Genomic DNA, 72,089 nt, shown 5'->3' with positions numbered 1-72,089 from the left:
CCATAAGAAAACTGGGGACTATATAATCAATTGTTCATTCATTTCCCTTTCCCAACAATCAAAGACGATTCGTCTACTGTTAAAACTTTAAATTGCCTTACATTACTCTTCAAAAATGCTCTTTTAAGTGGTGACATTAAGTCTAGATTGTATGAACATGACTCAAAGCCTCAATTTATAACATCTCTAAGCTTTATGATGAACTTAGAGAACACAAAAGCGCGCACTAACCAGACATATCGCAAAGATTCACTTCACATAAGCGACGCTAATACACATCTAAAATGCATTTATAAGAGCTTTTACAACAGAAAGAGTATTTGTCCTTAAGGACTAAGCTTGAAATAAGACCTAATTCAGGAGCATCCCTTTAAAGACAAAGACCCTCCTTAACTTTGTTTAGAAACTCTCTTGTTAGCGCATCTTGAGAACTACTGTGAGGTGGAGGAGGATAGAAGGAGCAAAGCTTGCTTTTTTTACATTCTATATTTATTTACTTATTATGGAAAAAAGTAATTGCAAAATATTCTGAGGGGACAACGCTCTGCTTAGGGCAAACAGTTCTGAAAATGTTGCAACGGTGCCCTAAAAAAAGCTTATTAATTATTAAAGATGTTCCAAAAAGCAGTTTTCTCAAAAACATATGTGGCACTAGTTAGAGGAAATGAAGCGCACCCTATTTCTGTCCTTTCAGGTCACCCCAATATTTTGCCGACCTTTGGTCTTTGATCAAAATGCTTCCGAAAGCTTTAGAGTCTGAGTAAACATTTTGATCCCGATTGTTTGGAACCCTTTTTGAAATAAACTTCCCAGGAGGCAACTAAACTGCCTGCAGCACTTAAAGATAAGATAAGATAAGATAAGATAAGATAAGATAAGATAACTCTTTATTGTCATTGCACAGTCATACATAGTACAGTAGTACAATGAAATTGGAACAGCATGTAAGAGAGTCTACATTACCTGCCACTGCAGAGTAGCCATCTTGCCAAGGAATAATGAGGTATGATTTTCTGAATTACACTGGCCATTACCATGGTAACCACAAGCTGCACACCGATCACACCCTGTGGAAAAAGGATTGGATTTAAATCACATTTAAAGAAAGAATAATTACGCATGCCATACAGCCGCTACAAAACAAGCTCAGCATGACCTAGAGGTTCATCGCTTCAGTATTATTTAGACAAGCCAAGCTACACCTAAAGCTACAAAATGTGTAGAATGCGAAAATACATCATTTAAAAGGCCAACAGAAATTTACAACCAAAGGGGCGCTGTGGCAGTCTTTTACTGTTCATTAAAACCAGAATACTGACATCGTAAGTGCTTTAACATCATTGACACCTTGATTTATGTGTCTTTTTTGACACTCTGGTTAATGCTACTTCAACACTTGTTTGATTGGTAAAGCTACAATTTGCAAGCAGCGGTAGATGTGATGGAACAGTAAAGACAGACAGAGAAATCTTCATCTTATAGTTACTGAAAACCTTTTTTTCCTCTGTTTACCACCTAAGCAGTAGTCCTTTTATGTACAACTCTGGTTGTATTAGGCCATCATAACCAGCCAGTCAGTTGCATTATTTCATAGTACTGCTTGATGTTTAGTATTTGTTATTTATTTAATTCATTAGATCAGGAAATAAAGAGAAATGTATTGCATTTATGCAAATTTAAAGGTTGTAAGAAAGCTTGTAAAACATTTTATAATGACCAGAACTGATTAGTCATTTACTGTGCCTGTCTCTTCTTCTATATCACAATTAAACACAATCTTGTAATGTCTTAAGTGAACATAGAAGCTAAGCTAGAGTATAAAAAATATGGGGTGATGTGTAACATTTAAATAAAGCAGACTCCAAATACAATTTTTCAGATACAATTTTAAAGCCTATTTTTATTTGAAAGCAGCACAAAGGCAACAATTCAATTGAAACTGCAAAGATTTCTAAGAAAATATGTATTTTCTTTGAAATCTCTGCTCATTTGTAATTTCATGGCATCAACACCTTATGAAAGGTTCCCCACCATTTACCTGAAATAAAAGGAAGTCACTGAAATTGTTTTATATAGAGTCACCAGCCCATAAAACTTCAAGCACTCTCGTAACTTCAGCATACATCCCCAGCTGGCTGGCTAATTCAAATATCTGCTTATTTAAAAACAAAAATAATAATATTTTGTTTTACAGCATTTTAACAAAGTGTTGTACTCTGTAAGTAACCTAGGTTACTTCACTGTGATGTGATTTTAAAATAACTGACATAAAACTGCAGCACTTTTTGGAACATATAAAAAAAAACAAAAAACAATGTTACTCTTTAATTTGTTACTTAAACATCCAATCAGAAAAAATCATCCATGCATCCACTTTCTTAACCACTTAGCTGATTTAGGTCACATGCTACAGAATACTGGGTACACCCTCAATAGTTCACCAGCCCAGTGCAGAACATGGTAAAATCAAAGAATGCACAATTAAGCTTAAAATGATTTTGCAGTTTAGAACATTTTATTTTCCTAAAAGCAGATATCTTTTTAATATTTTACTAGGTTTATAATATATAATATAATAATATTAGTGTAAATGTAATTTTATCTTGACACAAAACACAACAAGCTATTGAATTCTTGCTCTAGTTGCCGGATGTTGAATTTTATTGCGTTTTGGTTCATTAGTGCTAGCCTACTCCAGACATTTCATTTTTTTTTATTAAAGGTATTTAATTTGAGATTAGTTTCTGTACTGGGTCATTGCGGTCAAGCGTGTGCAGGCACAGATATCAATGGTTCCTACTGATTGCCAAAGAGAAGCCAACCCACTGATCTAAGCCTACATTGAGAGGATAAAAGCGCAGCATGATGGGAACGATTCTGGCTCCTTAAGCCTAAGTGAATATTGATCCAAGTGTGCCAGGTTGCTATTAAGCTTCTTGCTTAATCTTTGGATACCTTACACAGAAGCAAAGGCTCATGGCAACACAGACATTATGACAAATGGTGCAGAAAAAGTGGCAATTAATTTACTCTTATTGTATTTTTTAATGTTTACTTTAAGATAATTTATTATAACTTAAATTGTAGATTATGAAGCAGTAACTCTGATAATCCAACTTGGAATGGGAATCTGTTTGGAGTGTCTGCTTGTTGCAATAAAAATGTCAATATTTGTCACCACTGTACCAATACTCCTATTGATTTTTCTTCCAATACATATCTTTTTTCACACTGCTAAAGAATATAGGCAATAAGAAATGCTATCACTTTATAAGTACATTCACAACAAATGATTTGTGAATCATTTGGAATGATCACGATTGATGTATTGATGACTTATTAAATGGAGATGCAAGTCACAGTTATACAGATCAGCTGTACGCTTAATGGCCTAAGAATAATGTATATAAATACATACATGAATGTATGCACTATATCTACAGAGCTGAGTAATCTTTGACAGTTTATTTAGAGAAACGATGTGAACCACCATACTAACATCTTTCAGTGATCTACACTCAATAAGAAGATGAGAGGCCTGATGAGAATTTAGAGGAAGAGGAACCTTGACAACATACAATCTCCAGAATAACATCTTGACCAGCTGGCAAGTGGCTGCTGGTGGTTGCCAGGTAAAACTGGTCAAAAAGAGTGTAATTGGGTTGGTTACTGACATATTGCCGGGACTAAAAAGTAGTTTACATAGAAGACACTGACTTGTTTGCAAACACTTGCCAAGTTCTAATCGAGTGTCTCTTCTCACAGACAGATGGGACTTTTGTGTGTTGTTTTTGTTTTTTGTAGAAACAAACATGATGCAGCATAAAGGGGGTTCCCCACCAAAATGTTTTTGTCTGGCGCATTCAAATATTTTAATTAATAAAGTTTCTAATAAATGTACTTGGAATATTAGCAAGAAAGAAAAATGCATTATATACACTTATAATGGCCTGTAGGTATCAAATACATCAAATCAAAAAATATTATGAGCTCAAACTAAATTTGAAATAGGTTTCACTTACAAAACTGCATGCTGAAAAACAACTAGAAATTGATAGCTAGACAACCAGAGATTAAGAATGACAAAGAATTCACATTTGGGCTTACACGGTAATCCTCAATCTGAGTTTACATTATCAACAATTTAAGGCTAAACATAACCCTGTGCCCTGATTGGAATCCACTTAAAAATTTACATAAAGCCATAAAGATTATTTTAACATACTAATGGTCAAAGAGTTTTAGCCGCAACAATGACAACAAACTGATTCTCTTTATATTTTAACCTTCAAAACATGCAAACATGCAATTTCTGCAATGTTACAACTCAATGTAAGTATCTGAAAATAAATAGCATTTGATGAGCTTTGTTTACAGCTAGCTGAAAGTGTTAAACAGACATCCGCTTCCAAGTTTGGACGACAAACATTTATCACAATGACAAAAAGCAACACATATTACTAGTAAATGTATCGCCAAGCAGGACCGGACTAAATAGCAACACACCTGTCTCTGAGTGATGGTTAAACCCATGTCAGGGTGAACTTGGTGTGTAAGGAGGAAATGAATAACACCTTGACAGCACAAGTGATACTGGCAGACATATACATTGGACCTAGATTTTATATTGGTCATGGGAATCCCTAGTGTCACCCAGCATGGGGTAAGCTTCAAAAGCTGAAGTCAATACCTCTTCTGGACTCACATAGAGGAGAGTGGGTGCCATTTATTTGGCAATTATTCTCACTTAGATGTGACGCGTGACCAAACACAACCTCTCTCACTCGGGACATTTTTTTTCATGTGAGTAATGGTCATGCTATATAGGTCAAAAGCACACACTCTTAGTTTGGTGGATGCTGACCACACTCTGTGGGAGACCTGCAAGGATCTCAGGCCTGAGGGAAATTGAGCCAGCATGGACTCCCTTATCTTGCCCAGTCCGCTTGACCCCCTCCACAGAACAACCAAATGAAATCTGTAGGGGGTGGGGAGTGGGAACTGCAGCGATAAACACTATCTGTAAGAGCTCAAAAACCTCACTACTATTTTACAGATGAAACTAACTTTAAAGCAGTGAAACCCTGTACTGACCAGCACTTCTCCAGTGTCATTCATCTTCACTATATACTGCTGGGTGTATTTAAAATCTTCAGCTAGTGAGGGTTCCAGAGGTCCAAGAACAAAGTTTGTAATATAAACATTGCAGCATATGATAGAGATGTTCCATATGTTGATTATAAAAACAAGTCTAATAGTAACACTAGATACTTGATGAATGAATCAGGGTGCGAATTACAGAATGCAATATACAAGGACGGTACAATGCCTATTCATTGTGTCAATACAGCAAATCCACAATACTTGATGCACTACATGATGATTACCTATAATACACTGCAATATATTTGTGAATTTCAATATTTGCTGCATTGTGTTGTCATTATATTCAATTTTAATTATGCGTCCAATTAATTATTCCTGTATGCTGGTGTCCATCATTTTACTCATGCAAGTAAACTTCCATTACGTTTACCTCCCCTTATCAGTAAGCACCATCATGAAGAGACGGGAAGTTGACTCTTGTAAGTCAAATTGGTGTGGTGAGGGGGGGGCGTAAAAGTCAATTCAGCTCTTAACCTTGAGCCAACCTTTGAAAGTATTTTGAAGGTTACTACAACTTATCAACTAACCAAATATAGATAAACATAGTTATAGAACTGTTAATAAGCATGTTAATACTTAATGAGTCAGTCACTTGTTAACGGTTAGTTCAAGAAGTTCAGACTCAGTTCTGTGCCTTTAAGGCACATCACAGCAGATACAGTCAGCTGCATTAACCAATGAAGATACAAATTGTACCTGCAGGAGGTTATGCAAATTCTATCTCTATTATTTTAAAAACCTTTCCTTTACTCTGTTTCTTTTTTAAAGAAGGCAAAATCCTTTCACTAGCTTTCAATAGGAAATACATTTTCATGTTTGACACTCCATCTTACTTTTACTTAGGTGATGCTGTGTTAGAACTTGAGATACTTTTATAAATCCACGGCTATTGATCCAATAAGGACTGCCCAATCGCTTGACTTATATAAATATAAATGTCATTACAATTGTACGTACAGCGGGGTTGAATTTATAATTTAATGTGAAAAAAATGTTTTGGGGGGTAGTTTTCATCTCCTTCCCGAAATTATCTTGCCAGCTGAATGGTAAGCTAACTGCTAATTATATGGTATATACGACCTACCTTCAAAGTCCCATATGCAAAACTAGTAAATGACAATAACTGCAAACAGTGTATGTGAGTGGACCCTACTTAACAGCATAACATATATGTATATACTATATAATATGTACTACTCCATTCACTACTCTGCTGTCACCGTTTTAACTTACAAGCTACACTGACCTGCCGACTACAAGCATTTGCTCTGGCTAGCAAGCTAAGCTAACATCCCACTGCAGTCACAATAGCAAACGGCACAAAAAGTAAAACGCTTCAGAGTCAAGGTAAACATTTACATGAAAGCTGATGTTAGAGGCTGGAGACCTATCAAAGAAGTGAGACAAAACATATATAGCGTTGCGTTCAGGTGCTCGCTGTCATACTCACCATGTTGATGCAGTGCAGCTAAAACGAACTCTACCCCGGCAACACTGAGCTCTCCGACTCGGAAATCAAGCGGCGAGGAGCACATAAGCGCTTCCTACGATTCTAATACACAAAAAGAAGAGGTTTCTCATTCAATTTGTCACCGTATCTGTTCATACACCCCTACATTGTCAAGAAAAATCAATGGATTCTGCCTCCGCTCCCAAGTATTTTCAACTGCAGTAGAGGTCACATTAAAACTCTGGGTAAGGAGGTGTCCACAGATGTGCCTGTGTGCCGAACGTAAAGTAGGAAAACTGAAATTATTCACATAATCACAAACTGAAATAAAAACGAAACTATAAAAGTGCTAAGATATAATTGTGAATTCAAATTTTAGCTTTCGCTAAAGCACTACAAAAAGTCCGTACTTTTTTGTAGGATTCGACAAGGCGACTATACGTACATATCAGGACCGCCCCAACCGGAAAAGCGCAAAGAATCAGTAGTACACGGGACAGAAGAAACTGAGGACACCGTGTTTGTGTTTAAGGTTAACAGAGGAACGTTTACAGCTTCGCAGACTACACCTATTACTTTTACATAAATATAAATGAGTGAATGAAAGGAGGGGTAAATAATGCAACAGATTATCAACACACCTTTTAGTTATGCTGGCATTTTTTGCTAAACTACATCATAAAACTCATAATTAATATGTGTGTCGTGCGTATGGGTCTTTCTTTTCAGCGAAAATTGTATCTGCCACAGCAGATTATCTGCCTCCATCTCACTCTATCCCTAGCATCCTCCTCTGTCACACCAACATGTCTGCATGTCTTTTTTACTACATCATTGTTCCTCCTTTTCTCGTGCCTGGCAGGAACAGTGCTCGACCTGAGCTGTCGCCCTGATGTATATATTTCATATGTTGTTCATTCTGTTCAGTTCCAGTAAAAACTTTTGCGTCTTCAGCTCTGACTCCAGTCTTTTTTTGTGTGTCATTGCCATTGTTCCAAGCCATGTATCATAGCGGGTTTCACTACCATCTTTTAAATCTTACCCTTTACTCTTGCCGCTACACTTTTGTGACAAATCACCCCTGACACGGCTCTCTTCTCCAACTCTTTTGTGCACTGTCCATTGCTTTGGATGGTTGACCTCAGGTATTTAAACTCACCTACCTCTGCTCCTTGTGTGTTGACTCTCTCCCTCTCATTCACTCATATGTATTCTGTCTTGTTTCTGCAACTTTCATTCCTCTTCTCTCTGGTGCCTACCTCCACTTCTTCAGACTGTCTTCCATCGACTCCTTATTCTCACTACATATCACTTTATCATCTGCAAACTCCTGCTTGACCCCATCTGTGTATAAAGTTTGTTATAAATAATAAAACATTTAAAAAGGGAATATTTTCAGAAATTGTGCTTTTCATAACTTAAAAATAAAAAGTACCATCTCTAGGCAGTGAATATTGATCACATATTAATTAAAAAAAATAACTTTACATAAGTTAATTTCTTAAGTTAAAACATATCAGAGATTATGTCGCCCTTCACCTGTCTGAAGTTTGGGTAATCTTGTGCTTTAAGACCTCAAAAACAAATTTTTAATGAGTTCTGTGAGTTGGCAGGCTCTGAAATTTGATTGAATAGTGGCTGCGTGATGAAGTTAAATATAGGTAAGAGTAAACAATAAAGAGTACTCATACACACTGCAAATGAGGGCAAGCCCTCAGTAACAAAATATAGTTTTTAATCTATGAATTGCACCATTTTTTCTACACAACAACACGTGTATTTATTGAAAAGTTTTCCAGGCCATTTTAGAGTTCTCAATTCGTTGGCTGGCTATCTTAATCTGGGAAGGTGGGACTATCTATACATCCATTCATCCATTTTCTTCAGCTCCAGATTCAGTGTCCTGGCGAGGCTGAAGCCCATCCCACCTGTCACAGGACAAAATGCAGGATACAGCCTGGACAAGTCACAGTCTCTTGTTGTGCAATACTTATAATGGGTGAAAAGAGAATTCTCTGGTCTCAAATGAAGCACAGGTGAATATTATACTTAACTTACTTAATTGTAATGAAAGTTTACCCTCAAAGTTTTCTAACTGTTTGTATTTCTTTTTCTTTTGGTGGCGATTTCTTCTGGATGGTGCAAGTAGATAGCACACTTTTTTCTCCACAGGTCTCTTCTGCTGTGGTGTTGTTGTTGTCCTCCCATTACTTCGCCTCCATAGATCACAATATCACTCTTAAATTGTAGCTCACTGCAGATAAACTTACATGGTCACCTGTAAATGCAGGACTTGAAGTATAATGCAGAATTTTTTAAAGAGTGCTTTTTCAACTTTAAATATATTTGGTCTCATAATTAATGCTGACAGTCCTCCCAAGGTGGTAAATAGCATAGATCCCAATAAAAAATAAAAAATATTAATAAATACATAAAAAACAATTGAATCAGGTGCAGACTGTCAGTCCTGTCAAATCAAACAAAAAGAGCATTTTTCTTTATTATTTTTAACATTTTGTTTAAGTTTTTTTCTTTCACATACAGTATTTAGGTATAAGCAAGACATACCACGTGCAAAATGTAATTATGTTGCTCTAATCATTAAATAAAACACACTTGGTACTTTCTATTTACGGCATGAGTCGTAGCGTGATCAGACATAACACAACTGTGCATTTGCGCACCTTTACATATGGAATGCCGTGTATGACAACATGTGGGTATATTAGAGCCAAGGTGTATTTGCACATGCGCATATATTGACTAAGCCCTCCTCTCTTATTGCAGGGATACATACCCCACCCCCTTGATGCATTGTGCTAGCCCCTCGTGGCACGACACATGGATACACACAATCCAGTGGTGTACAGGCACACTGGCTCAGCCTAGTCTGTGGCACGTTTTCCATTCGGCCAAGGCCCCGAAATGTCTCTCTGATAATTGGTGTTATAATTGCTGCTAAACTAATAGTGATATAAATGAATACAATCACGTTAAAGCAGTAGGAAGTCATATGATGGCACACATATATGCCCATGAAATTCATCATCAGCATTTCACAAAAGCAGCTAAAGCAGCTTTAAATAGGGTTGGGGGCTTTTTCAGAATCTGGGTTATTCCATACATTTCACACTGATTTCCTTTTCATTTATAATTGAAGGGAGTCTCGTACTGTACATTCTCCCTGTTGTATTCCATATCACACTCAGCACTATCGCTCCTGCTGTTTGAACTCTGTTCTCTCTGGAGCTTGTGTTTTTTTCTTCTTCTTTTCTTATTCAGTGTTGTCTGTTCTTTTTAGTCAGGCTTGTTATTTTTAGATGAAACATAATAGCCAGGATCTTCAGTGTACTGTGAGAGTTTCACACATTTTCCTAGTGTTTAATCCATATGACATCTCCTCTGTGCCTACTGGTTCTTTTGAGTTTCAACTCACAATCCTGACAGTATAAATAAAGATGATGAGAATATTACAGTAAAAACCTCAGCCTAGTCAATCAAATAGACTCATTGTTGAATGTCAAGATTCATTTTTAATGGCAGGGCTTCTTGTGCATGAGATCTGGCGAGCATTTTACATCATTTCCTTCTTTTATTAATCAAACAACAGTTTGAAATGTGTGTCCCTGATCTCGGCAGTACACCTCGAAGCAGAGGAGGAAAATAGAACAAAAATCCATGTCAACTCCTCACCAGTAGGACTGAAAATGGTTCAGAATGTAATTCTCTTTGGTGCAGCGCCTCCTTCTTCATTCTCTGTAATCTACATGAATGCAAATTACAATGCAAATGCAAATACTCCTGAATAATTTATATGTAGTGTAGACTTCCTTTACAGAAACCGGGCGCTTTCTGCTTAACTAGAACAATGTGACATTCGAAGCACACATTTGGTTAACCACAGAATATACCACAGAAATTTACTATGTAAAATTCTGTTCAACATTTTTGTCAAGGTTTGCACGAATCAGGATTTAATATCTGAGATGGAGTCTCCTTTTTTTGGGATCATGTAACACAGTACTCTCTGTTCTCCACACTACTGAATCCAGGACAGAGTTAACCACAGATTTGAAACATTTTATCTTATTGGTTAAAAAACATAAATATAAATTTACACTCATCATCCCTCTTTAGTTTATTTTTGGCTCGTTATGACTTCACAAAACAGGAATAGTAGACATATTATTTACCGTTAGTCTGTTACAGCCAGTAACTGTCCAATGATATTTTTTTCTAACCATAATAACTAAGGCAGCTAATATTTAAATAACTCACACATTTGGCAAGTTAGATGTCAGGTCCTGTTCTCCGATAAGTAAAAACTCACATCCAGTCCACAAAGGAAAAAGGCCTTTCAAGATCTCTATTCAAAACATCAATATCATTTCGCTAAATGAAATTCAAGCACATACAGCTTGCCTTTGTCTTTTGTGTCGAGGCGGGGGGGAAATACCCCTATTATAATTAATGACATTCATACACACTTGAACACATACGTTTTGTCTTCTTTAAAGAAAAAAGGGAGAAAAAAAAGCTTCTGTTTCCATCCTAACACGTGGATGTGTTCAGGCTTCTCCCTCAGCAGTTTTTCCATCAGGGATTGTAATTAAGCAAAAGCATTCATGAGTGGGCATGCTCATTTAGCCTGCATTTGGGTTTAGACAGCTTTAAAGGGATGGAAGAACAAATCCTGGTGGAACAAGGCGATGTATGCTATCGCCAAAGCGAAAACACTGCGGGCAGAATAACAACGACTCGAAAAGTTAGTGACATTATATTGTCTGCACCATATCCTCTTCTCCTCCCCGTCTATTCTATCATGGGGAGTGCATGTGTTTTAATGATTGACAAATGCAGTTTTCTGTCGACAGTAGAAGAGTGGTAACATTATATTTACTTTGAAAGGAAATATTATATTATAATGCCTTCTCTATTTGTTTTTAATTGAATATCATTTTTTTTGTCTGTACTGGTGCGTGTCTTTCTGTGTTTTTGTGTGTGTGTGTGTGTGTGTGTGTGTGTGTGTGTGTGTGTGTGTGTGTGTGTGTGTGTGTGTGTGTGTGGCTTAATCCTTCTTACTTACTTTTACAACTAAAGGTATAAAATGATGCATGTATTTTTATTACTGCTCTTACTAAAAGTGTCACTTTGGTGCAGAGTGAACTGACAGCTTAGACTGCTCATGGTGTTGATTTGGGATGAGGTTATAGTGCACAACACTATGAAAATAATAAATAAATACACAGCTTAAAGCAATGGTGTCATTTGAAAATAACTGACTAATAAAATCTCAAGATTAAGTCATTATTATGTTTGAGGTGACATGTAACCTGTGAGTTGAATGCTATTAAGCCAAGCAGTCAGATATAAGTTAAATAAATATCAGGGGTTTTTGTGGCTTAATTTAAAAAATTATCAGAATACTGATATTTCATATTTAAATTATACTGAGCTACAAACTCTGGTAAAATATACATATATATAATTTCAAGCCATAGCTAAATGTTCAGTGGTTTTTCTTGTAATGCATCTCAAACAAAGAAAGTGGAAACATAAGGCACTATAGCATATTGATATGACATTAGCCTGCTTTACTGGCACTGTGTCTGGATTCCACAAAATTAATTAACTGAATGTCAGGCGGTATGTCAGCATACCTCATTTGAACATAAATTGTTGTTTTTATTGTGCGCTTTATTTTTATTTTTGCTCAAAACTCTATTATCTATTGAAATCGCAGGAAAATGTTAGGTTTCATGCCAGGTTTCACTGTGCACAGCACTATTACAACACCAGAAAATAATAATGCTGATTTTTTTTCCCCCCCTCTATTCAATTGAAGACTGATTTATATCAGAATTAGGCTGCAGTGTGTGTGTGTGTGTGTGTGTGTGTGTGTGTGCAGACACTGAGAAATAAAGGCAGTGCTGGAGAGAGAGAGAGAGCGAGAGAGAGAGAGAGCGAGAGAGAGAAGCTCATTATAATCAGGCAATTATGCTGGCAGAATTAGAAGCATCCTTATTTTCTCTTGTGGCAGCCTGAGTGTGGATACGGCTTTTTAAGTAACTGCAGACTAATCCATGGATATGACTGCCTATCCTGTGTTAATATGGAGAATCTGTGACAACAAGATTTGGAAATGAAAGCCTGTGATTTTTTTATTATTTTTTTTGATAACTGGTGGGTCCTGCAAGGCTCCTCAGGTTGTGGGCTCTAATTTGCATTGATGAGATTTTTTTTTCCTTCTCTCCTGGTTGAGTTTTGGCTGAGTGTGAGATGAGGGCAGTCATACACGCCTACAACTCAGGACCATGGCTGTACACAAATAATTGTCTTCCAATCAGTGGTATATCATTATATTGCATGCGTTTTTCTTTTCTTTTATTTGATGTGAATTGCTGTGATTGTTGGCAATGTCTAAAGATTTTAAAATAAGGGACTGTATTGTGCATTTTGCGTATTTGTGCATGATGTATGCTTTTATTATTGCAACTGTAATACAGTTCAAGCCTTTTCATAAATTAGAATTTGTTAATGACAAAACAATTTTAAGAATTCAAAATGTGAAGTGAAAAAACAAAACCCCTTTTTTAAGACATCTTCTTGTAGAAATGCTTATCTGGCTAAATAGATTTTTGTGATTACACAGATTTGGGACCTATGTGATGATGCACCAGAGGCACGTTCATGCTAAAGACTTTGACCTTAGGTCAAGGGTATTTGACCAGAGTTTGACTCCTGACCTCTAATACATGTGTTATCAACTCCCCTCTTAATGTGTATTGATTAGCTCTCCCATGAGACAGAAATGCTGAAACATGTTATCCTCTGTCTTGTTTCTTTTTTCTTTTACATCTTCAGTTTTATGTTTAGTATGTTGAGTGCACAGTAAGGTTATGCTGATCACTACGCTTGATTTCTCGAAATTAAAAAAAAAAAGTGATTGTACGTGGAATATTTTAGCATTATACAAAAGATAAAAAGACATCTTTTAATGGCTTTCTCAAGGACGCACAGGTTCAAAAACCCACATCTCTTTTCTCCTTACTTGCAAAAATGCAGACTTGTGCATGGAAGTGCCTGAGCGTGCATATATGTGTGCTGGGGTGGGGGTGAGATGAACGGTGGAATGACAAATCATTGAAAGTTCTCAGGGAAATGCTTGTGTCTGACCATGGAGGAGGCAGCTGATTTGGGATAAGGTGTTAGCATAACAAAAAGCCCGAGCCTGTGAACTTGGGGCACCTTACGACCCTGGCGCTGTGGGGATGAATAGTCTTTGGGCCTCCCTACAGAGCACCCCCATGGCTTTCCTGATCGTGGTTAAATTGTTAATCAGGGTAATTTAATATAGTTTTCAATATGCCTCACCTCTCATTGGGAAAGCATTCACCACCTTCTTGCCTTCCCGCCTTTCCGTCTAGATAAAGTCCCTCCTATTCAAGTGGAAAAGACAGGCATCTCTAGTCTACACATCAGAAATTTTCCTACATCAATCACCCGAAGGCCCTATGTGTGTGCATTTGAGTGCAAATATACGATTATGGGCTGCTCATTTAACTGAAATTTCCAAATTTGAGTGTTGAAGCGTGTTAGCACATTTCAATATCCGGATATGAAAAAGAGAACAGATAAACAAAGAGACAAAATTCTTGCACAGCTTCACCTGACTGTTCGTGAGCGCTGAAACAGTGGTGGCTCGACAGTCTTTGTTGTCACAAAGTGAAATGCTACATGTTTACTTTGACATGTGCTCAAGAAAGGAGGATATGAGATGGTGCCTTAAAGCACTGACCTACCAGACATCCTCTGGCACTCTTCTCTAACCTGGATCAGAGTGAGGTCACTGCAAGCAGTAACTCTGTCTCAGGACAGGTGACGTCAGCTCTCCTGTGGCAGCGTCCAGTAGCTAAGGTGAGTCATGGGCACTGGTTTTAGGCAGTGTGAGCTGGAAAGACCTATCCACCCACACATGCACATCCATACTTGCTTGCAAGGCCCGGGTCCTGACTCTCATCTATAAATACAAACTGTAATCGACGATGACTCAGACACTTCATGGCTCTCCATAGGGAGGCAGAAGATGGAAAGGGGTGGACAATGAGTCTCGGAACAATGGAAGCAAGCAAGCAAAACCCTGCATTGGTAGGGTTAGTGTATAATTTAAACTTGAAAGCTCTCAGCTAGCTTGGTGGTAGAAAATGGAAGACAAAGAACAGGAAGTAGGGTTTTCTACAAGAAGTACTGAAACACTAGGTGATGCTTTTAAGGGTTGTTTTGAATCAGAATGAAATATGGCTATCACAGTCTTGCCCATGAGTACTAGTTATATACTGAAATTAAGATAGATGACTAAAATATCTGTTATAAAAAAACAAAACTAAAACAAACGATATCATATAAAGCTAGTCACTGGAGCGTTGCATTTATAAACAATTATATAATATCATTATCTGCTTTGTTAAATATTGTGTCTGCAAAACAAGAGATTCTTCTATGTGTGCCAACATGAAAAAAACGAACTATAGATATTGCAATAATTGTTCATTTTATTTCTAGAAAAATGTGGAGTTGATCTAACAGCACAATGTGGTTACAGAAATTAACATTTCTGCCAATGCCAATATTTCCTGTAACCATCTTGCTCCACATATATACTGAAAAAAATGCTGCTTAATTTCTATGAAAAGATTAGGGAAACCTAGTTTGGTGTACTTAAAATACAGCTGTCTAATCAATATCTATCTGGTCTTTGGTCACTTTTGGTTAGTGTTCATTTTAATTATTTTAATGCATGTAATTATTCATTTATTAAATGCATTTAATTGTTTACATGCCCATATTGCTTTTTTTTGTGCTAGTGTTTGCAGTTACATTCACTGAAATTTTGCACAGGATTGTTTAATTACACAAAGTTGTACATGTTGGTAGACAGCTTTGTTTTAATCTGCTCTCACGTCCTGCTACAATTACTGCCATACAAGGTGAAAACAGATCCGAGTAGTGACTTTTCATAGACATGAACTTGAGTTTCTCTGTGCCATTCATTTTAAAATCTGAAGCCCCTCACTTTAAACACCCTAAACGGAGCCAACATTGGAATGGTCATAAACCCAGCAACCCAATGCACTCGCGGTTTCACGGCTTAGTTAATCTCGTGAAAAGGTAAATAAAAAACATTATGTGCAACCGAACCCCTAATATAATAGAACGACAGAGAAACGCTCACTATAGCAGAACATGCGTACCATTGAGCTTTTAATGTTAGCAAATTCGCCAGACACACATCATTTAACAGGGCTTTTATTATGGCACACTTACAGCACTTTCATAGGCCCAGCTTTTAATTGGCTACTGATTGTTATTTTAAGAAATATGGTATAGATAAAGTTTAAATGTACAGTTAGTTAATAGCTTAAAGGGAAGAGAGGGAAGTAATAGTCCAGTAAGTCCAATTAGGTTTTTGCAAGTTTGACATTATTGAACTACAGAAAAACAACTTAACAGAAGCAAAGTGGTTATTATCTAGGAGACTACAGGGATGTACTATATTTATATAATAACACAGAGTAAACTGTTATACACTCTATCACTCTATTGCTGTTACAATTAGAGATGAGGAAAAAATCTGAGTATAATATCTTGAAATCAGAGACGTCTCCACTTCAAGTATTCTCTGAAACGGCGAATGAAACTGAATCATGGAGTGTACCTACGATTGGCTGGGGTTACATAAGTACATTTTATGCAAGACTAATTATAATAACTAAATATATTTTATACAAGCTGTTCTTTATTGACAGCACTTGAAATATAGCATGCATTTTTAATGTTTTACATATTAATTAAAGTGCATGTGTAAGCAGTAATTAGCATAACGCTTTGCCACGAGCAGGCCTTAAAACGACCCTTTGACGTGTCAGCCAGCAAACCATGTTCCCTTATTGAATAGATGTAGACTGGTCGTGTGTGCTCTGTATGTTAATTTATGCTGTGTGACTAGATGATAATGCAAGCTTAAATCAACAGACTTCCCCCAAATCCAGACATGTGTCTGTGGGAACTGAGGACTTTGTGCCAGACATATTCTCATCAAACTTTACCCAGGTAACCAAAGTAAATGCAAGTGAAAAAAGTATTATTTTTCTGCAGATTGTTTTATTCTCATCAATAATTGTAGAATATTTTACAAAAACAATTTCTACACTATGCAAGCAGGACTTGTTGGGTAATTTGTTGTAAACAAATAGTTACCGACATAAAAAAACACACTTTAATTTTGCTCTATACTACACTCTGTCACTTGCTCTGTACATGCCTGTAGTCCAGGTTTCAAAGTTTTGATATCACAGGGTTTGTTGTGCTGCTAGTATGACAGGAAATGGAATTTATCAACATGAAAACAAAGGTGTTATAGGCCCCTTGAGGGACAGGCTGTAACTGGGGTCAGGACTGTGGGGCCTTGTCTAGACGGTCTCCTTTTGCGGTTGCCGGGTTTCAGCCTCTATGTAACCTTTTCAATAGAAGAACTTGACCCGTGTCTAGTTGTTGTGGGACTCGCAGACAAGGAGACAGGGAGTTATAGGGTGATGAGACAGTGGGAAAGCAGTGGAAATAATAAGTTTTTGGTATTTTAAGTTATGGAGGGCCTGACTTTTAAATATGTTTTAGTGTGATAAACGTCTAAGTGAAACAGCTGGTGTGAAACTGCATTTCTCATTTCCTTTTCAGTGTTCTTTGTAACTTGTTTAACTCTACTACTATCAAAAACTATTAGGGCTCTTGAACTCTTAAGTTATTTATTTTTTTCAGCACCTGGGATCCACTACTTTGGGTTTTCCTTCAAGGCTAAGTACTTTTTTCCTCGTGCATCACTCAAAATCATACCTAAAACATAAAATAGCTGCTCATAAGGAGTCACAATACTAATAAACAGAAAACCACAGGAACACCAAAACATCTATTAGATGCCAAATTCAAATCAATTCCTCCCACTCTCTTAGTTCCTGTCTTGGTGTATATGGAGGGTGCAGGGTGCTGCTACAGGGCATGGTATAATTGAAAGGCTGAACAAGAATACTGCTTGTTTAAACCAACCAGCAGGCAGCGAGGGCATGATGGGAAAACAAAGCCGGAGCCCCAGGAGTGGGTGACACAACATCAATAATGGCGGCACAGAGAGGATCACTGCTTCTGTTGTGTTACCCTTAGTCCTCATGACAACCAGCAGGTCTGAGATACGGCAATGAACAGTTCAAGAATTCAAACCTGAAGTTTGCACAGATGAATTGAGTCAGTCCACCAAGGGCTCACCAGGAAAGTTCATTTATTGAACTTTTTATGGAAATGTATCATGACATATGTGCAGTTTGAAGAAAAAACATAAAGAAATTATTCATTCTTATTATGATGTTGTTTTTACTTTTAAAAGAGTTTTCAGGCAGCTGCAAGAAACCCAGAAGAAGTGCTCAGACGAAGCACATGTAACCTAGAGCCTAGGTTTCTACCCTGTACACTGTAAATACACATTTATAACCAGGAAGTTATAGGTGAATGCACAGAATGCAAATAAGCGACCTAGACAATATTGAAAATCTCTGATTATCCCATTTCCAATGTCTTTTATATTTTTTTTTTTCAATATATGGGACCATGAGGTATATCTCTGCTATAGCAATTGTGAATTCCCTCAAAGCAGCAGGCATGTGTGTCTCTTATTGACCCATATAAGGAATCCCTGCCTACCTCTCAGAAGACGGACGACCATTTTCGGCAGCAATAAATATCAATGTTGGATATCAATAAATTCATCAGAGAGGAGGGTAAAAATAGCCAGGAGGAAAAGAGGTTAGATTGAGCAGGGAAAAGATGAGGAAGATGAGAGTCGCAAATTGAGAGGAAAAAAAGGAGAGTGAGTGTGAACTAGAAGAAAGACAGAAAGAGAAGAAACAGTTTCGGCCCTGTGGCTTCGTGCCTCCAGAGATGGCTGAACACTGTCAACATCGTACACTTCAAACCCAATCACTCTCCACTGGACAAAAAGAGAAAGACACACATGCAAGCTCATACACTCAAACATGCACATGTTCACACACCATATTACAGGCAACGATTTTTGCCCTTGTCCAGCTTCAACAGGGCAGACTTAGGATGCCGAGACAGCGTTTAACACCTGACAGTTATCATGTGATGTGACAGAGTGAAAGGCATCCTCTGTACTGGTGATGATCACAATTCTCTATCTCCAAGTAGTAGTGCTACAGTGCTGTGCAAAAGTTTTGAGCCAGTCCTCATTTACGGTATTTACATTTTGCTTCCCAGTCATTTTTTAAAGTGGGTGGTCTTCAGATATAGTTCTTCAGGCTCTTTTTTTTTTTTTTTACTCATTTCCAGTCCAGTCTTTGTACCTGTCAATTTTCAGAGGTGTGTATTTTTTGGTTAATACTCATCTAACTCAAGTGATCATCCAGTGTTGTTTCTAGACAAAACAGACAACTTGTCAAAAATAATTTGTTCTCATTTCTTTAATTATGTCTACAGAAAACACAACACAATTTGACAGACATAAAATAGTATATTTTGCACCAACATGGTGATTCCCAAATAGCCATTAACTGAACACTTACCATATCTCAGCACTGTGTACAATGTGTCCTTAAAAAATAGAGAAACAGGTAACTAGAGGAAAAACAAAACATGGATGGCCAAAAATCAACTGAAGATCCAGAAGCATCTCTCAGATCTTTGATGGGTTTTTTTTTATTTCTTAAGAACCTGATTTTCAGATATCATCCATCTGCTGTAGTTTTTTTTTCTTCCAGTTGTCCAGTTTCTCCAATTTTTGTTTATTTGTTTTTCTTTTACACAATCGGACTATAAGTCATGGATTGGCCTCCACAGAACCTGGACCTCAAGATAATTAAAGCAGTGTGCAAATGTCTTGGCAGACAATGGAAAAAAAAGGCAGCCAACATCCAAAGAAGAGCTTTAAGATATCCTTCAAGAAGGCTGAAGAACCGTTCTTGAAGACTACTTTAAGAAATTACTTTAAGAAATTAAAAGAAAGCTTACAAGAGAGTTCAGGCTCTGTTGAAGAATAAAGGTGGGCATACCAAATGCTGACTTTGAACCTTGTTAGAATTGTACAGACTCTGTGTTTGTCTTACATGCTGCATTTCCATGTATATTTGTACATATTTCAATAAATAGCTGAATGTACTTCCCATTTTCCTAGCAAATGATAAAGAAATGACGGTTGACTTAAGACTTTTGCACAGTACTTTACAAAAGCCAACATGACTAAACAGATCAATGATGAGAACTGATCACGTCTGTAAAATGATGATCAAATCAAGTCTATCACAACATTCTCATTTAAAAAAGCCTTTAAAAAGTAGGCTGAGTAACCTCGACAACGTTAAATAATAAGTCATCCTTTTTGCTCTTCCAGTCTACAGCTGTGATCTACAAAAAAAAGAAAAAGAAAAAGAAGGAATGAACACATAAGCAAAAACTGGTTTAAAATGCAAACAAACTATTTCATTGTATACTACAACACCAGCAGATACTATGGTTTGGAGATCTTCAGCGGGAATTACCAGAGTTAAACACAAACCAAAGATAGTTTCAGTAAGACCTCATTTTTCTCTCTGTGAAGTTTCCAGACTTGGAGTTCTGTATCTTGTCGTCTGCTGGGATCATGCGGCGGATAGTACTTGTGAATCTTCCCCCAAACAAAATAAGATAACACAAAGTCCTGCTATTTGCAGATAAAAGTGAAATACTGTGCCGTCTAGTGAAAAAAAAACAAGAGGGAGACAAAGAACGGAGCCAAAAAGTTCTATCACATAATAGAGTTTAGAAGTTCTATTCTTTACTTTTCCTCACCAGTAGTTACCAAGGTCATGTTCATGGGCTAAAACACTCCCACCTAAATGTGGAAAGGCTTTTTTTCATTGCTTCATAGCTCTGCATCAATAGCAGAATTCTTCCTGAGTAAGTGCCAGTTAAAGTCATCTGAGGTCTTTGTGTTTCCCAAATTCTCCAGGTTCCATTCAACAGTACTGAAAGATGTAGACAGGTGTCTTATGATTCTACAAAAACCGAGATTCACATCTGCACATGACTGAGTTTGTGTTCTTTGGATTTCACATTCATTCATGAACTACTGCGGTACAGTATTATCAGTGTTCTCTTTCATGGATAGCGCCAGGCTATTGACAAAGTATTTGATGTGATACAAACGCACCTTGTGTGTCTGTACACAATACACACATTGCATATAATTGAGGGACCAACCCAGTTACTGGGTATACTTTGTCATAACAGGAGAACAAGATAAAAATGGGCTTGTAACTCAGTTTCCATTAGTTTTAGTTTTTCAGAACATGACCTTCATATATATTCTTTAAAACATTAACGTCTTCTACAAGAACAAGTAATGTATGTGTGGTTGTTTACTGACAAGACCCATGGAATGAAGAGGTGTGTGTCCTTTTTGGGTCTCTGAACAAACCCAGGTGCTTGTGTTTATCCACACACGTTGCACATGATTGCATCATTATCTACTGGAAGTTACCCATGTTAGTGAAATATGAGAGCCTATGACTTTGCAATGAGGTAGTGTGTACAGTTTGTCTGTTTGTTTGGGGTTTTTTTTTACTTCTAAAGGTTAACCGAGTCACCGTAAACCAAATTACTGCAAGTAAATTACATTCAATAGTTTAAATTTAATTTATTTTAATTCATTTTAAAATTCCATTAACAAATATTTTGAGTTTCCATGACATTTCCTTTCTATTTGATTCAATGAAACAGATCATTTTGGATTCATTTGAACCAGTTTTGCTTTTAATGAAGCTGTAAACAGAAGTATAATTACAGAATACCTTTTTTAACGAATAAAGTAACATTTTTCTTCTGAAGCGTTCATAGTGGGCATGCTGGGTAAGTTCTGCCTTTGCAGGAGTCAGTTATGGAGTTCTTATACGTTTGTTCCATTATGTTGACAGTTGGAAATGTAAACTTAATGGAAATTGGTTGGAAATGTGAAGAGGAGGAACAGTAAATATGGTGCCACAAATAAGTATTTGCCCCTTCCTAATTTCTTAGCTTTTAACGTTTATTTGTTTCAAATCATCAAATTTTAATACTATAAAAATAATAATAACTAACCAAGTAAATACAAAATGCTGTTTTTAAATGATGACCTCATTTAATAAACAAAAAAGTTACCAAACCTACATGCCCCTATGTGCAAAAGAATTTGTGCCCTAAACGTAATAACTGGATGTGCCATCCTTGGGAACAAGAATTGCAAACAAGTATTTGTGATAACTGGCGATGAGTCTTTTATTTCACTTTTCAGGAACTTTGGCCCGCTGTTTTCCATAATTGTTTTAATTCAGCCACATTTAAAGGCTTTCCCACATGAAGGGTCTTTTTTAAGTCACGCCAAAGCATCTTGCTCAGATTTAAGACCAGACTCAAAAACCTTGCTTGTTGTTTTTTTTTTTAACCATTCAGTAGAGCACTTGCTGGTGTGTTTTGGATCATCGTCTTGCTGCATACCCTAAGTGCACTTGAACTCCAGGGCACAAACTGATGCCATTCTGCTTCAAATTTTCTGGTACAGAGCAGAATTCATGGTTCCATCAATTACTGCAAGTCGCCCAGGTCCCGAAGCAGCAAAGCAGTCCCAGACACACCCAGCCACCACCTTGTTTGACAGTGGGTATGTTTTTTTGTTTTATTTTTTAAGGAAATGCTGTGGCAGATGTAATGAGACTCAAACCATCCAAAAAGTTCAACTTTTGTCTCATGATTCCAGAGATTATTTCCCCAAAAGTCTTGGGGATCAACATGTTTGTGGGCAAATGTGAGATGAACCCTTGTGTTCTTTTTTGGTCAGCAGTGGTTTTTGCCATGAAACGTTCCCAATGATACAGTTTTTGCCCAGTCCTTTTTTTATTGCTTAATCATGAACTCTGACCGTAACTGAGGCAATTGAGGCCTGCAGTTCTTCAGATGTTATTCTGGGCTCTTTTGTGACCTCTTAGGTGAGTAGTCAATGTGCTTTTGCTAGGCCAGTCAGTCCCGGGAAATTTCACCTTTGTTTCAGAATTTTTTCCATTTGTGAACGATGGCTCTCACCTTTGTTCAAACAAAGATACTTTCTTCCTGAACACTTGTGCTACAGTTAGCTGAATTCAGTTTTTGCGGGAGGAGGGAAATGATGAGGTGCTCTACAGTTTTTGAGGAGTGGAGATCTTTTTTTTTTGTTTTTGTTTAATTGCACAACAAGACAAGACTGTGCGATTGGTGAGATGCAGACTACTACACACAGACATACAACTTTGGCTCCCAGCAAGCATCCGTACATACCACATGCTAACACAAAGCTAGCCAAGAATCCAGAGTGATGTTTAAGCTGAGTGGATCGTCACTGCAGCCCAGGAACCAGGTCAGGAACCAGACCATGAACTACAACAGGTAAAACAGGGTAGTGGTGACCCATTAGGGTTTCAACATTTTGAGCCTCCATTCACCTGTACATGTTTCTGCAGTAGAATTACTGTGGCTTTAAAGTCTCTTTAGGGCTATTTTTCATCTTTGCTTTGTTGGTTTTGCGTTCATACATGAAATTGTTTATGTGTCTTAAACTAGTATAGGGGTTTGTGTTGATGTGTGTAATTGCCGCCTCGGGTTTTTATTGTTAACTGGTAATTAGGTACCAGCGGTTTCTGGTCTTTTCACAGAGTAACGTGAAATTGATGTAACAAACATTGTAAAAAAAAAAAACTTTTTCTGGCGAGGAATTTAAGTAACGTAAGTTAATAGGTTACACTAATTTTATGAAAAGTAGTACATAATACATTCATATTTTTGAGTAACATCTCCAACACTGGTGGTATGATTTGTTGCTTATTGAGACCTTTTAGCCTATTTTTACTTTGTCAGGTTCTATTTAAGTGATCTCTTGTTTCAAATTGACCTGAACTTGCCTTTTTTGGAAAGTGGAAAGTTTTGATTGTGATAAACACAGTTAATTAATTATTTAACTCAGGCTCAGGTGCATTTTGGTAGTTTTTTTTCTCCCCTTTATAAATTCTGGCATAATTTATGACCCACATTTACTCTTTTTTAATATTACCATTTGTTTGATGGTCTGAATAATATACACCAAACTAAGAAATCACGTGCAATGTAAGGCTACGTCCACACGTACCCGGGTATTTTTGAAAACGCAGATTTTTCTTTGCGTTTGCACCTGTCGTCCACACGTAAACGGCATTTTCGGTCACTGAAAACGGAGATTTTTAAAAGCTCCGGCCAGGGTGGATATTTTTGAAAACTCCGTTTTTGCATTTACGTGTGGACAAGAAAAACTGAGAAAATGCAGAAAACGCAGCGTCAAGCGTGTGCACCTTTTTTGATGTCACACTGTGCGCCACGTTATTGTTTCGGTGAAATGAATTTCTACAATAATGTTACTGTTAATTGTATTCTCTGCAGTGTTTAAATGCTTACATATACACACACAATTACTGTCCCTCCACACATACAACTCGGTTCTGCTTCTATGCCCCATCCTTGTTTACTATTTCCCACCGAGGCTTCTAGACTTCTGATTGGCCAACATTTCTACACGGTTAGGAATATATCGCCACCTGTTGCTTTGGCATGTTCCTAGCAGCGTTTTCCTTCATTTCTGCGTTTAACGAAAATGGAAAATCTCCGTTTTCAAAAATACCCGTGTACGTGTGGATGTAGCCTAAGATAGGATAAAATGGAGGCAGATGTGGTGACCACTAAAAGTAGCAGCTGACAGAAGAAGAAAAAGATAGTAGTTGATAGTAAAGATTTGTGGATTAGATATGCATTTGTAGTATTATTGATGTCAACTTCACCTCCAGCTAATTCAGAACTTTACAGACAGACGCACAGCCCATACACTAACTAACTGTTCTAGCGCTAGCTGTGTTCACAATATTGAGGAACTCTTCCTGAGGACTTTGGAGAGGTCAGTACAGTTCCCATTTCAACATTTACATGTTAAAAAGTTATCATAAGTATTAACATTGCTGGTGCAGATGTTTACATTAGACGTTTAACTGTTAGCAATTATCTCATAGTCACATTAGCTGTGTATTATCATTAAGGTAGCAGCTAGCAGCTATGGCTAACAACAACCCTGTTAATGTGGAACCTGAGCAACAAATGCTATCAGTTCTGCCTCTCTGTAATAATAATAGTTATACCCTTAGAAACAACATGAGTTGGACTGTGTTATAACAGTGAATGCCCAATGCATGCAAAAGCTAACAAAGTTTTGCCCAGTTCCATTTCCCATTCTTTTCTTATTTATTACCATGGACCTAAATGGGGATATAATATGCTTATCAGTTAAGTCATAAACATAATTAAGACTTATCCATCCATCCATCCATTCGCTTCCGCTTATCCTTTTCAGGGTCGCGGGGGGCGCTGGAGCCTATCCCAGCTGTCATAGGGCGAGAGGCAGGGTACACCCTGGACAGGTCGCCAGTCTGTCGCAGGGCTAACACATAGGGACAGACAACCATTCACACTCACTTTCACACCTAGTGGCAATTTGGATTATCCAATTAACCTATCCCCACAAGTTGCATGTCTTTGGACGGTGGGAGGAAGCCGGAGTACCCGGAGAGAACCCACGCAAACATGGGGAGAACATGCAAACGCCACACAGAAAGACCCCGGCCTGATGGTGGAATTGAACTCAGGACCTTCTTGCTGTGCGGCAACTGTGCTAACCACCGTGCCACCGTGCTGCCGTATAATTAAGACTTAAATAAACTTAATTTATAAATATGTTACCTTTGTTATCTGGAAGAGCATAAAGTGAATGAGAAGCTCATTATATAGTTAACGGCTACAGTGCTAAGTCGTTTTTACCAGCTGCAGGAATGACAGGGGAGCTTGCACAAGATTTCATGTTGGATCTTTCAAACTGACACCAAGACATGTTTGAGCTATTTTAACACTCCTCTGACAGTTGTTGTTGAGGCTTCCTTTATTTTGCCATAGTTACCTGCAGATGTGACACCGCTGGCTCCAGGGCATCCTTTGTCTCATCACAAAAGCCACTAGCAGTTGATACAAACATCATTGGACACTCGTGGAATACACACCATCTCACCTGTCACACTGTAACGATCACATCGACAATGTGCTGCAAACACGAGGAGCAAAAATTTACACAGACACAACCCTCAGCTTAGATTCATGTCCCATATGACCACTGACGTGCATCCGTGTGAGCGCGGCTGTGTGTAATGTGTATGTTTTTATGTGTGTCAGTCTGTCTGTGTGGGGATAGTTGGAGGCCATCTTTCATCTCTTGCTGTGATCAGGTATTCTACATGATATGATATGATGATACAGGCCCAATTAAGGGATGGGGCTGTGTGAAAAATGTGATGACAGGGCAAGCGGAAGACTAGACTGTGATCTGACATCTGAGAGGGAGAAAAATAGAAGTGAGAGAGAGGAAAAGAGAGAGAGAGGGAGGAAAAGAATGAGAGGGGCGGTAAAAGAATGGTTTAGTGTGGGAGAGGACAAGTGAGGACAGATGAGCCTGAAAGATGGGTGAAGGAAAGAAGGGAAGAATGATGCTGGTAAAGGAAATGAAAATGGGGTAAGTGTGAGAAAAATAGTGACAATGAATGTTAAGTAGGGAGAAGCAGAGAAAATTAATGTGATTAGAAAAGGAGAGGGAATAATGAAGAGTGTGGCACTTTGGATTTTCAGTGACACCAGATTCATATTAATGAATTGAACCAATTAAAATAAATGTATCAGTCTAATTCATAAGAAAAGCCTTAATTTTATTGACCCCCAATTCTGTGCAGAATCACAGAGACAATGATTTGGTCCAAATGGAATGTATTTATCTCACATATTACATACATAATCAGCAAATAATGAGTAGTCAGGGTGAAAAATAAATATTTAATTGCAGAGTAATTATTAAGTGATCCTCCCTTTTAGCCATGAAGGACCAGAGTTACTATGCAGATCAAAGTAATGTGAGACTGGGCAGTGGGAAGTGTGCGAACAATCTACTGAGTGACTTAAAAAGATAAGATGGCTTTCACAGGCAGTTCCTTGTAATAGTGACCAACACAAGGCAACAGTAGTACTTTAAATTAGTGTCACTAATGAACAGACCTGATGAGGGAGCAGTTTCTTATGATGTAAGGGCAAACTTTAAAGTTCTAAGAAACTAAATAGTGTGCTTTGGTGAAAACTATTTCACCGGTAAATCTTGTGTGACAGCTGTCCTGTAGGGTGAGTAGGGTAACACAGAAAATTACCTTAAGCATTTTGATTGAGTGATTATGCATAATTGCTTGTATTATTCTTGTTTTTGCCATACAGGGTTGCAAGTATTTATTAAAGTTCATTGTGCATATTGTGAGAGTCAGGCATTAATCAAAAACACACCTTTGACCTGCTTAAATCACTGTAATCTCTGTAGTTTGACAAATCAAATATTGGGAGTCAGTAAAAAGCTCTGCACTCACGACATTGAGCCATTCACCTGTGTCAGTATCTTGTGCTTAAAATATTCCCTTGGCATTCGACAAAAATTACCACTCCTGGCAGCAAATATCAGACCCAAATCAGGCTCAAAATATGATGGTTTTTTTTCAGTATTGCAGTCAATGTACTTTGCAGTAGATTCCTTGTGAAAATCTTTGTAAATTAAGTTTGCATGATTCATTTAAATAAGCTCCTCTCCAAATTTTGCATGGGCGATCGTGGCTCAAGAGGAGTTCGCCTTGTAATCGGATGGTTGCCGGTTCGATCCCCGGCTTGGACAGTCTCGGTCATTGTGTCCTTGGGCAAGACACTTCACCCGTTGCCTACTGGTGGTGGTCAGAGGGCCCGGTGGCGCCAGTTTCCGGCAGCCTCGCCTCTGTCAGTGCGCCCCAGGGTGGCTGTGGCTACAATGTAGCTTGCCATCACCAGTGTGTGAATGTGTGCGTGAATGGGTGGATGACTGGATATGTAAAGCGCTTTGGGGTCCTTAGGGACTAGTAAAGCGCTATATAAATACAGGCCATTTACCATTTATTTTATAAAAAGAAGGTTTTGCACTGGCCTTTAGGCTTGTTTGATAAAAATATACAAAATTAATGTTGTTCTGAGGTTGTTTAACTTACGGCCCCTGCTGGGTGATGTCCCTTGTGAGTTAGCTGAATTTTATTCAGTGGCTTTTCAAGGGAAAGTTTACATACCACAGTTTTTATATGCTCCTTCTTCTGAAACAAAAACATTTCCAAAGAGGTGGAATTACGCTTGTGACTTCTATCTTTTGGTGTAACATCCTTTTGTACTGCAGTGCATTGCAGTTATATTGCTGATACTTGAAAGCTAGTTTGGCAGTTGTTGTACAGTTGATATCTTTGAGGGTTATAGAGGCATGTATTCAGGCGGAGAACATTTAAGCCTCAAATTTACTCAATTTTATTCTTTCTATAAGAAAGAAAGACTACTGGAATATTTTGACATTGAATTGTGGTTAATTTGGTGTTTTGTGCTGTGCTGTGTTTTAACTAGAGGCCCTTAAAACTATAAATGAAACCGAATATTAAACTAGTTAAGATCTAGACAACGCTAAAATAGAATAATCGAGGAATATACGCAGGTTTCTATGTCATATTATTTTCTTTACACAAATGCTACAAGTGAGCTCGAGCCATCACTTAATCAATTACAGTTTACAGCAGTTTAAATTGATGTTGCTAACTGGAAAGCAAGGAAAGCCCTTAAAATGACAACTTAATAGACTAGAGAGCTGCACAGAAATGAAAAATAAAGTTGGTTTTTACACTTAGTGGTATTTTTAAAAAGTACTTCACCAGACGCTGGTGTTTGGATACTGTGGGAAAACGCAGGACGTCAGTATGAGTTTGTCTGTATGTGTGTGTCCTTTACATGTCCAGTTTGCATTTTCCAGTGTCAAACATTAGCTTTCTACTTACCTCATGAAGTGTTATGATGTTATTGGTTCGCAGCCTGGTGTGCTGTATACTGGTAGTTGTGCAACAGGAAGGACATAAAAACTGAGTAATAAAAGATAAAACCAAATTGTTTCTATACCGAACAATTTGTAAGATATCGTGATCCTAATTTGTCTTTGTAATTTAGCGTGTGGATATAATTATATAGACACCTTGACAGCACAAACAGAAGTCAGACTGTACATCCCCCCCCCCCCCCCCCAAAAGGAGATATAGACAAAAATAATAATAATTGTAATTCTTAATTATTGCACATGCACTTACGCTTGATTTGACAGACAAGGAGCAGCGTGTCAAAATGGTTCACAGTGTTGAATGACAGAGATTTTCAAGAGGAAGGCTTCTTGGCGCCGACTGAAATTTCTTTCCTCTACATTTCGTAAGTTTGTCTGGGAAAACTACAACTGTGTCAGGTGTGTGATTTGATCAGGACACATAGTGCTTTGATCACACTGCCAGCTTTTATCAGTGTGCATGCTCTTTTCATAACCACATAGGACCCAATTATGTCAAGCACATTGTTCTTTACCTGGAGTGCCACAGCACTGAACAGAAAGGAAGAAATAACTCACACTTAAAACATCACTTATGGGGGAAAAAGTCTTTATTTAGCTGTCAGAAAATATACTTGTTAAATTCAATCACTGACATGAAATAAATACATGTTTTAATGTGTAGAATATTTTCATCTTATTTTAAGAAGTGTTTTTCCATTAAAAAAAAGAAAAGAAAATATGATACCCATCAGAACAAAGGCACAGTAAGTACTATTTTCAGGCTGTTGTAAGACTCTGTATTGCTGAAAGTTTGGCTCCGTTCTTCTTAATCAGGATAACTTATTTACCTAAAAAAAGAGAAATACAAAGAAAAAGAAATAGAAGAGAAATATGAGTTTATCATTACAGCAGTGTTAGATTTTATCACAGGAGTTTATTAATTACAGTTTTAAAGAAAAATATTGATGCTGCGTGGAAACAAATGTACAGCACACAACGTTTAGGAAATACTCTTTAGCTTTCAGTAAACACAATTTTTCCACCAAGATTGGGGAAAGAGTGAGTTATGCTTCATACACAACAAACACATAACCTCCGTGTTTACAGTTTGCCATCAAGCGTGAGGGACGGCATTTGTTGTAGAGTTTCGTCACATCCCAGAGCATGAGCCTTGAATGAAAGGAGCTCAGTGAGCTGCGAGTTCCCAGTGTACTTGAAGGCGACAAAGGCCTCAGCAATATCCGCTGACATTAGTCCCCCTCATATCACACTGCACTTTCCTCCTATTGTTCTCCCTGCACTTCTCACATGTATTGTCTTACATGATATCCTTAGAACCTGATAAGAAGCCCAGTGGAGGTTTTTGTAGCTGAGGACACAGGCCTGGGAGTGTCTCAGGGTTACAGCTGCTTATTATTCTCTAATAGAGAAGCCTAGAAGACTCTAAGGTCTGGGGAACGCCTTACCGGATCCCTGTACCCTCAGCCTAACCTGGGTTACCTGCATTTCCAGCCTTTCCTCCATTACTCCTGCCATACCCGACACTCCCTTCCTCCAAAAAGACATTATGGTATTAAATTTCCTCGAAACCATAGAGCTCGTTGACAAGCATGGAAGGTATTAAGGGGCCCAATACAAATGTATAGGCTGTACAGAACAGCTGGGGTCATTTGAGACAGTAAGGGTGGCTGAGTGTCTCGTCAGCTGCATCAGACTACAAAGACAACAAAGCATGTCATTTTATGAACCTGTGACTGCTGTTTGCTGATTTAACTGACCACTTGAAATAGCTGTAAGAGTGCACTACACCTTTACAATCTGCAATAAATCAGTAACTCCCCAAAGTTTTTTTTCAGAGAAAACAAGAATTTATGGATGTAGTGTTTTGGCCAGACATGTTTCCTTGAACAAGTTTGTCTGATGTTTGGCTGACAGTACAAAATAGTTCAGGGCTGGCATGGGGTCCCTGGGCCATCAGCAGTCCAACTCAGCCTGACTCCAAAAGATGAAGGGAGGTGGATTCAGACAACTCAAACACACCACCCTGTCTGTTCACAACTCCTCAAGGGCAAACACTGCCTGCCTGTCTGTTTGTGGCAGCTGATCGCAGTCAAAACTACATGTGCCTTTCTATGCATCCTCCTGATGTCCTCTGCTGACACTGCAGTTTTATGCCTATAAGGATGATCCGCTGTATTTGCCTCTTTCAAAAACTTTCAACCAAAGTGTAAAATATTTCAAGAAAAAACAGAAAGACTGAGATGAAGCACACTGTGAAAACTCGTGCTTCAAGATGAATACTTAAAGGGTAAAATATTGTAATATGTTCTTATAACTTTATTATTTCAAATGTCCCAAAGAGAGTTTTGCATCTTTTACGAACTAGGGCATTTTTAATAGTTTTAGCCTTCGTTTTCTTGGTTGTCGTAACATTTCATTGACTGTAAAATTCAGAGAGAGACATTTTGAGAAAGCAGACCCAAGAGTTGTGAAATATGATCTTCCCATTTTTAGCTTTATGATACTGGTTGATGGCCAAAGTCTCAAACAGTGAAAGTGCAAGTTTTGTTGCAGTCTTGGATCTATGTGATGTCAAAGACAATGATATCATCCTTAATGCGGTCACCTCAGTCCAACATCTTTGGCTGTTAGCACAGCAGCCTGGCCTGCTTTCTGCTTGTGAGGAGTAGCCAATCAGAAGACAGTTTATTTAAAAGGAGGTTGGCCGTAAAGGGAGAGGAGTTAAAAACATTTTTTTTCTTTTTTATTATACAGAGGTTGAATTCAGGGACTGAACCAATATGTTTTAGCCATAAACACTAGTAGATTCCAAATATGAGCATAATAGCATAAGCATTGAAATATGAGCATAATAGGTCCCCTTGTCATTATTTTCATCATTTATGTTATAAAATACACACACATGCACACATCTATATTTTAGTTTACGGATATTGTTCGGTGACTTGGAATTTCCCTGAGCGGATCTGTAAACATGTATAGTTGTCGTGCTCTCCATCACAATGCGCATTTATGCAGAAAAACACTGGAATTTTGGGGAGTGCTCTCTCCTCTTCCACAAAAAAATAAAAAGGATTTCATGTCAAAGTGTCCCCCAGGAAATTGACAAAGGCAGAAAGTAGTATCTGGTGTTGCCCCAAGTTGTAGGAGGAGTTTTATGCCTTAGTCTCCTTCTGCTAACTACTCCCAGTAGACAACAGTCAGATGCTTCCAGTCTCCAGGAGGGAGAAAGTGATGCTGCTAATCTATAGAGAATAAGTCAAGTCAAGTCAAGTCAAGTTTATTTATAGAGCACATTTAAAAACAACCAAGGCTGACCAAAGTGCTGTACAGTAAATACAGATAAAAATACAATAGAACACAATTTCGTAATAACACCTCGCTGATAAAAATAAAATAAAAATATATAAAACAAATAAATTAAACCTTTCTAAAAGCCAATGAAAAGAGGTGAGTTTTAAGAGTGGTTTTAAAAGTTTCTAGGCTTTTGGAGAGTCTGACGTGAGGAGGTAAACTGTTCCACAGTCTGGGTGCAGCCACAGCAAACGCCCTCTCTCCCTTTGTCTTTAATTTATACCTGGGAACATCTAAAAGCATCAGGTCGGCTGACCTCAAAGATCTCCTGGGGCGATAAGTTCTAAGGAGTTCTGACAGGTAAGAAGGTGCAGTGCCATTTAAAACCTTAAAAGCCAGCAATAAGATTTTAAAATCAATCCTAAAGGCAACTGGGAGCCAGTGGAGAGACCTGACTGAAGTCTATTAGAACTGGAAGAGAATATTTATACAAAGTCAGCAGGAACATGATGTATGTATAGACAGGCACATGCACTAAATAAGACTGTTTATTTTGCATTATGCAGTCTATGACTGGATATGTTTTTCAACATATAAGTGCATGAGCAGATACCGAAAAACAAACTGGGGGTAATAAACAGACATACAGATGCACAGACACAAAAACGAACATCCACAGAGATGTAACACACACACAAACACATCTCTCCACCATCCCATTGCCTGCCTCTCCTCCGTTCTCTGTCTATCTCTGTCCAAGCTTCTGAACCTTTGGGAGACACATTCTTTTTCATCTGTCAGTATGGATGGAAACAGACATGTTCAAAACACACAACAATGGCCTCACCAGCACCAAGGAGGCTCTATGTTTTGTATGCTTGAAGCACTGCATTATCTCTTAAGTGTCTAGCAACCTCAGTATAGTAAATAATGGATGCTCCTCTTCCTTCTGAAAAACCCCCTCTTTCACTTCAGGGACCAGTCATGGTTTACCTGTATAAATGCCCTTTCTGTGTCTTTGGAGAAATGGATAGCACGAAAGGATGTGGGTCAGATGATTTCATTAGCACAGCATTTCTCTCTGTGTCTCCTTCAATCAGCCATTTGACAGAGGCAATGTCACTCAAAAGTGTCTTACAGACACCTCCATATCAAATGTTCTGAGAAAAAGGATGCACAGAGCAGGCCATGTAACAATGGAGCGAGTTCGGTTACCTCTGAGATCAGCAGAATGTATTCCATGTCCTTAGTCGGAGACTCCGGTCATTATTCCAGATGTTTGTGGATCATGATGGACTTCTGGTCCATCAAACCTGAAATAACAGGACATGTATATTGTTTAGCGCTGTATATATGAAGACATTTCACAGTTGTTCCATGTAACTAGACTTAATCAGAAGGTGAGGGGCCTTTCCACTTATTGACCTACTTGTTTCTTTTTACCGTTAAGTCAAAGCAGGATTTTGCAAGACTATATTGTGCCACTACATAACTAAGTCTCTTTGGTATCCCTCCCCCGTTCATTCTGAGGTTACATCGAAAGAGTTTCAGCTATTGTGAATTATTTACTTGATTCTCCATTCGGCCCTTTAACCCCTCAGCAAAAGCACAGGCAGTTGGGGTTAAAAATACACTCCCGCAGGATCTGAGTTTGACTCTACATCTGTGAGTGTGTGCTTGTGTGCATTTGTGCTTGAGTATGGACAGAAAGGTGAATTTAAAATATAAAGCAGTATATATTCCATGTCACAGAAAGCATCTTCCTCTGTCTCACTCTTGTGCACTGTCTCCCTTGTGCTGTCTCTCTCTCTCTCTCTCTCTCTCTCTCTCTCTCTCTCTCTCTCACACACACACACACACACACACACACACACACACACACACACACACACACACACTGAAACACATATATGTGCTACTTTATGAGGTACTTTCTGAGTGAGAATCCAGGCCATCCCAGATGGGATTATTATAACACAGCTTGAGCTATGCAAGACTCATGAGAGTGATTGTGTGACTTTGTGTCTGAGAATGTGTTAGTCTGTGTTTTAATGTTTGTTAGGCAGCGACCTGAGTGCACATGAGGGTGCACCTGTCTGTATCTGCGAAAGCATAAAACACACAGCACATAGGAGGAAATGCTGAACCATTAGCAAGAAGAACCACTTACAACTGTGTCAAAGTAAAAAACTGGCTTACAAAAGAGCACATCTATTTATGTTTAGCTTCTGAGTCAAAGGCTAAAGATATATGTCTATCAGCAAACTGAGACTTCAGCAGCTTCCCGGTCTAACTGAGGGAATACTTTCTCTGAGATACAGTATGTGGACCTGAATGGATCTGCACCGACACGTACACACACACACACACACACACACACACATCTACTCTCTTAACTTTCCTTGGCTATATTGCCGTGTAGAGCTGGGCGATATGAGATTTTTTCATATCACGATATGTTTTTTTCATTTCAGGCGATAACGATATCTATCACGATATAAGCCAAATAACTATATTTGTAAGATTTAAATGTGCCGTTGCTCACAAGTAAAATGTGAAATAATCAGCAGCTTGTTTTTAAATATTTATTTCCCATAATGAGTTCAACAGGGTAGATGTACTTAAGGAACATGAGACTTTTTCAGATAAATAAAGGCAAATATTGCAAACTACACAAAAGGCAGCCGCTAAAGCGTTTAAGTTTCAAAATAGAACAAACGAAACAGACTACTAAATTGTCAATTCCACTTAGAAACAAAATATTAATTCTAAAAATAAATCTTAGTTTGTTTTACAGAAGAACAGACAAAATTGACTAACTTTTGTCAATATCAAATAAACTGAGAACTAAAAGGAAATTCTCAATCTCTCCTTGTTGTATAGCTTAGCTTTTCAAACAGTTTTAACAGTTACTTTAGTCTGACAAAAGCCGAATGACGAATTAGCGCTTCCAGTCAGAGACTGAGGCTACGTCCACACGTACACGGGTATTTTTGAAAACTGAGATTTTCCGTTTTCGTTTTAAAAAATAATCCCGTTCACACGTAAAGGCAGAAATGAAGGAAAACGCTGCTATGAACATGCCAAAGCAGCAGGTGGCGCTAGATTCCTAACCGTGCAGAAATGTTGGCCAATCAGAAGTCTAGAAGCCTCGGTGGGAAAAAGTAAACAAAGCTGCGGCATAGAAGCAGAACCGAGTCGTATGTGTGGAGGGACAGTAACTGTGTGTATATGTAAGCATTTAAACACTGCAGAGAGTAGAATTAACAGTATTGTAGAAATTCATTTCACCGAAACAATAACGCGGCGCACAGTGTGACGCATGCACCAGTTTATTGTATTTCCAGACTTGCTTTCGGCACAATTTACAGTGCACGCTACTCTGTTTTTTGTCAGACTTGAAATAGCCGAAATACCTTCACACTACGGAACTTCTATGGCTCTTCCGTTCGACAATCTCTCCGGCATTGGAACCATCATCTGTTTTCTCTTCGGTCACGCTCGGTTGATTTTTCTAGTCGGCACACTCATTTCCTCCAGTATGCGCTGGCTCCATTACCCGCTGGCTGCTTCCCAAACAAACACACGTGCGGCTTGGCACTTGTGCTGTACGTAGCAAGTCACGCGACGTGACTGCGGCTGTGATTGGTTCAGCTCTGCGCTACTGAATTTGGATCGGCTGACCTTTTTTTTTTTTTTTAAGAGGACAAGAGCGGCGAGGTCTATCGCGATAGCTTAATTTCTCTATCGAGTAAAAGTTATATCGCGATACATATCGTTATCGTTCTATCGCCCAGCTCTATTGCCGTGGTATATCCCTGCATGCAGTGAGGTTGTCATGGATACACCCAGACACATCCGCCATCCCATAAGCGGGGGGATGCTGAGCGCTTCAGAGGGGCTGGCGCCAAACCCTCAGTCCCCATTCTCTACCCCTTCCCCCAAAATGAATTCTGTCCCTATTCTCCCTGAAAACTGGCTCAACCTTAAAAAAGGCTCTCTGCTTGTCAAACACGGAGGCCTGGAAGAAAGCCGGAGTTATTTTTTTTGCTGTGGCCTCCTTTGCTCCTCACTGGAATGGATCATTATGGGCCTTTAAAGATGATGGAATGATGACGAGTAAGCTATAAACAGGGAAAAAAAACACATTGGTACTGATCTGACTCCAGTTGGAGAAAAGCTGAAATCAATGCTGCACCTGGAGAATGGGTGTATATGCATGTACTTTGTGTGTGTGTTAGCCTCAGGGCTGTGGTTAAGCCTGTAGTTCATCCTGAACTGATCCTTTTCATTAGCCATTATCAATAATTCAACATTGAACTTGCTTTAATGGTTTAATGTGGGCAAACCCTCAATCTGCACACATTCACTATGACACACACACACATACACACACGCTCATATGCTCTGCCTAATAGCGCTCGCTCTCTTGGCCTGTACCCAGTGCCACCAAGGTGAATATAGATGTATTATCGTGCACATAACACAGTCAGTGCACCTAAGGCTTTCAAACGTAAAACACCTATCAATCAGATGCACCATTTTGCCCTACCAGAGTCTTACAGTATCCTCTGACTTATAGGAGAAATCATTTTTTCCTCCTTCTTTTTTAAACTGCATATCAAGTTATATATGCAATAAAATGGCACGCCAGCTCCTCCTGTCTGAGATGAGGAAGTGAAAGGGTTAATCTTTTATGACGTGCCCCCTCCCGTTCCTACACTCTTTGCCCTCCCTTTCATATTCTCCACCATGGCAGTGCTCAGTAGCTGCACATATGCTGAAAAAATAATCCTCTTTGATTGGAAGGCTAATTTGAAGTGTCAATTATTCTTATGCAAATTAAGGTACAGTTTCTCACGTCTGAAACGGGTTTGGCGGCACAGATGCGTGTGTGTGTGTGTGTGTGTGCGTGCGCGCAAATCTCCTTCCAAAAAAAAAACAAAAAACCATACAGCACTATCAAACCCTTCCCCCCAACCAACTCTACATCTATACCTCTTAGGCAAGAAAGCTGACATACAAAGAGAGACAGTATAATGGGATGAGTATATTTGCATGCACATTGTCCACGCTGAACGCTAAACAGATCATAAATTGAGAGTGCAATGTCAAAACAGTAACAAAGGCATAGAAGTGCAAGTCAGCTCCCAAAACAGTCGACAATACAGAGGCATGTAATGTAAATAATGAAATGATGTCGGGTAAACAGGAATACAACGAGAGCTTGGATGTATCATGGGAAGTATTGTGGTTTAACAAAACAATTTGCGAAAGCTTTTGTCATCTAAACACTTTCCAGTAACATTCTCCCTTCTGCCACTGCCACACCAGAGGTGCAAAGCGAGGAATATAATCCCAGTGTCTCCACAGTAGAGAGAGAGAGGCACAGGAAGATCTAGTTTAAAGAAAAAGGAATAAATGGAGTTTTGAGAGCAGCACCATGCACCTAAAAGCACACATCTGTGTCTAAGTAGAGTATGTGAATGAGTGCATGCTCCTCTGCATTATAATTAAAACTTTGGACTCTAGCTTGAATCTGGATGAGGAAGTTGAGCTGACAAAGTGAGGATGGAAAAAAAGGACAAAAAACTCCCCCAAAACCCAGAAGCGGACAGACTGAGGACTTTACAAATAGACTCTGTTGTCTGACCCTCTCAGCTGATTTGGCAGCTCAAGTAAGAAAAAAGCTTTTCAGGCCCAAAACAGGATCAAACAACCTGCTATAGAGTCCGGTTACACCACAACAATAGCTTACATTCACTCTCAGTTTCAACACACAAGCTTCTTTTTTCTTTTTTTTTACCTCAAAGAGAGCAAAGGGAGAGAGTGCGTCTGGTTTAGAGGGTGGGTTCATGTGGGTATGTATACTGATATCTTAAACGATAATGGCGCTCAGTAGATTAGATGGTATCCGCCATACTGTGTTTGTTTTCAGCGGTCGACTCCTGCCTCTCGACTGAGATGTATGGTCAACCCTGCAGGCACTCTCCCTCTCAAGGAAACCTTTAGATACTGTCAGGGAAAGTGAAGAACACTGACAGATAGCATTCAAAACTCTGAGATAGAGACAGCTGTGAAATGGTAGCAGGAAGGATCATTAAATATATAATGTGAAATGCACTGACAGCTAAAAACCTGTGATTGTGAGAATAAGTAACCGTTAACTGGTCGCATTAAATATTTGAGGAATTGTGAATTCATTTTCAAGCTATTCGTACACTTTCCTTCATTAGCTCAGGATTTTATACTCAACACACACTGAGAGAGTCCTAAAGATACAACTTGCAGCTCATTAATCACACACCCAGATTAGACAGAATAATATCTGCTAACCTGCTAAGACCAAGCTGAATAGAAGCCCTGGCAGACTGTATTTGTTTTGCATTGGCTCAGTAGTTCGGAAGAAATTAGTATGCAGTTAGGGATGGGAGGGCTTGTCAAGATCAGGAAGAAATCTCTACCCACCCACCGGGTAGCTCTACATTCATGAACAAGGTTGACAAGAAAGCTGACTAGTGTAAAGACAAGGAGCAAATAAGATGGCGGCGAACGCGCTGAATATTCTTTTTCATACGAGTGCACTGAGAACACTTTCACAGACAGGCCTGTTCTCTGTCTGTCTGTCTTATATGTCTGCTCATCTGTCAAGACACTCACTCTCCCTTTTTCTTTCTCGCACCCTCTAGCCACTCTTTTCTTTTCAAAAACTATGTGTCATGCACGTCAAAATGCGAAGGCCAGCCCTTTTGAGGGTGTTCTGCTGGACCATAGAGCGAATAAACATCCATGTCAGGAGAAAGCGATCTGGGGCCCTTCTCTAACTGAGCCCGAGCTCTCCTGGGAAACACACAGCTCATACAATGGATAGAGGAGGTCTTTTGTTGAGTCTCTGGGAGCTGCAGGGCTAGCTCTGGATCAAACAGGGGTGTATGTGTGTGTGTGTATCTGTGCATGCGTGTGTGTACATTTCTTCATTTTGTGCACACACGCACACACCTTTGCCCACACACAGAATCACAGACTCTCCTCATCTCCCTAAACTCAGTGTGACTAAGTAAACTTCTTCACCCTTTTATAGCCGTTACCTGAAATCACCAGCAGGAGAGGAGAGGTGAGACAAAAGATGAGAATTGTGACGCAAGCTAGTGTTGTACTGATTTAAACAGGTTTAGTGTCAGTCTAAAGGGGCTTTCTGATGTACTGTATTTAAATCACAGTTCAAAGCTTGCTGCTGTGCTGCCTTGCATCCCGCGCACGTGCAGGTGCAAGACAGGAAAAGTCTGTAGGGAAGTGTCTAATGCTAATGGGTTACCTGTGTGTGTGTGTGTGTATATATATATATATATATATATATATATATATATACATATGTGTGTGTGTGTGTGTGGCCCTGTTATGTATTATATATGCTTGAGAAATTTCTCAAGTATGTGATCTAATATGAGTTAATGGGGAAGTGGATGTGCACAATTTGACTACAAGAGAATAATAATGACCAGAATTTGTTAAACGTGCACCTCCATCAGCTGTTGTGCTGTTGTCTAAAAACTGTGTTTTTTGTGGCTGAACAGCATGATTATATGTGGTGACAAAACAAACACTGCAATACAAAAATAGTGTAGTTCCTCCCCTTCTCCCAGAATACATTTTAATAAATTTCCATTCAAGCCTTGCTTCTGGCCGTCTGCCCCTCATGGAGGATCTATGAGAATTCTTCCTACTGAAATGAACTCACACCGTCTGACCTTATTCATCCCGAAGACTGCACTTTCTCTGGGACTCCCCCTTTTCCAGTCCCCCGTTTCCCACAGACCCCCTCACTCTTCTCTCTCTCTCTCTCTCTCTCTCTTGCACGCTTTCTCTCTCTTTGCATCCTCCTCTTCTTTCTCACCACCTTCCCAAGCCTCCCCCTCCCATCTCTAGTCTTTGCCTTGCCTTCAACTCCAATTTTGGGCACAATGAAGTTGTTCTGGCTGACAGTTTGGCCAGTAGAATAAGTGTTGTTTGAGCCTGCTGTGTGGCCCTGTAGTGGGCCCATTCTCCCCCTCGCCGGCTCAGTTACCGAGAGCCTGGTTGGTGGGACACGGAAGACATCCGTCCCCACACTCCCACCCTGACCCAAACAATTAGGCTCAAACCACCACGAGGCTCACCTGCACCTCCTCCTTACATGTTCCTACACATGCATGGATAAACGCACATCTGTTATGGTGTAGCTGTTGCTACACAAAAGCCAGGTTGGCCTGATTTACTCAGTTACTCCATGTCTTGTAGGACGTGTCAGAAAGGATTCTGTATTGGGGTCAGCTGGAAAGACAAAGCCTGCAGCCCTCTCTCCTCTGTCGCTTTCAGTAAGCATCAACCAGCCTCTCTCTCCAGCACCCCCATCTCACACACACACACCCGTGCCCCTGAATCCCTCTGTTTCTTCTCTCCTGTTTCCCTTTTCTGATGAGTTACCAATGAAATACAAAAATGCACACTATAAATATTCTTCCTCACGCTACGTCCAACTCTGCGTGTACACACACAAAAGGACAGTCATGCACAGAAGCCAGGACATGGGAAAGTGGTTGGGAGAGGCACTTAAGGGGGGGGGGACCATATGTCCAGACGTTGTATATCAGTCGGCTCACCCCCAGCGCTCTGCCAGACCACCATAACTTAGTTTGTCTTCAGCACAAAGTTTGGTCCAAGCTTGGCTGGGTTCATTAGGAACCTATTCTCTGGAACCAATGAAGCTCAACAGACCTCCAACAAAGGAGCTAATCACACCCACTGCTGCTCTCTCTCTCTTTTCCTTACCTTCAGTTTGATTCTAAAAAAAAATGCCTCTATCATTTCCAAGCAGTACGACTCCTTTACTTAATAGAAAACCAAAAAATATATAATCTGATGATCCCAAACAATGATTATTCCAACAGTTAAATGATGCCAAAAACCAGCAGTTGTCAGCTAACGATACTATTTTATTCTTTTCTGCTACAGAAGCAAACGTGGATAATTGTGCCTTCACCAGAGAGTCACACATGCAGCTGCTTGTATATGTGAATGGACTTACAAAGTGTCATGTTCACACCTGACAGACACTTTCCTCCCTCAGATGTTTGTGCATTTTTGAATAGCTGTGTGTAGAATGAATCCCTCCATACAATGTCTCGTATGTGAATCTGAGTGGATGCGTGAGCAAAAGGATGTGGTGCACTGACAATGGAGAGCCCCGGGGTGCAGAATACTTGAAATGACCTTGAACCTCGGTATTCTCCATTCCCATGACTGCAGGGACGGTGAGTATGCCTGTGTGTGTGTGTGTGTGTGTGTTTGAGAAGCAGAACAATGAGGCTTTGCACTTTCTTTTTTAAAACACATCAGCTCTTCCAAAATTCTTCATTCCAGAAAGTCAGGGATAAAAAAATTCCAAGAAATCTACGTATATATATTTAAAAAAAAAAAAAAAAAAGAGAAGCAGTTTTTCCCTTTGATAATTGAATTTTTAGATATTTCTTTAATAAGAAAGACATATTTAGACATATTTTCAAGTTACTGTCACAGAAAAGACCTTGTGAGTTGAGCTTATCACATCATAGTGAGCTATCCACTGTAACATACTCCAGTACCCCCGCCAGCCCACAGCAACTGTATTTGCTCACCCTGTATCCAGCAGAGAAAGAAGCTTGCTCCATACCATGTTCCCTACTGTGCTCACAGGCTAAAGGCAAGCATGAACGTGGCTGATCTGGACATGGCTTAAACACACAGACACTGTACACAGAGGATGGTCCCAAAGCACACCAACACACACAAGAAAACACACACACTCATTGATGTGCACGCAGATGAAGAGGACTTGGTGGGTTAAGAATCACAGTAGGGGGTGCTGATGGTGAAGGGAGACCCAGCGAGGGGTGGTAAAGGCCATACCACTAGGCCCTGCTTGGACACAAATGTCAGCAGCATGATGACCTGTACACAGGAACCCACAATGAGAGAGTACAGGATATGATCAAGGAGGAGAAATAGATAAAAAGAGCTGGCAATGAAACCAAGGCAGAGGTATATATAAGGTAAAGAGAAGCTCTTAAAATGTATAAAGTAATTTGAATTGAGGCTTTAGGAAAGAAGATACAAGCCGTGTTATTTTTTTATGTTTCGTCTTTTGTGTGTTTTCAAATGACAGCAAAGGCAACCTCTTTCCATCTCTTTCTTTGCAAGTGAACAGCTCACCAGCACTGGTGAACATTTCACCTTTTCAAGTGCAGGAGGAACAAAATACCCACTGAAGCTTTAAACAATGAATACATTACACACATTTGAATATTCCAGGTGATTCAATCATCTTCCATAGCACACATACAGTATGAAATGTCAAAATACAACACTACAGTGTTTCCAAAAACTCAGAAGACAAGAAATATAAACACAAGAGCTGATCCAGTTACACACAAGCAAACAGACAAAAACCAAAGATATCATAATTAATTAATAATTATTTGCATATTCTATTGAGAAAGGATACGATCTGGACTAATTGTGGTGTTGACTTAAGCTCCATTAAGGGTGGTGTCAAATTTCTCTCATAGCAAGCTCAATAAAACATACTGAATAGCCAGTAATAGCAGTTCACACACACACACAGGTATTCACTGACGCATGCATGCACGAGTTTCTTAGCATACACAACATGGCTGGTGACTCTGCCTTCAAAGTGAAATTCTGCTGCTGCAAATCGACCTGCTTTTTGACCGTTTTGGGGGTGGAACTGGCTCCTGTGATTGGCCACTAATAACGCAGTAACAAGCACACAGTCTCCTTGATTGGCTGATTCAGTTAACTTCCTTCCAGTAAGTTATGCTGTGGCACAAACATGAGCAACACTTTAGTAACGCTTCAGAACCAAGCTGATATGTAATATGCCAGTACCATAGGTACCAGCTGTGCTGCCTTTCTGTTGACCTATGTAGGCATGGACTTTCAGAAATCTGCCAAATTAAGTTCTCCTACTTGTATGGAAAGAAATGTAATTTTTCATGTTACTCATTCATTTTTCCACCATATGAGTCTGAAGTGGACTTAAGTGATAAGAGATGAGTATGTCTTGTATGTCTTTTTAAATAATTAATTAATTAAAAACAGACTTATAAGTATGTATATATGTATGTATGCAATGTTCCCTCCAAGCTGCGCACGTGCGCAATTGTGCACTGCTCTGCGCACAGAAAATCTGCGTTGTGCACAAAAAAAATCTAACCTGAATTGAAATTAAATTAAAATTAATACTTTAACAATTCTGTTTTGCTGTGTGAGTCAGTAAGTGACTGGCTGCTCCCGTATGGGATTAGAACGATGCCACCTTATTCCATAGCCCAGCCAATAATGCGATTCACATTCGTATATACGCAGCTAATCAACGTCATTGGCAGGCTATGGCAGCGCCCTTAGCTAGCAAAGCGGCGTGGCTGATGTGGAGTGAAGCCACGTCAATGACAACGTGTACAACCATTGGAGATGTGAGCAGGACAGACGGAACAATTGACGGAAAAAGCATGGACTTTATACCAGTTTTTAAATTGCGTTGATAGGCCACGTAAAACCAGAGTTATGATAAAAATATTAGCAATGTTTGGTTTTCTTTCTGAATACTATCGTTGTTTATATTTACTGCTGGAAGAAACGGTAAAAACTGCGTTTTATAAGGAAAACGTTCGAAAGCACTCTCCACCTGTGAGCAAAGACGAAACCAAAAAACCCCACCCTTTCCTATTGGTCGAAAAATGTACCATGTCACCAGTGTTGGGGAGTAACGGAATACATGTACCGCCGTTACGTATTTAGAATACAAAATATGAGTAACTGTATTCCGTTACAGTTACCGTTTAAAAAGGTGGTATTCAGAATACAGTTACTTTGTTGAAATAAATGGATTACACTGCGGTACTTTCCTGTTTCATATTGTCGCGGGTCAGGACTGTTTGGGTTTTGTTTGACAGCTACGTTCTGTTGTTCCAGGCGGCAGCGTTACGGTTGCCATGGTTACAGGGCGACGCTCTCTCTCTCTCTCTGCGACTGTGTGTTTCCTGGGTGAGAGAGCGCCTTTTCGTTGTTGTTGTTGTGCTAAGCTAACAGGCAGAATGCTACAAGCATAGCTCTAAAGAATGTAGCATCATGGGCAGTATAGTCCGTGTTGCAGGGAGAATGCACTGCCATACACGTTATGTGTCTGTGAGCGCGAGGAGGGAGAAAAAGGCGAGTGGAAAGGTACGAGTTGTCATCGAGGAAAAACGGGAGCTGGAAGCATGTAAATATAATAATAACCACTGCAGCCAAGAAGAGTGCCTGACGAGCCCAGTTGTAAGTAAGCTATTAAGACTCGACTGTACACCGTGTTCGTGTTTCCCTCCGAAAACAATAAGTTCCGTTGGAGCAGTCTTTCAACGCCTCTCTCTGTCTCTGCTAGCAAAGTTGACCCACACAACAAAGTAAAGCCATTTTTCGGCTACGAGCCGACAGGGACCCCGCCGTATTAGTCAGAGGTCCCTTTACTACAGTTCGGAGTCGCGGACCTTCAGTAATAGTAATAAATCACACAGCAATAGTACATTCACGTTGTTGTAAAAAGCACGATAATATATTAAGTAATCCAAAGTATTCAGAATACGTTACTCTCATTGAGTAACGTAACGGAATACGTTACAGAATACATTTTGGGGCATGTATTCTGTATTCTGTAACGGAATACATTTTAAAAGTAACCTTCCCAACACTGCATGTCACCAATCAAAAAATGATATGGCAACATGGCATTTAGTTGTTTAGGAAGAGGGAAGTTTTAGGAGTGACAGCGGTGTTTTGAGATGTGAGAGATTTGCGATGTTTAGCGCAAATCTTGTGTAGTTCGTGTGTAGTGTAGTCGATAGTTTTGTTGTGTGCGTCAGAACAATGAGGCGACTGCTGAATGTTACAGGTGTTACAGCAGTGATACATCTCCTGTTGTCAGGCCTGCAGGTATCAGGCTGTTGTTCTCCTTTATGTCATAGTGGACAGAAATTATTTTTTGGAGTGGCACAAATAATTTGTGTGGCATCAACTTTGATGCAGAACACCTGATTGTTCTGTAAATACTTTGAAATGTTTTTTAAAAAAACGCCTTAGCTGCATTTTTAGGTAAACAGCTGCAAAAAACTTTGTTGTTTGCAAAACTCGGTTACTTTTTTGAAAAAGTAACTATGTAATTACATTTCCCAACATTGGTCATTGTATACTGTATTTTGCAGACAGACAGCTACAGAACTCTCTCCCAGACCACAGACTCATAATACAAGTCAGAGCTTTATATGTATGTATATATATATATATATAAAAAAAAAACACCCAGCGCGCCCCTGCGGGCGGTTTATCCTTCAAGCTCGGGTCCTCTACCAGAGGCCTGGGAGCTTGAGGGTCCTGCGCAGTATCTTAGCTGTTCCCAGGACTGCGCTCTTCTGGACAGAGATCTCCGATGTTATTCCCGGGATCTGCTGGAGCCACTCGCCTAGCTTGGGAGTCACCGCACCTAGTGCTCCGATTACCACGGGGACCACCGTTACCTTCACCCTCCACATCCTCTCGAGCTCTTCTCTGAGCCCTTGGTATTTCTCCAGCTTCTCGTGTTCCTTCTTCCTGATATTGCTGTCATTCGGAACCGCTACATCGATCACTACGGCCGTCTTCTTCTGTTTGTCTACCACCACTATGTCCGGTTGGTTAGCCACCACCATTTTGTCCGTCTGTATCTGGAAGTCCCACAGGATCTTAGCTCGGTCATTCTCCACCACCCTTGGGGGCATCTCCCATTTTGACCTCGGGACTTCTAGGTTATACTCGGCACAGATGTTCCTGTACACTATGCCGGCCACTTGGTTATGGCGTTCCATGTATGCCTTGCCTGCTAGCATCTTGCACCCTGCTGTTATGTGCTGGATTGTCTCTGGGGCATCTTTACACAGCCTGCACCTGGGGTCTTGCCTGGTGTGATAGACCCCAGCCTCTATGGATCTTGTGCTCAGAGCTTGTTCTTGTGCTGCCATGATTAGTGCCTCTGTGCTGTCTTTCAGTCCAGCTTTGTCCAGCCACTGGTAGGATTTCTGGATATCAGCCACCTCCTCTATCTGCCGGTGGTACATACCGTGCAGGGGCCTGTCCTTCCATGATGGTTCCTCGTCTCCCTCCTCTTTCTTGGGTTTCTGCTGCCTGAGGTATTCACTGAGCACTCGGTCAGTTGGGGCCATCTTGTCTCATCCTGGACTGTGGTGCTGACACTCACCAGTCCCCGGCCCCCTTCCTTCCGCTTAGCGTACAGCCTCAGGGTGCTGGACTTGGGGTGAAACCCTCCATGCATGGTCAGGAGCTTTCTTGTCTTTATGTCAGTGGCTTCTATCTCCTCCTTTGGCCAGCCTATTACCCCAGCAGGGTACCTGATCACGGGCAGGGCGTATGTGTTGATGGCCCGGATCTTGTTCTTACCATTCAGCTGACTCCTCAGGACTTGCCTGACCCTCTGCAGGTACTTGGTGGTTGCAGCCTTTCTAGCGGCCTCTTCATGGTTCCCATTTGCCTGCGGGATCCCCAGGTACTTGTAACTGTCCTCTATGTCTGCAATGTTGCCTTCTGGTAGTTCAATCCCCTCAGTTCTGACTATGCAGCTGGATAGCGTAGTGGTTAAACTACACGCCTTTGGAACAGAGGATCGCAAGTTCGATTCCTGCCTGGGGCGTCTGTATCCAGTAAGGGTCCTAAGGCTAGACCCCCTATGCTAAGCAAGCCTACCGCAGACATGAGCGAGACAGATAAATATGAAGGCATGCCGGCTCGGACGTCGCCCGGATCAACAAGGTCCGCGTCAGGTGTTGAGGAACCAGGGCACCCTGACGAAAAGTGGGCTACTGGAACAAGAAGGCATCGGTGGGCAAGGGACGAAAACAGGGCGTTGTTGGAATGCTACTACGCAAGTAACCCCGGCGGAAGGGGCTACATGAATAGGATGAGGGACCTATGGATTCTTCGATACCCAACATCCACAATGACGGCGAAACAACTAGTAGCTCAGTGTTCCAACATTCGAAAGAAGGGACTGCTCTCACAGCTAGAGATTGACGAGGTACAACACAAATGCTACGGCAAGGAGGAGTCAGGACGCCAGGTCAGGGGGGAGATATCATCACCCCCACCCGAGATTGGGTACATAGCCCCAAGTGCGATAGGAGAAGGATCGTTGAGTGCGAGAGGAGCTGACCTGAAAAATAGGATCATGGCCAAGCTTGAAACCTGGATCCCCCGTAGCCGGTTACCAAGATTACGTGAAGTACCCTCAGAAGGTCTGCTAGATGATGTTAATGCAGCACTACGGGCAATACCTACAACCACGATTACCGACACTAACAAGCTGATCTACAATACGGCAGCAGTGATCAGCGAGATGCTTGGCTACAAGTTGAACAGCCACAAGGGGCAGTACCCTCCATGGAGAAGGAGGCTAGAGGGCAAGATCAAAGTAGCACGGAGGGAGGTTAGCCAACTAACGGAGTTGCAGAAAGGTGCGACAAATAAGGTGCCTAAGAAATACAGCAAGCTGTCCATACCTGAGGCCTTGGAAACTGCCAAGCAAAGACTCACAGCCTTGGCCAGCCGCTTGAGGAGGTACACCAGAGAGATAGAAGGCAGGAGAATAAACCAGCTGTTCTCCACAGAACCAGCAAAGGTGTACTCTCAGTGGCAAGGGAACAATAATAATACAGCACCACCAAGGCTGGAGACGGAGCAATACTGGAAGAGCATATGGGAGAAGGATGCAACCCATAACGGCAATGCTCAGTGGCTAGTGGATCTGAGGGCAGACCACAGCGACCTCCCTGAACAGGGTCCAGTAACCATCACAGTGGCAGATATCCAAGAAAGGGTCTCCAGTATGAAGAGTTGGACAGCACCAGGGCCCGACATGGTTCACGCCTACTGGCTGAAGAAGCTGACTGCACTCCACGAGCGTCTGGCAGCACAAATGAACCAGCTGCTAGTTAACGAGAGACACCCGGAATGGCTAACTGAAGGCCGGACGGTCCTGATCCCCAAGGACCCCAAGAAGGGACCGGTCCCCTCCAACTACCGACCAATAACCTGCCTCAGTACTACATGGAAGCTCCTGTCAGGCATCATATCGGCTAAGATGAACAGGCACATGGGTCAATACATGAGCGGGACACAGAAAGGAATTGGCAAGAATACCAGAGGTGCAAAACACCAGCTACTGGTAGACAGAACAATCAGCCGAGACTGCAAGACCAGACTGACCAACCTGTGCACTGCCTGGATTGATTACAAGAAGGCCTATGACTCAATGCCCCACAGCTGGATACTGGAATGCCTAGAATTGTACAAGATCAATGGGACCCTAAGAGCCTTCATCAGGAACTCAATGGGGATGTGGCGTACAACACTAGAGGCCAACTCCAAGCCCATAGCACAAGTTACCATCAAGTGCGGGATCTACCAAGGAGATGCTCTGTCCCCACTGCTGTTCTGCATAGGCCTGAACCCCCTAAAAATATATATATATATATATATATTTTTTTTTTTTTAACTTCCAATAGTGTTAACATACTACACAGGTCATGAACAAGATTTTTTTTTTAATTTTCATTGTAAGTGGGCTAAAGCAGTTAATTAAAAGTAGTCTAACATAAATGTAAAGGCTGTAATTTGATTATTTTAATAAACCATGTAACTTGGATGGATTCGATGCTGGCGTGACCACAGTGCACACGTCTGCTGTTGCTCACAGTGGTCCAAAGGACCGCTCAGGGAGTTTGTGTGTTCGCTGAGACACATGAAAAATTAGAGGGAACATTGTATGTAAGTATGAAATAAGTATAGACTTTACTTACTTAACAGCTTTGTAGTAATGGGCTTTGTAGTAAAGCCCATAACGTTCATAGTTTATAGTCTTTGTCTGCTGTGCATTGTGAATTAAATATATTGCAACATCATTAGAAAACAAATGCTTTTTTGTGGTAAAACTAGAAAAATTAATTTTCCAAGAAAACTGAAGGATTGTTCTGTATTTTCGCTAATTTGACCTTTGAGACATTAATCCTTTTAAATGAGAAAATTTAAAATCATGTCAAGCATCAAAGTTCATTCTGAAGGACATTTGTACACCGTTTGTTTAAGAAATTGTATTCAGTGTTAGAGTGTATTATGCCCCATGCCATAATGGGAAAGGTGACTGAAATACACACACACACACACGGGCGCAATCTCTAGATGGCCATATTGAAAAGTGTGAATGCCCTGACAAAAACAGGAAAAGCTGATTCGCTGAACCCAAACCCGTGGCCATTTTTCTCTCAGTGAGCTCTTTCTTCAGGGGAAAAAAAAAAAACAAGTCCTGAATCCTCACTCTTAATACAATTTTTCCTCTCTCTCATGTTCCTTCATTTCCTTTTGTTTCCTCTATCTCCAGCCTCTACCTCGAATCACAGCAAAGTTCCTCGGTGAAAGCAGTCTATTCTACTCATCATAGACACTTCTACAGATCCTCAGCCAGACAGCTGTGATTTGTGCCTGTGTTAAGGCAGAACTACTCCTTGCCTTTTTCACAATAAAGATTGCTGCCATTATCTGGAGCTATTCCTCTAGATGACACAAAAAAGAAGAAGAAAACATGGGGGTAAGAGGATGAAGGAATTTCATCCAACCACTGTGTGAACTGCTGATGGAAACTTGACTGACAATTTCATATGCAATTGTCAGTGTCACTCACAGATACGTTGTCATGTCTGATTCCCATCTTCTCAAGCTAAGCTTTAGTGGGTAGAGTGTGTCGTCAGTGGACAGCTTTCAAATGTCTAATAAACTTCGTATTGTTTTTATTAGTGTAGATAAATGGGACTAAATGGGGTTTGGGAACTTGTTTTCTAATTCCAATTTAATGAATGCTTTTGTTTCTGTTTATTCAGTCACACACACATGTGACCTTTGACTGCAGTAAAACCTGAGTAATAATTCAACCCATGTGGCGTGAATGTGGGGGACATGCAAATTCAAAACTGTCCCCTTTCACATTGATGTATCAAAGAAGATCTTTTGTGGCCACTGGGCATTGAGGGTGGGAAAAACAGAGATTCGAGGGGGTCCCTTCAGTCACTCGTTTGGGCTTTGAATGAGCCAGTGCCCAGGCAGGAAAGATGGTGTGCCAGTGGTGTGTGCTCTCTGCTAATTGATTGCCTCTGCTAACAAGAGCATAATGTATTCTATTGTGATCATCCTTTGCCCATGTTCATTAAGCCAGGAAGCAGTGTGATCTTTTCTTTTTGTCTCGGTCCTGCCTCTTTTACTCTCTCCTGCTCCTCTCATCCACCTCCCCCCACTCCCGCTCCTCTTTTTCTTTTTCTCCCTCCTCTTCTCTCTGCCCCCCCCCCCCCCCCCCCCCCCCCTCTCTCTCTCTCTCTCTCCGGCACTGGATGGGAAAGGTGATACAAAGGTGGTATGACAGGCAAAACATCCCTCACCATCCCAAATGCAAAAAAAAAAAAAAAAAAAGGGGAACAAAGGGCAGGTGGAAGGAATAGAGTAGATGACTTTTAGAATGATGAAGGATGGAAGTATCGATGAAAGGCTGAGAGGGAAAGACGGGGTAGAGAGGTGTGTTGGAAGAGAGGAGGATATGGAAACAAGAGGGAGATGGTGAGAAAAAAGACACAATGATAGTGTGAAAAAAAAAACGAGGATCAGAGAAGGACCTCTCACTACCTTCCTCCATACCTCTCTTTTTCTTCACTTCCCCCGCCCGTCCCAGCTTCTGTTACTGCCAGGTTCCCACCTGCTCCTGCTCTCTTCTCAACACCCCCACCACCCCTTTTCCCCCTCTTGCCCCTTTTTTACCCACCTCTCATTCCCATTTCCCTCTCCCCCATCTTTGGTTCACTTCTTAATTAGAGCCGACTGGACAATAGTACCACTGTTGCCCATGTTTGGAATCCTGGACTGAAACAATCGCTGTTTACCCAAGCGGTGGCACAGCCTAGACTCTCTCCTTCATTATAGCTGGGCCAAGTCTGATTACTTCTGTTCTGCAAGTGCTAGAATACACCACTGAGCCAGCCACTACGACTCATCCACTTTCCCATCTTTTCAGTCATAACTTCAGCTGCTCCCAGTTGCTAGCCTTAGTCTCCTTTTGATTTACATATTCATTACCAATGACCAACAGAACCGCATTTACTACAGGAGGAGAATAAGACGGATAAAGAAGCAGAGAAAGCAAAACAGTGACGAGATGGGTTATAAATGATAAAGTATTTCAAAAAATCATTTGTTGAATCTGGTCTATTTTCAAAATGACCTTCATAAACTAGGACAAAGCTAATTTCTTTATTAAAAATTCCCACCGGGGTTGAACATGCTGCAGGCAGTGGCAGCATGACTGACTGCAAGAAATAAGAGAAAGCTCTCTTTCCATAATGGTCTGAGATAATAAAAAAAATGGCATGGAGGTACTGTTATCAAGCTGATGCTTGTGGCGAAGACACGCTGAATCAGTGGATTGAAAGCCTTTTCACTCAGCCACATCCCCTCAGCTCTGTGGCTTGTAACAGAAGTATGCTACCAGCACTATGCAAAACAGCATCATGAATATGCGTAATTAGGTGGGACTAGTGTAATTTTTCTGGGTTATGGGATGTGACATTTGTGGGGCAGGAGCATACATCAGTGCAAGCCCGACTGACAAATGCAAATCCCTTTCTCTGCAATAAGCCTTTTTACACTTTGCAATACAAAATATCCACTTTGCTTTTATTCACCTAATAGCTGTATGCAAAAAAACAAAAAAACATACACAGGTGCACGTTTACACTTTGCATGCATAAACATAATAAAGACACTAAAAAAGCGCCTTGAGAACACAGCACAGCTTGTGTATTTGAGCACAAACTCTCAATCACACTCCATTTTAACAACACAGAGACAGGTAAGCACAGTACATTTGTGTTTAGACAAAAAAACCCAGCAGCAATAAATGAAGGCCTAGTTGCTTTTAAAGGTAGCGGACACGAGGGCATCACAATTACTTCATGATAATAATGAAAAGCACAAATCGATACAAAAAGTCAAATTAAATGTGTCTCAGAAAGACTTAAAGGATGCCAAGAGTCCAGCAGGAAGGTTAACAGAGGGCTGATACGTCACTGTGTTTAACAGAGCTACATATCCTTTGATAATGAGCTTTTAGCAGTATTGTTTAAACCACAAACAATCCTCTAAGACAACCCCAATCGAAACTATATTGTTAGGAAATTTATGCAAGGTAAGATTTTCTGCTTTTTTTCTAGATTTCATTGAGTTATGCTGTTATGCCTGTTATTGTATACCTTGTGTTTTTTTCTCCTCTCCTTTTTGCATTAGTATTCAATTCAGGTGAAATTTCAAAAGACCGGAACATATGAATTCACAAAAAAAAAGAAAAAGGAAAATGACAGGTACATGGCCAGGGGTACATTGCCAAAAGTATCTATTAATAATTGGATCATATTCTTATACAACCAGGCACACTTGCATACACACACAAGCATGCACACTTTCAACACACCTCTCTAGCTCTTCAGAGAGAACCAATTTATACATACTGTACTGAACCCCCCACCACCACCTCTCATCTCTCTCTTTGCCTTGCCATGCCCCTTTTCCTTTCCCCATTCACCCATATAGACACAAACACGCACACACACACAGAGACACGCACACATAAACACACCGGCACGCAAAGCACCCTGACACAATCCACCACCCTGCCACACATACCGAAGGGGAGGACACATCCCTCATAGCGCCTAGGAAATTAACTTGACATTTGATGCAGACAGAAAAAAATATATTTTGGTGGGGGAAGGAAAAAAAAAAAAAAAACAAAGTGTACCAAAGCAGGGATAGCATAAACCCAGCCCTTGTTCACCCTTCCCCACTCCACCCTCCTTAAGCCCAGGGATGCATTCGAGGGGGATTTTAGCGATCTGCAATGCAGACGCCACTGGGTGCCCATGGAAAAATGAGCTTCATCTTTTGCCTGTCCTTGCCAGTATATGCTGTCTGTCCTTCTTTGTTTCCATCTTTTATGATCTAGCCGCTCCATTTTCATATCCATATTCGTGCAGATTTTATTTGGAAGGAACTTGAAAAATATGTGCCACACTTGATGTTGCTTGCATTTCAAATTGGCCACACCCTCTAAGATATTCTTTGTGAATAAATATGATGAAGGATGATGATGTTTTAATTTGTTTCAACTTGGCTTTTTTTTTTTTTTTTTTTAATTTAGCTGTTATCTGCTAAAACCTTGGAATGCTACACCCACTGCTATTCTTTCGTTTACATGCAATATTTAAATAGCTTTGCAAATCTGGTTAATCACTCCAAAATGAATAAGCGTTTAAGAAAGCAAAAAGCAATAAACGGTCTATTGGTTGCAATTCTGTGCAAAAACCAAAGCAAACACGGATGTTTCTTTAGCAGCGCACCTAAAATTTAACGCAGCAGACTAGAAAATAAAGCGCAGCGTGATCTTGCATAAGATTAACATAGTCTTGTAGTAACCTCAGCAAGGAGCCCAAACACTGAGAGCGAGAGCAAGCCACAGTTAATACATCATTATGCCCTGCTACCGTTTATACCCGTGAACACACACAATGTGCAGCGAGACTGCAGACCAGCTAGTGTCTGTCTCAATATCCCCTGCATTAGACATGCAGGAATGTTAACATCATTATGCACAATTGTGAGTGTGTTTTTGTGTGTGCCCTCCCCCCCTTTTTTCCTCCCCTGCCATATTGTGTCTGCGGGTTGGTCCGTGTGTGTATGTGTGCACGTGTGTGTCTGAAAGAGGGCGGTGTTATTTAAATATGATTGTTTGCAGGCGAGCAGAAGGCATTACTGACTGTTGACTGTTGTCTTGATCAGCTTTGGTCATCGGGGTGAGATGCTACAGGAATTAATTTCAAATAAATAAATATATTGTGCAAAATGTTCAGTTGTTGATAAGGATTTTATTGGGTAACTGCAGGATTTATATTCAAATAAGGTATGAAAATGAAATACAAGCAGGGAAATCTAAACCAATAAATACATTTCAAGAAAAAACAAAACAAAAAACATTTCATCTAAAAAAAAATGCTATGCAATTTAGGATGTAAGTAATGTGACTTTGAGTTTAGTAGACCACAAATTATTCTTTAAGGAATTCTATGCTGATGAAACCGTGATGATGCAGTAACCCTGTCATGGCTCTGAACATCCACATTAACAGCCAATTCTAATATCAAGAAATATAATGCAAGCATATTGCTTTTTAGAGGTAGAGGGAAAAGGACCTGGCTGTCTTCACCTAATCCCTACAGTTTCTGTATCACGTACGATAAAGTTTTCACTGTGATGGCAAGGAGGAGGGGTGTGACCGTTATTAGCATGGTGTCACTAATATCTGCTCTGCATTTTTCTGAGGTGGTGCAGCCAAAATATTGCATCATCCCAGCACGCACGCTCACACAGACACACGCATGCTTTTTGCAGCCAGTGAATCACATTTGCATTCACTGCATTTACAATAGCGTCCTCAATGAGCACTATACATTTTGTTGCATCATAAAAATGGAACGCGGTTCTCCGCAAATAATACAAATCCATATATCGTTTATGCATTGCGGGTAAACAGAAATAAAGAGGAATTTATAAGGAGAAAGTCTTGAGAAGAGATTTACAATGAGATTCAAAAGCAGTAAAGCAGTATTCTTCAGTTATATGACACAACTTAAAGAAAGACTGTGTGTGTGTGTGAGTGTTGTATACAAAGTCCTTGGCATCCCTCTCTGCTTATACAAACTCCCCCCCTCCTGCTACTACGCTTTCTCTTGCTGCCAGCAATTTGCATGTATTTGCATGATTTGTACGATGTGCATATCCTTTGTTCTGACTGTATGGTGATGCAGAAGAAAGCCTCCCTAAGCAGCGCTATTACACAGCCCACTGAAAGCTACTTAGATATTATATGAAAAGGGGGAAAAAAGAACTGTAGCTTTATATATTTTAATTATGAATTGATAAGATGAGATGTGCACAAATACCAAACTCATCCTCTGGTGCATCTGTGATTAGAATGAAGGGTGTTGGGGGTGGGAGTGGGGGAAAAAAGAGATGAGGGTGTTCTAGTTTTGTGGAATTTTTGAACAAGCATGGAAAAGACATATTATGCTATCGCTAAGAGGCATGAGCATCTGCAATATATAGCATGGGGAAAGGATTGCATCCAAGCATGAAATATGGAATTACTTGACAAATAGGAAATAGGAAAATTATAGATGGAAACTAAATCATTGAAGAGAAAGAGAGAGGGAGAAAAAAAACTTTCAGTATTTTACAGTGTGTTTTTTAAATAATTCACTTTTTCTCCCTTAATTTCCACTTTGATTTTACTCATCCTTTTCTTTTTTTTTAAATTGTCTCTTCTTGTATAACCTGATCATGAAGAATGAAGCCTTCATATTTACTGTGCTGTTAATACTGTGCAAAATTGTTATTTTGCTCTTTGGGATTGGACGAATGCGATGCTTTCTCGTATGCTGGCATCTTTTGTTCTGTGCTGTTGTTTTATCTACGAAGACCAGACAACATGCGCGCACGCACGCACGCACTCGCACACACATACACACAATGACACTTTAATGCTCCTTAATCATACAGACACATGCAGATGACTTCATTAATCGCTGTGGGATAGCACTGATGATACAGAAGCCGGCCTGCAAAGACTCGAGGGTTTCGCTGAATGCAGGCGGCACATTATAAATACTTACTCCCGCTGGCACCCTAATAGTAAGCAGCTGTACTTCAAATCTGCATGACTGATAGATGATTATGACTATAGCATAACAAATGAGGTGATGGAATATAAACAAACAATACTGTGTAGCAGACATCCTTTTTTTTTTATTAGTGCTTGTTTTAATGGTCGACAGATATGACTAAAGGAAGATTTACAGTGTAAATGTTTTTGTGTTGTCTAAGTTGTGTGAGAGAGGGAAAGAGAATGAGGGTGAAATTTAAGACTTCTACAGACTTTTGCAGTGACTGCTCCTACCAAGTGACTTGCCCTGACCTTCTAATTGGCTCTTCTGAGAAGTCCACCGAATGCGTACGAGTACTGGGAGTAATTAAGAACAGTAATGCCACAGGGCACTGTGACCTAAGGGTGCTAATATGCCACCATACCGACGCTTCTTCTTTCTTTTTTTTCTTTTTTTCAGCATCAGCAAGAATCAAACTAAGAATATATGATATATATATGGAATATTATGAGGAATATTTGCTCTTGCTGTCAGCTAATTTAGAAAGAATTTCATTCTTATGAGAACCATTCATTAAACTAATCATTAAAATATCTGTCTGCCTACGATTGCATAAAAATGTTGCATGTGAACAGCAAGATGCCTTGCACGTAATTAGTGTTAATGTGCGGGTTCTGGTAGCTAGAGGAGATGTTTCTTTTGCAATCACTTCCTGGTTGTAGTTACTGTTTGTGTGTGCATTGTTGTGATGATGAATAGTGAGCAGTAACCTCTGTTTCCCCTGTGCTTGTTGTCTTTGGTATCGACCACAGGGCAAAGAATGGGTCATGGGATTTGATATTGCCCACGATCACGTTGCCTGAGCTCCCTTCAAACCGCTGTTATTCTGTTTACTGTGTCCTCTGGACCACTGCTAACATCTATGCCTTTATCCAACACACACGGGCTAACTTTGCTGCAGGCAAACACACACACACGCACACACACACACACACACACACACACACACACACACACACACACACACACACACACACACACACATCGGTGGAGATAGGCATAGAGGAAAAAAAATCAGTCAAAACAACTGGCAACAAAGAAATTTGGATGTTCCAACAAAATTCTTTATTATTTTGTATTCAAAACATCCAAATGAGTTTCAAATGCATAATAAGACCGCAACATGTGTCTAGCAAATCGATAATTCAATTATGTTTTATAGAATAAAACAATTATTAATAAAAAGCCAAGCAAGAAATTGGTACAGTGTTTTACTGAAATGTTTTGTCCTTGAACTACCAGAGGTCACAATAAACTCATGTTTCTGATAGATACACAAAATGCACTAAAACTAAATGTTCATACACGTTCATTTCGAACAGTTTAGACCAACAACACACACACAAACACATACTTGGTTTATTAACCAAAGCTCACCTCGTGTGGGTCCATTAGAGAGCAAAACCCCCGAAATCTTGTGTTGACCTCTACTTCCTGCTGCAAGCAGTTCCTCTCTCAGCTCCCTTTCTCCAGCACTGCAGCAATGAAAGACATACACAACACAAGCAGGGAGTGTTTACCAAGCGGTAACCTTTACTTGTTGAACAGTTCTTCCCGAGCAAATCACAATTAACGGGTTTTCACCAAAAAAACATCAGAATGACAGCAAACACACAGTTATATGGTTAAGGAGGGAAATTGCTAGCATAGCTAAGTTTGCTTGGAGGAATTCAAATTGGCAATAACTTTGTGCAAATGTCTTCTCAACCTTTACTCTTTGCCACAAATAGTACGCCAAACCTGGGACCTTACAGAACATGAACGGCTGACTTGCGTATCACTTGAAGGTCATGGCAAGCAGTTTTGCATACTTCAAAATATCATTATAAATCTTTGCTCAAATGTTAAAGTTTTTGCTGCGGCGTTTAACGCTATAATATTAAAAGAGTCTGCTATTTCTTGTAAACTGCCTGATTATCTCTGGTGTATGCCAACACACTTTCTGCAGCCATGTTGTTTGAGTAATGCATTTGAGGTCAGAGATGGTCATTACAGACTGCAGCAGCCTATGAGGATAGTTTGAGACTTAATTTGTGACTTTATCCAGCGAGCCACCATGTGAACCTGAACACATCCTTAAACAATCAGGATTATTTCATTTTAGCTTCTCATTTTCTGTCCTTTTGCCCCCTGTATATGAAATATGACCGGTGGAACTCTCCTCACCTTGAGACAGAAGTCAGTTAAAAAATTGGCCCGATGTCAGAAAGTTGAACATGGATGACAAAGCGTGCACTTTAGACATAACACTTCTTTAGGTTTCGCCGCTCTCATGTGGTGCTTATGACTCATTAAGAGGCTATGTACAGAAATATACTGTAGGCTACTATGTAGTCACTTTAGACTGGCTTTCTTTCCTCCTGTGTTCCCAAGTGATTGCGAGACTCTTTTAGCGAGTCAGTGTCAAACTGACAGGTGCCACATTTTATTAGAGCCCTGTATTAAAGCTCTCGCGCATGTGCAAAACAACACATTCACCCTTGCAGTGCGTGCTGTAAGAAGTAATTAATAATGCATCTACGACATCTTATTTTTCCCATTTACTTGCCTTTTTATTTCATCAAATACAGGTTTTACAAGCGCATTGATATCAAGCACCCTGAAAGAAACGTGGAAGTCTTGCATCTCTAAATTCAATCAAGACTTCGGGAGTAAAAAAAGAACAAAAAAAAAGAACCTAAATAAATAAATAAATCACTGAGATATCGGTGCATATTCTCATACTCCCCACTGCAATGTTCCACATATTTCTGAGTGTGTTTTGCGGTCGTGTGGCAAACCAGTGTGCGTGTGTAAGTGTCTGCATTCATGTGTTGCTGTGTCTATGTGTGTTTCTAGCCCTACGGCAGAGTTTAGGGTAACTATACAGCATTCCCCCTCCACCTTCACCCTGTTCCCTTTGCGGCTTGTGTGACTTGTCTCATCCCATCTCCCTCCTGCTCCTCTATCTCCCTGCTTCCCTCTGCTCCCCTTGCTCTCCCCACCACAACGCTTTGAGCCTACATGTGTGTTGGGTGGATTGGGGGGCTGGTAGAGGTGCTACACTCTACCAAAAAAAAAATAAAATTCAAGCCGGCTTTCTTTTAAGCGACACTGTGGTGATGCATTGGATGCTAAATATAATGCAAATTGCAGACGTATACATATCACAGGCAATCGCGCACCGAGGCAATAAAAGACAACATAAAGGGAAATGTACACGAGCCATAAAATGATTATCTTGTGTGGAGAAACATTTTTTTTTTAAAAAAGCCCATTTAAGTGAGCTGCAGAGATTTGGAAGAGATTGTAAATTAAAATGGGGAAAAAATTACGACTATTTTGACTGAAGTGACGCAGGATTGACGGTGTCTTTCCCACATTGTGCGACACCTTCCAATTGCACCTGCCTATATGACAAAAGGGAGTAGTCGCAGAACAAAAGCATTTGCTTTATGAGAGGTGTGTCTTCTCTCCACCACCGTGGCTTACAGTGTTTCATTATCCAAAGTCAAGGTCTGCTTTGCCACCCAGCTCCCCCATGCTGCCTGTCTCATTTCCTCTCAGTAACAATCCATTAGCCAACGCGAGATTCAAACTCACAGCCTTTTAATTATTCTCACATCTTTGGCAATGCGCCAGGGCATACCACTCATCAGAGGAAACCGGGAGGTAGGGAAGGGGATCAGCTGATATTGTGTATATACTTTATGCATGGAAAACTGGGACAACAGGCAAGTGTGCAAGGACGCAGAATTCACATGGGAATAATTACACGTAATCTTTGAGACAGTTTCAATGTATAAGGATGGCAACTCACAAATGAATAGACTAACAGCAATGCACATCCACGTACGGGAGTTAACGGCCATTTTAAGCTAAATCTTGAAATTGTAGCGAGAGCCAAATTTCCTTCAGTAACATACTTTCCCCAGATTGGTGAGCCCCATATTTTTTGGCGTGTAAGCTGTGTGTGTGTATTTGTCATTGTATGTGTGTGTGTGTGTGTGTGTGTGTGTGTGTGTGTGTGTGTGTGTGTGTGTGTGTGTGTGTGTGTGTGTGTGTGTGTGTCTTTGCTTGAATCCTTGGGATGATGTGTGGCATAATTCATCTTGAATAATTTCCTGCACATTCTTTTTCATGCTCAGGAGCACTTCACGATGAAAGGGAATGCTAATGCTGCGTCTGTATCTGACTGCACAACGTGTGTTTGTGCGCTGGGGATGTGATTGCGTGTGTGTGTGTGTGCGCGTGCCCGTTTGTGCCCGTGTGTGCCAGCTCACTAAGCACATTTATGATAATTAACAGATAGGAGAGGTCAGCTAAAGTGTGTGTATGCGACAGCGAGAGTGAGTAAGAGAGAAGGAGACAGAAAATGATAGGGAGAACAGTAAAGCGTTCATTTACATAAACTTACAATATTGTCAGTGCCTTTCTTAGCCTGCTCTGTAGCGTTCGTATTGTCATTTTTGAAATTTTGAAATTTTGAAATCTATATATATCTATATAGATATATATATATAAAGAAATAGTTGGAGTGTCTCATTACAGTGCTTTCATCGAGGCCTTAACGAAGGCTCCGCTGAAAATTGTTTCCAGGGATAAAAATACACTGACGTGCCAAATTGAAATTCCCAAAATATTAGCAAATGTGATAGCCGCAGTGCCGGTATTAGCGCTCGTACACAATAAGCGGCGAGCAACAGAAAGCTAAACACAGGTCGATCTGCTAAGTGACAGTAATCGAAGGAATTAATAGATGCAAATGAAATGCTCGGCATGCATAGCTGCCGACGACAGTATCTGAATAATTGACTCTCAGATCTGTGTGCTATCCACATGCTTCACGGAAATTTGTATGCATTAATGTGTATGCGTGCGTGTGTCTATGCCAGCGGACATTTTAGGTCTACCCTCCCCACAATCTCACTACCGCCAAACGCCTTAAGATGGTGGCACCTTGAGGCAGAGAGAGACACTCTTACAGAAAGCCAGTCTCCTCCTCCCTTTCCCCCCCTTCTTTCTCCTCAGGTCCTCATGACAACACAGGACAGCCCCCCCCACCCCCACCCCCCTTCCTAACCCTTAGCCCCCCTAATAAATATTTAATTCATCCCTCTCTAATAAGGATATTAGGCGAGTACACCCCAGCCCTGGCGTATATGCATGAGTCCTTTCTCATCAAATTTACATAAAAGGGCCAGATGCTAATGCGAGTGTAGCAACTACTGCTCACCATTCTATATGCAGTGGTAGTGCTTCCTCATCCAAGTGCTCATATAATTTAATTGCCGAACAGCATATATTTTTCAAACGATTCTCCGTATTCAAATTTGTAGCCCGGCCTCAATACCACATGCCTTACAAAACGCGCGACGATGGGCATATTTTAATTGTAGGGGATGCGCGTCTAAAATATTTGCGCTTATTTAATTTTTTTTGCGAAGCCCCTCCTCTCATACATAATTACAGAGGCACTTGATATGAAAAAGGAGGGGAAAAACAATGAAAAAGGGCGTTGTGTTTTACACAATCAAGAGCCCGCTCAAAAATGAATTACTAATTCAACGATTAAAGCCAGTAGAGTTTGGGAAATTGCGTTAGGATGACAATGCAGAGATAGTTTTATAATAGGAAATGATTATGAAAACAATGAGAGGCAATTTGAATTAAAACTGCACTTTGGAAGCAAGTATCTAGATACTGACAGATTGCGGTTGTGTACACAATGTGTTCTATATTTAAGAAAACAACATCTGAGTGTGCGTTGCCCTAACACCCTAACACCATCTAAATGCAGAGTATAGCACGCAGTCTTGTGTATGTAATTAATAGAGAATGAATTATGCAGTGACACCAAATGTATTATTTACACGCTTTGAAGCAGGTTTCAGATGCAAGTGTACTAATTCATTTATAGTGCATAGTATTTGCATAATCAAAAGCCAGCAGAGCACAGATATAGACAGGCAGACAGCCAGATTCAGACTTTAGCAAAAATAGCACTTGTGCGTACAGCCTTAGTCTGCACTGCTGCTGCCACAGTGCTGATATCTTATCGTACAGCCACGAAGCTGAAAGCATATTTTACTAGTAAGTTGTTGTAATGTTAGATTTTAGGGAATTACAAACATCTTATCAGCTTAAAAAACACTCCATTAAAAACTTCAACAGGGGGTGCAGGTAAATAGTAAGATAAGCTATATATCAACTTGGATTTCAATTATTTATTTATTTATTGATTTTTAGACAATAAGGTGGGAAATTCTTTTTCTGTTTTTTTGTTATGCATTAAAAAGGGCTGGCTTGTATTTCCTCAAAATTCCCTCCTATGTCTGTTTTTTTTTAATTGTCTTGAAATTGAGCTTTTTGTGGAATATTTTTTACACTGTGATTAACTTTAAAGGTGATGCATAAAATATGGGGGGAAATGTAGGGTGCTTTGAGAGCATAGCATGCATACTGGCGATGCAGATTAATAAGATTTGGGTTTGGGTTAAGTGAGGGGGTTAGAAGTGTCAGTCTTGGAATTACCAAATTTCAGCTTCACTTTTGCCTTTCCTTAATGTTCAGTTAATGGAATAAAGTTCAGAGTTTTACGCATGCTCAGAACATTTTCAGATTATCATAAGATAGTTTTAAATGATGAATGTAAACTCATTTTGGTTCCAGTTTTGAAGTTTTGAAGATGAAATTTTTAAACATAGTCAAATAATTTGACAGTCTACTTACATTTTATTTCTAACATCATACTAAAAAAGATTAATGATAATATTAACAGAGCTCATAGTTGCTGACAAAGGCAGGATTACACCATACAAACAACAAAAATGTGTTGCTTTCAAACTCAATCCCATTATGTTGCATAACAGACATTTGACAGTTAAGTGAGGTGTCTGACTAACATGTCGGTCATGCATATCCACACAGTTAGTTGAAAGAGGGGGGGCATACAGTGTGGCAGAGCACAGCATACCCGCTGCTCCCCACAAGACATTCAAGTGGCCATGCATGATGTCATTAAAAAGGGCTGGGCCATGACATTCTTTAGTGGATTATTGGCAAGTTATGGTTGGCTGGTCTGTTATGGAGAGTGGCTGATCAGATCCCTGTTAATCAGCAGCGACACCCTTAGTGAAGTTAGTGACACTTTTAAGCGTGCGTGTCTGTAAAACACGAATTTGCTATCTCAGACTCTGTTTTGTGTTATATATCGAGACGCTTATGAATTTTTCACGAGCTAGATTACCATAATGACTTCAGTTTATGAATTTAAAAAAAAGAGGAAACAAGAAGAAACCTGAAGCTAATCAATTAACAAATGTCAGGGATTTAAGCAAAAAGATGTAACCTTACACAAAAAGCTGTGTTTACGCTAAGCCACGGAGACAGGGGTAGGTGGCATTCTAGTTTCTTGCATAAAACACTCTGTATTCACCTGCGCACACAGACACGCACACAAACACACACGCTGAAACTAGGAACCTGTCCTGCATTGGCAGGGACTGATGCTGCCATGCGCAAGGTGATCTCACCTACCGTTGCCAAGGCGACACCAACCAGAGGGAAAAGTTTATTGTGTGTGCGCATGCGTCTGTGTGTATGTGTATGTGATTGTGACAGAAGCTTGAGCTGGAAGAAGAGAGGGAGGAGTAGGAGAAGGAGGGCCTGCAGGAATTCACATTGTGCCTGGCTTGTTTAAGGTTTATGCCTCATTCACTTACTACCCTTTATCAGGGGAAATACTGAACTGGCTCATTCAATTATCAAGGCAATAAATTCAGCACAGTCGTGTTGTTAAAATAGCAGGCCAGCGCTTTATTGGAGAAAAGACCAACATATGGGGAGGAAAAGAGGTCCGTGTCAATTAATTTGCATATGCTATATGGAGAGACAAAGATAAACAGGAAAACATGGAGGCCTTCATGCATACATGCTCACACACTGACAGGCATGCAGACGCATACAAGGATGCACAATGCAGGCATACACGTAAGGTCCATCACACTTGCACAGCGCTACTCATTTAGGGAAACAGACAAAACAATCCCCCCTACTACCAGCTGGTAATGTTGAATTCTATTAGTGATGAAGAGCTAACTCAGACTATAGGAGTCATCTGCTCATCAATGGGTGGTGGTGGCCTAGGCTTGCTCCACAGCCATGAATGCACTGAATTCATTACCCCTGGTGCACAGATGGTGTCTGGCCGCCTGTCTCAAGTTCAAGTTCATGTCCAGGGGACACACACACACACACACACACACACACACACACACACACACACACACACACACAGAGATATACACAAAAAGAGTGAGACATGGCCCAAGCCAGACAGACGTTGTTGACTGAGACACAGCTATTGTTCCCTTTCATCAACATGACTGTGGTAGTCTCACTAGCTATCCACGATGCATGGTAGGGCATAAACGCCACTATGTAGATACACATGATGTCTTTTTTTTTTTAAACTAAGTGGCTGTAACTAACTAAGTAGCGTGTATAATTCTGTATACCCACAATCTGCCAGCTTTTCTAGCTGCACAGGAATATATATATATATATATATATATATATATATATATATATATATATATATATATATATATATATATATATATATATATATGTACATACGTGTGTGTGTGTGTTACCTGTATGAGAACTATATACTATATTCACATCCTTTGTCTGGCGCACAAATTATCCAAGTCTGGTACATACTATAAACCTGCTATTGCACCTGCCTTACACAGCACAGAGGCACAGAGGAATCACATAAAGCGCCCAGACACATTCACATAAAATATGCTGATTGCACGGCCAATGAATATGAAAACACCTTCTATGATGGTCGTCATGGTTATGTTACTCAACAAATCAGGTGACAACAGTGGTGTGGCAGCAGTGGACTGCATGTGTGAACATGGATGGAAGGCTAACCGATTATTTAAATAATATATATATATATATATATATATATATATATATATATATATATATATATATATATATATATATATATATATATATAGCTATAGATACGAGAATGAGAGCCTTGTTTGTATACTATACTGTACTAGGAACACCTCCGTGAATAATATAAAAGCTTCCTCACAGACTGGAGGACACTTAACTAATTTAAGGCATATTTTAGAGACCATGCACAACAGAAGATGCACATTTTCAGGATCAGTTAAATGTAAGTTTCAGATGGGGCCAAGTAATCATCACATGTAGAGAATCCTATTGATTATTTTTTGGACTTATGGCAGCAGTGGCTTCCACTTCATATAAAACCAGCATTTTGAACCAAATTAGAATTTAAAAGCCCAAAAACTACACAAACGCTAGCCGCCAATCATACTGCATCTTCCCTGCATGCAGCAAAGGAGGTTATTAAGTAGGAGAGACATGCAAGTGTGATTTGCAACTGTTTGAGACCTGATGCTGCTCTCTCCTGGTAATAGCACAACCAAGCATTACATTTCAAATTCTATTCACAAGCCTTGAACTAAGGTCCATTAGTGACTACTAGGATAGATCAGCAGCATACACAAATTCAGCATATATGCTTTTTCTTTCTTTTTCTTTTTCTTCTTCTTCTTCTTTTTTTTTTTTTTTTAAAGAAAACCAATATATATATATATATATATAGCATAATTTGTAATAAGGACAGGCTGAATATGCCACAGTCGAAAATTTGGCTAATGACAGGCTATGAGATGTTGCCTTAGTGACGGAGGCATTTTTTTAATTTTTTTTTTTTATATTCCTGACTCCGAGTTGACATTTGGTGTGCCCCCCAGACTTAAAAACACTGTTCTCTTTCATAACGCTAGACAAGGATTTCAATCGACTTAACCGAGGACAATAAGACTTGTTTTATTCACCGCAGCTCGGCCCAAATTGTGTTCTCAAATTTCTTTCGGCCAAACGACCCGGTATTGTATGCCGTCTTTGACAGGGGTCGGGAACAAGAGACACTAGTTTTGTCTGACGGTGTGAGAAAGTCTGCAAGAGACCTTTTCAGCAAAGCCGGTGTTGAATTCAGCCACTGTGCCTCTGTTTAACACGGCACCTAAATAATCCTCTGTTGCAAAAGACTGTGAACATATGCTGAACTTGAAATAGGACTTAATCAGATGGGGTTTTTTAATCTGAACTTTTTTAAAAAAGAAAGGGAAAAAAGAAAGGAAAAACATGCACTGTGAATGGGAGTACAAAGAATGAATATGAAATTAAATCTGTAAATATTCAAAATAAACAGGCAAGCTGGAAACACGTGGGTTGCAATGGAAACAACCTCTCATTTTTAAGATCAGGCAATCATCGAGAAGGCTAGCAGGCATCTTCGCAAGCTTACAGGCGTTAAAAGCTCGAATCTACAGCACCATGAGTGATAAACTTCTTTTACTGGAGGAAATGTGTTTTCTTTTTTTAAAGGCCCGTCTGAGGGAGGCAGTTAAATGTGCGTTACAACGCTTGGTCCCATGTGTCACCCCACAGTTTTATCTGTGCCAGCTAATTTTCTACCCCCGACATTGTTTTCTTAATCTCAATTAGGACGTTCGCGGTCAAGTTCAAATACAAAGTGCTGAGCTGTGATCCATTCAACTGCTCCAAGACTCATTTGCAAAATTATTCTCGAGGAAAATGCCCGGATACGCGCGCACACAGGGCACATGCGGCCATAAACCGCAGAGTTTTAAAATAATGACACCCCCCCCCCCCACCAAGTCCTCATTATCACTTGCTACAATTGTGGAGACATTAACGCATTCAGGACCGTTACTACTCCAAGTTTAGGAGCGCCGCGTCGGCTGGGGCTGGGAAACGTCGCCTCTTTCTTTGGGGATGCAGATGAGTCTGGTGCACTTGACGTCTTTTCATGACCCCTGTCGTCCCCCATCCCCCCACCCAGCCCCTCCAGGTCCTCACGGCGCTGTCTGTCATACTGGGCCTGGGCATGGCATTGCCACTTGCCCCACCGAGCGTGGGAATGGGATCGTCCAGTCGTTCACATCTCCTGCACTGCGGTTAACGGAATCAATTAAGCGGGCCCGATCCCCCACCCCCTCCCACCCCAACATCTCCCCAATCCCCTCCCTCCCTCCTGTCCTCCCTCTTCTGCCACCTCCCTCCTGCTTTTACCCCTATTCCCCACCTCTCTCTCTCTCTCTCTCTCTCTCTCTCTCTCTCTCTCCATTTTTGTCACTCCAGTATATGTCCTAATTATTACTGTTTGGAATGCCAGCGCCGTTTCCTGGCCGGACTCGATCATGCTGGAATAAGAAGCATGGAGTCGTACACGTGGATTACTACAGAAGCTCTTAATGCCAATCTTTAATGCTCCCCATAAGCTTAAAAACTACATTTAGATTGAAAACAATTTGTAGAAAGTATGAAACAATTTAACATAAGTGTTTCAGTCTAAGGAAAAGTTCAGCGTGCGTGTGTGTGTGTGTGTGTGTGTGTGTGTGTGTGTGTGTGTGTGTGTGTGTGTGTGTGTGTGTGTGTGTGTGTGTGTGGTTAAATGTGGATAAGCTTGCACGTGTGTAAGGGGAGGGAGGGATACAAAAATGATAATAAATAAAAGAACAAAAATAAACCCATTTAGATGAATCACATCTACAGTCTCAGGTCCATGGGGAAACTGAGTAGGAATAGGTGGTCCAAAAGTCCTCGACGAGTCTGGAAGTAGTTTTTACTTTCGGTTATCTAGCTTTATGACGAGCAGAACACTCATACAGCTAGATAACCAAAGATAACAACCCACTTCCCAATCTTCAGCAATAATCCACATGTGTATTTCATCTTCTGGTCTCCAAGTTTCCATCTCTCAGAACTCAAATATACATAGCGGTGGGGAAAAAAGTCATCAGTTTCCTGCTTCAAGTCACATTGTGCATTATATCCCTTATATTCCCTTATTTTTGTCGTTGAGGGGACCATAGTACAGCCCGAACTGTTAGACACCTGGTGTAAAAGAAAAAAAAAGATATATATTCCCAGTGTTAATGTCATATTCACTTGACATTAACCAGTATTACTGAGCTGAAGAGGGCCTTCAAAATCGCGGTAAGGTGTAGTCATCCTTGCACAGGGGCCATCATTTGCAATGCAAATAGCTTCAATCCCACAAAAGGCTCTTTCGCCTCTATTAAGTCGTTGTGGCAGTGGCAATAGATATCCTGCGAGGCCAGTGGAGAAGAAACGCGGCAGAGAAGGTGGGAAATCCTGTTTCCTGTGGAAAGTGCAATAACAGCAGAGGGAATTACGACGCAAATGTTTCGGATTATGAAGACAGGAGCTTGTTTTTTTTTTTTCTTTCTTTCTTTTTTGGCCAGAGTGTCAAGTTGTCCGCTCGCATCCAATGTGTACTTAAGGAAAGATAAAAACCGATGACTATGAGCCAAAGGGTCCGTTCTGCAGGCTTGCATGGTCGATCAGTCTGAAAAGGGGGGGATAAGGGCCATCCCCAAAGGATAAGGGGCTGGGGGTGGCCAAAATATGGACCAACCCCAGTGAGGTCAAAGGCCTCAGACCACGACAAAGTAACTCCGGTGATGTCATAAAAAAATCGCAAATGCAGCCTCATATCAATGCTCAATCTTCATCCATTACACAGAGCGCGTTGGAGTAAGTCCGCCTTGCAGCGAGCAGTCTGCACACCCTCTCTCACACAGGGATGAAAATGGATCGCAGAGGGAACCATATGTGGGGTTTTTTTTTTACACAGAATGAGAGCGATACTACTGCTTTTAGTGGGAGACTCGAGCAGAAATTGCAGCTATTAAACAATAAAAACGAAACAACTTTGTGAGGAGAGCATCGCTGCGCTGCTTGAGCGCCAGCGTCTTCCTGTCTAGGCTGTATTTTTCTATTCGCAATAACACGGTACCCGTTTGCTCACTGCTCTGCTCCTCACACGAGACACATCTGTACAACAGGAGTCAAATTGCTCTCACGTGCTCGATCTTTGCGTCGAAATCCTTAATAGCCGCTTGTGTGTTGTTGTTTTTGTCTTTTTGCCATCGTCGCAATCAGATGGGCAGACTACAATGGCATTCAGGTAGGCTGCCGGTGTCGCCTCCCGCGGAATGAGACCCCAGCGCTTTTCCGCGAGGATGTTAACCCGCTCACTTTTTCCGTAGAAATGCAAGTAGTTAACTGATAGCTCGGCACAAATAGGTCAAAAATATAGGGGCTCTGTAAGTGTGTCAACAATAACACGCACATGGAACATGTGATGGATCATGCGCAGGAGCATGCAGCTGCAGGTTATCGAGTGCATTTCTTGTATCCTGTGCAGAACTTTGATTCTGTTCGAACTGCGAAAGGCTCTCAGCTCACAATAAAATAAAATTAAAAAGGTCAATCTCACACCTTGGCTGAGTCGGTTCATGCGTGCATATCGGTGATAAATTAACATCCAGTTATTTGTCAATGGCACATTAACTTTTTTTTCTCCTCTTCTTCAGGTGTTCCATTCACTTGCTACAGTTTTAGACCTGGCCCTCAAGTGTACTCTCATTTCGTGGATGGGAGGGGCAAAGCAGAGGTGTTTTAATGAGCAAATATGAGTCACAGGGCCTGTGCATTTCAATGGGGGATTACTCTACACACTTTACTCCTTCAAACGTTCACAGTCACATCTAGTAAATTCATATTTGCGAATCTCAGCTGTCCATTTCCAAACAACATATTCCACTCGCAACGTGATATATCCGAATTTGCCCAAATGCGATCTTCGCACAATGGAAAATGCCCCCAAATTATATAATTTACGCACACATTGTTAATGTCTTTATTTCTTTTAATGCACCGTAAGCTTCACCACATCCAAAAATCATCCTGTCCTTCTGTTGATCTGTTGGGTGACTAACTGCATATCATTGCGGTTTTCGATATAAAGCACACCTGATTAAGGTAAAGAGGGGTTCAGAATGGGCCTCCACACAGAGACCACGCTCTCATTACAGCTCACCGTTTTTCAGAGGTAAGACCTGCTGATCCTTGTGCAATTACAAGAAGCTGCATTTCCGCGAAAGTTAAAGACACAATGCCGAGAAGCCAAACATTTCAGAAGGGTGCAGTTCTCTTTGCAGTATTAGCTTTATTCGAACATACGACGCATTCATGCTAATAACACCTACATAAGTAAAACTGTACAACGAACGCTTTGTTTTTAAGACGGTGTGTGACGATTTTGGTGACGTTATTCATTCAGAGTAAAGTCAAACTTTTTTGTGTTTTTTGTGTCTTTTGTACCAAGACATTTCAGGTCCAAACACGGTGGATTCATTGGCGCTGAAGTATGCCTTATGTGGGTGTAATAATAATGTCAAATTTTGGACAGCACTTCTTTTTATGCTCGGCTGTTTTTCATAACCAGAGAGGACGAAAGAAGATTATCTCTGACGCACCCTTTACTCTAGTAAGACTGCTGACAATCTTTAAAGATGACTTAATTGCAGAAGGCTGAAATGAAAGAGTGAAGACGCTCTTAAAGTTAATAGCATTAAACTATTCTTTGTGAGAATAAAGCCTAACTTAGGATCTGAATGCATCTAAAGGCTGCCAATCAGTGTCTTATTTCCAAACTGTGCAAAAAAGGTTAAAAGCCACAAACTTCACATTTCTTTCCTGAAAGTGTAACGCAATTGCGAGACATCATTCAGCGACGTATTTTAAGAAAACAGCAGCGCATGTTTTTAAACGATAGTCTAGATTCAACTTTTGCGCACAAGGAAATCTTTAAATCAGACACACAAGTTGCACTTACTTCCTAATGGCGAGTCACAATCAGACCAGAAGCCGTCCCAACCCGGTGAAGAACAACGGGGTCCGAGTGTACCGTGATATGGTGTATGTTCCCTTCAAATATCCCAGCCGTATTATTTGGTGGGTGGGGGGGCGGAAGGGAGGGGAGGGGGGGACTTTAAAATTGCCGCTAACACTCTAGCCTGTATTCGGCGTACTACAGCTGCTCTGTGCAAAGCATGAGCATCCCACGCACATGACAGACGAAGAGAAGGAGAAAGAGGGAGGGATGGGGAGAGGGAGAGACACAACTTTCCCATAACGTCTACAAGCACCAAATAAAAAAAAAAAGTGCATGCACAGTTGAGCTTCTCAGAGTGTGCAAGTTTTTTTCTCCCCCTGTTGATGGTGGGTTCGGATGAGGAGGGAGGGGGTGATGATGATGAGGAGGAGGAGGGGTTGTGGGTTTGGGGGGGTAAAGTCCATCCTTCTGTGTGAGCAGAGGACGTGCTCTGAAATTCAAACAAGTTCCCTCGGTTCTTTTGTTGCACGCACGAACTAAGGCAGCATTGTTCGCGGTTTGGCGTGGACAACTCCCTCCTCTTGCCTGACCAGGTTGCGAAGTGAGCCTCGCAGTTGGGTGGTAATGAATTTGCTGCAGGCGCTTCGCTAACACGCTTTGACAAACGGAACGCATTTACCGGTTTCCAGACAGAGGGGAAATGATTTGCTACATGCAATTCCCAAACTAAGTCTAGAATGGGGTCTAATGAAAAGAAAGGGGAGAAACACACTTTTAAACTTCACTCAGAATCTTTTGATTCAATCTCGGTGTACAGCACAGGCCCATACTAAGACTTATAAATCCACCTTGGTCCCAGTTGCCTAATAAGAGGTAGGCTAATCTCATAACGCACACACCGCCCCTCCCAAATTGGACACACACACACGTCCGCACGTATACACAGCTTGGAGAGAGAGTGAAAAGAAAAGAAAGATGAGATTTTTTTTTACACCACAAAAAAAAAGTTAGAATGAAGTGACCCACTTGTCAGTAACCTACAAGTAGCCAGTGTCTTTATATAATTCTCTCGGTGAAGACGTACTTTTTTCTTTTTTGGGGGTGGGTGGGTGGGATATATTATACTGTTCGATATTTCCCAGTAAAACTAGTTAAAAGGCTTTCCTCCTGCCAGAACACCATTTCTTCCAGGCAAACGCCTCGGGCTTCCCGCTCTGTTATTTCCACCGGCCACAATTTCCACGTAGCCTATTTTTCATTTCTTTTAGCAAATCATCATGTGACCGAAACAGGGAAAATGCAAAAAAAAAAAAAAAAAAAGGAAAAAAAGGTTGGGGGGGGGGGGGGGGGGGGCTCCAGGCATCCTCTCTCATTTACCCCCCTTACCCCAGCCCC

General features: G+C 40.4%; 1 protein-coding gene and 1 long non-coding RNA gene across 2 annotated transcripts in view; both read right to left on the bottom strand.

Annotated features, from left to right (window-relative positions):
• tmem161b (transmembrane protein 161B) overlaps nucleotides 1–6,944 on the bottom strand; it is a 19,551-nt gene extending 12,607 nt beyond the window's left edge. Inside the window, exons 1-2 of the mRNA XM_085425298.1 lie at nucleotides 6,617–6,944; nucleotides 964–1,067 (exon numbers count right to left, since the gene is read on the bottom strand). Of these exons, the coding sequence (XP_085281424.1) occupies nucleotides 964–1,067; nucleotides 6,617–6,619 (107 nt within the window). The 5' untranslated portion in view covers nucleotides 6,620–6,944. The remainder of the gene's footprint in view (nucleotides 1–963; nucleotides 1,068–6,616) is intronic.
• A 22,339-nt stretch (nucleotides 6,945–29,283) lies between these two features.
• Nucleotides 29,284–71,139, bottom strand: LOC146657303 (uncharacterized). Its single transcript, XR_014914051.1, has 4 exons — nucleotides 70,695–71,139; nucleotides 57,302–57,399; nucleotides 33,216–33,313; nucleotides 29,284–29,533 (listed from the first exon to the last, which is right to left on the bottom strand). It is a non-coding gene; the product is annotated as an uncharacterized LOC146657303 (long non-coding RNA).
• Between the last annotated feature and the right edge of the window lie 950 nt (nucleotides 71,140–72,089).

The sequence above is a fragment of the Rhamphochromis longiceps genome, linkage group LG12 (genome assembly GCF_057381845.1).
Source record: "Rhamphochromis longiceps isolate RC_006_pf linkage group LG12, R_longiceps_female_GT1.1, whole genome shotgun sequence".
Classification (NCBI taxonomy): domain Eukaryota; kingdom Metazoa; phylum Chordata; class Actinopteri; order Cichliformes; family Cichlidae; genus Rhamphochromis; species Rhamphochromis longiceps.
The sequence above is the reverse complement of the archived record's forward strand: the minus strand, read 5'-3'. Positions and strand labels throughout refer to the sequence as shown.